General features: G+C 41.8%; 1 protein-coding gene across 1 annotated transcript; it reads left to right on the top strand.

Annotated features, from left to right (window-relative positions):
• The first annotated feature begins 16,928 nt into the window (after positions 1-16,928).
• Positions 16,929-67,280, top strand: ABCD2 (ATP binding cassette subfamily D member 2). The gene is made up of 10 exons (XM_089685002.1): positions 16,929-18,031; positions 26,993-27,173; positions 33,370-33,491; positions 37,331-37,496; positions 40,356-40,450; positions 47,435-47,580; positions 52,983-53,128; positions 56,539-56,623; positions 58,529-58,654; positions 65,539-67,280. Exons 1-10 carry the CDS (start codon positions 17,123-17,125, stop codon positions 65,747-65,749), a joined length of 2,187 nt encoding a protein of 728 aa, XP_089541128.1. The 5' UTR covers positions 16,929-17,122; the 3' UTR covers positions 65,750-67,280.
• Positions 67,281-72,089: the final 4,809 nt, after the last annotated feature.

Below are 72,089 nucleotides of genomic sequence, written 5' to 3'. Positions count from 1 at the left end.
ATCTGCTTCCATGCCGCCGCAGACTCTGCCTCGGTGCGACGGTTTTTCAGGGGCTGGTGGGCTCCGCCCCCCCCCTGCGATCCCCCCTCGCCGACCCCCCTCTCACGGCCGCCGGTGGAGAAGCGGCCGTGGCACGGGTTGCTTCCACGGCCCGCCGCCCATTTCCAAGATGGCGGCGGCCGTTCCCTGCTCCTGCGCCGGAAGTGACGACACCCGGCGCCCGGAAGTGACGCGATCGCAGCGTCCAGACCCACTGCAGCCGAGCCTCCTGGCCATGCTGCCGGGATCCAGGAGCAGGTAAGACTTACCTGAAACCCCCAGGGAAAGGCACCAATGCCTCGGTCGGCGGAGCGGGCTCTACCCCCCTGGAGAGCCCCGCTGGGACCATCTGGGGCCGACGCCCCCACCCCACAACGGGCATCCCTGGTGAAACTGGCTGAAAGGTCCCCCCCCCTCACAAGGCCCCTGCCTTGCTTGGAGGAAGGGGGGGGCCCCAGCCAGGGACCCTCTGTACTCCGCCAGAGAGCCCAGATAAAAAATAAAAAACGGGCGTAGCTCCTTCCTGGCCGGAGGAAACACTAAAACTGGGGGCCAATGGGAGAGAGGACGCCTATAAAGGGGAAAAAAAGGTGGAGCTGGTGTTTCCTGGGAGGAGCCCTATCTCTCAAGTGAGCTGTCCTAGAAGATGACTCGGGAAAACTGTATAAGAGGCCCTCTGCAGTTGTTATGGTAAATGGGGAGATGTCGGAGTCATTTGAGATGACAAATGGAACTAGACAGGGCTGTCCATTATCCCCATTGTTGTTCGTCTTGTCCTTGGAATCACTGTTGGCAACAATAAGGAGAAATTTAGACATAAAAGGAATATGGGTAGGAAATACAGAGCAAAAACGTAGCCGCTTTTGCGGATGATTTATTGTTTTAGGTCGGTAATCCTAGGATAACGCTCCCTAACTTAATGAGGGAATTGAAGGAATATGGAGAGATGTCAAATCTAAAAATTAACCCGGCTAAAACAGATATTAAATATAAATCTTCCAAATAAGGAAAAAAGAGGGATACAAGGAATGGAAAGAGAGAGAATTAAAATACTTGGGAGTAAAACTCACCTCGGCATATACAAACCTGTATAAATCAAACTATATAGTAATGCTAAATGAAATTAGAGAGACACTAAAAAGATTAGGAGGTAAAAAGCAGTCCTGGTTGGGTCGCATAAATTTGATAAAAATGATAGTGGTTTCCAAGATCCTTTATAAATTCCAAATGGTCCCCATTAAGATTCCAGAGATATATTTTAGGATGATTAATAAGACAAGATACATTTGGAGAAATAAAAAACTTAGGAGTATCGTATGAAGTGATAACTAGAAATAAAGAGAAAGGGGGATTGGGAGTTCCAGATTTTAAGAGATATTATAAAGCAGTAATTTTGGCCAGAATATTTGACTGGACAATGTAAAAGGGAAAGATTGGGTCACAATAGAAAATTCACTTAGTGGTAATAATTTAAGTAGGAGTATATGGGTGCCATCAGAGTATAGAGGGTTAAAAGAGAGCACGAGTGTGTACACTTTGTGCATTCTATCCCACACTCTTAACACATTCAAACAGTTAAAGTGGGAATTTAACTCTTTTGATGCCACTGAGAAATTCAAGGTATTTCCGGCCAGGAAGGGAGGAAAATTCAGGGAAATGGATCAAGAATGAGGGAGTTCAGCTGAGAGATATAATGAAAGTTGTAGAATTGAGAGCACTTAAAGATTTGGAAAAGGAAGAAGGAAAGATTTTCACTAGATAGTTGGAGATATAATCAATTAAAATGTTTTGTGGAGAAATTTCCTTAAGCCTTTGAGAACTAGAGCAGACTGGAATTTGTTTGAGAGGCTGTTGGAATCACGGGGTGATGGAAAGCATGGTACGGCAAAAATATATAAAATTCTTACTGAGTTAGACATAGGTGAAAAAAAATTAAAGTATATAGAAAAATGGGAAAGAGATTTGGGGGTGGAGATAGATGAGGGTAAAACAGAGGAAAATATTTAGATTGGTTCACGAGAATATAAGTGCACGGGAGGTGGAAATGAATTACAAATGTTTGACAAGAGGATATATTACACCGGCGTATAGAGCATAAAATGAGTGGGGAGAAATCACCTTTGTGCTGGCGAGAGTGTGGAGAGATAGGCACGATTTATCACTTATGGTGGAAATGTCCAAAAGATACAGATATTCTGGAGAAGAGTGTTTCATCAAATTAGAAAGATTACAAAAACTGATATTAGTTTGGATCCTGGAACCTGCCTATTACATAATACAGAATCATCAGTAAATAAATATAAAGAATCAGGTGTAGGGTACTTCTTAAATGCAGCCAAGGGTTTGATCCCAAAGTTCTGGCAACAAGTAGAAGCTCCAAAAGAGGAAGACTGGATAGATAGAGTGGACCATATTGTTAGATTGGAGAAATTATTCTATATTCAAGAAGATAGGTTGGCGACATTATGCGAAATGGGAAAAATGGGAAGAGTTTAGATTAAAAAAGGTATCTCTTAATTCCTACCCATCAGTAATAAGAACATTTTTAAGGCCTATTTTTCTAGTGTTTATGAGAGAAAGACGAGGGGAGGGGGGGGGGGGGGATCTTAGATTTGCTAAGGGGAGGGATGGGAGAAAAAAGGAAAATATGAGAAATGAGTGATTAATTTGTTTTTTTCTATTTTTCTTATTGATACATATGAATGTAAAGAATTTGTATTGTAAATTTTAAATTTCCTAATATGTTGAAAACGAATAAATATTTAAAAAAAAAAAAAAAAAAATGCTTTCCCCAATTTACAAATGGTGCAGTTTATATCCTGCGAAACTGAAGTGATGAAATGCTTGTAGCTTCCGAATTCTTAAGACTATAGAGATGATTGGCACCACTCTGGTCTCCAATCAGCTCTATGGTCAGCTGGCAGAAACACCGGCTGCATTCTCAGGTTCCCCCGATGGCACGGGACTGCCCAAGAAAGATATGGAAGGCAGCGGGGGAAGGGGGGGCATCATTTCCTGCTGCTTGTAAAAGCAATCCTGCAGTTATTTAGCCACTAGGATTGCTTTTACATGAAAGCAGATCGCCTGCTGAAAAAAACAATGTAGCTGTAGGCATCATCCTGGTATAACCATTCAAAATCCAGTGATGTACCAGTACATTGCTGATCTTTGTTGGTTATATATGCTATGTTCTTTTTTTTTGTATGCAGCTTGTGGACTGAATGAAAAAAAAAAAAAAAGAGAAGAAATCTCTGCCAGAAAAAGTGTGTGGTATGCCCACCATTAGAATATACCACCCTGCATCCACCTACTTCTAATGGTGGGCACACATTAGGTCACACTTTGCCACATGCGCCAGTTCCGAGATAGTACAAATGTTTAAATAGTGGCACGCTTGAATAAAAATTGTCCACGTATAAGTGGTACCCTATATGGAAAAAGGATAACAACAAGTCCCAAACTATCTTGCCACTACTCCACATGTAGTCTTGGCATCCAGGGGGCTCCTCGTAACTATCTTTTCCCTCGTAAATCCAAAACTTATAAGTATAGCCTGTTGCCCTCTCACAGGTCTTCTACATCTTGACCCCATATCTGGCACGCTTGCCGGGGAGAAATTGTTTGAATGCAAGGCAGCCAGAAAAATTAATGAGGGACTCATCAATGCAGATGTTTTGCTGGGGAGTATAGACATCTGTAAATTTTTAGTTAAGGTGATTTGCGAGGGGCTGAATTTTGTGGAGCCAATCAAATTCAGGGTTACCCCGAGGATGACATGGTTTATTGTAGTTGAAATGTATAAGACACATTATACTCTCATATCTATGCCTGGCTATGGCAGCAGAGAGCACGGGCATATGATGAATCGGGTCTGCAGACCAATACAACCGCAACTAATTTTTTTTTAGTAATGCCCATGTTAAGGGTTAGGTCCAAAAAAAAGAAAAAAACTGTAATGAGTTTCCATGCGACTGGTCTGGCAAGGTTTGAATTTGGGTCGGTGGCGATAAATTGTTGTGCATATAAATTGCTTTGATCCACAATCAACGCATACAGATATTCCGTGAAAAACAGCTCCAAAAATCAAGGGGGGTAGTTATATTTGCGGTTTCCACGGGAATTCCAGGTTGGGCAGTGAATGGGGGAAGTACGGGTGCTGCAGAATTTGTGGGCTGTCAAATCGGGATTTGCAAGCATATCCGGAAGGATACTAGGAGCTCTACGGGCCTGTGTGGAAATTCTTTGTGGTTGCAGGACAATACTTGTGCTCACCACCGCACCGGCTTGTACTGCACTTATGGGACTCGCCACGTCACCAAGTCATACTGCAGTGCTGGTATTAGTATTATAATACAGGATTTATGGCGCCAACAGTTTGCTCAGCGCTACAATATAACGGGAGACAACACAGAACAATATAGTTCAATACAAGAGGGTTAGGAGGGCCTGATCCTGGGAGCTTACAATCTAAGGATGTACTAGGCCACTAGTACTCGCCAGTTCGCCAAAAAGGTAGCGTGGCACTAGTACTGGCACTCTGCCGCATATGAGAGTCATCAAAATTTACAGACAAATACTAACAGAGATCAAGCCTGATTTTGCAAACACTGCGGTTTTGTGTGCAATGTATCAAGTGACAGTGACCTACTGACACTGCACTTGCTGGGGGAGAAGGGGGGGTAAGCGCAGGGGCTAAACGCAGGTGTTGGCAGGTGCCGGGGCTGATCCTGCTAATGCTGCGTTTTTGGGGACGCTATACTAATATGAATGCTGGTATAGTGCTGATCTGATCAAAGATATTGATCTGTTCAGACACTATACTAGCAATGGAGGTTTATTGTCCATGAGCGTCTTCCTGGCAATCAAGGGATTAAATGTGATGACTGGTGTACTGAAGGCAATCTGACGCTATCTGGGAGGGGCGTGAAAACCGCGGGAGCACGAATCACATATATATGTGTGATTTTGTGCACTCATGCCGCCCTGTAGCAGTATGTCAGGAATGGACTTGCCAATAATGGTGGGACTCACCTGCCTTGTGGGCTGCAGTACCAGGGCTGGCCAGCGGGTGCTCTCAGCAATCAGAGACTCACCCCTGCAATCAGCCAAACACCTGAAGCTCATTGCAGGGGTTGTATTTAAGGAATGGCCAGACTCACAGTCAGGGCCTTGGTGTGTGTTTTTCCATGGGCCCCTGTACCTTGTATCCTGTATTCCTGTTCCTGTCTGACTTGTTGCCGACCCTGCCTGATCCTGACCTCTGCTGACTTCTCCTGCTTGATCCCTAGCTTGTGACCCTGACCATTCTCTGCCCGACCCTCTGTACCGCGCTGCTCGTGAGTTACTGAACCCAGCTTGTGACCCCGACCACTCTTCCGCCTGTTCCTGGTACTCAGTTTGCCCGTTTGCTACTGACCCGGCCTGCCTGGCTACGCTTTGTATTGTAATCGGTGGGTGGTTTGATTCGGTTTGTTTGCACTGTGTTTATGTTTAGTTTTGCACTGCGTTTTGTATTGTTAGTCTTAATAAATTATATTGTTTATACCATATCTGAAGCCTGCGTTTCCCTGTGTCAGTCCACACACCTCTGGTCATACCTGGAGCCCTGACACAGTATTTCTGCTATAGGACGGTCAGGAAGTGGTTACAGAAGCGGTTTGTGTTACGTCGCTGCGCTACTTTAACTGACAATTGCGTGGTCATACAACACTGCACCCAAATTAAATTTAAGTCATTTTTCCCACAAATTGAGCTCTTTCAGTGGTATTTGATCGCCTATGCGTTTTAACTTAAAAAGGCTGACAATTTTGAGAAAAAAAACAATATTTTGGACATTTTGCTATAAAACACATCCAGTAAAAAAATTTTAAAAATCAAATGTCATCAAATTTTTGCCAAAATGTATTCTGCCACATGTTTTGCTAAATAAAATCCTAATATGTGTAAATTAATTGGTTTACGTGAAAGTTATAGCGTTTACAAATGGCGGTATAGATACTGGATTTTTAATTTTTTTTTTATACTACTAATGTTGGCGATCAGCGACTTATGGCGGGACTGTGGCGGACATTCTGACACTGGGGGAGAACTGACTTGGGGTCACTGACATCCCCAGTGGCACCAATACAGTGATCAGTGCAAAAAAAAACCCACTGACACTGTACTAATGGCACTGAGGAGGAAGGGGTTAACTTTTTTTAGGCAATGAAAGGGTTAACTCTGTGAGGGGAGTGTTTTACTACGGGGCGGGAGTGTGTACTTCACAGGAACACGCTGATCCGGAGAGATAAACTCCTCTCTCCGGATCAGCGTGCTCAAAACTGACTTGGCAGCAGAGCTACAATATAAACACTGCAGCTGTGCTCCCTGTCAGTGATTGCCGGTAATTGCCGGGACCCGGCGGGTAATGACCGGCCAGGACCCGGTGATCGACACCCACGGCCGTGATCAGCGGCACAGGTAGGGCAGGCGCACGCTCCCTGTTTTGCAGAATGAAGTTTAAAAACTTGATTCTCCGCAGCGGTGCCTCCCTGCCACAGTAAAAACACTGTGGCTGGAAGGCAACCAGTTTAAAAAAAAAAAAAGCCTACTCAAAATATACTGACCATGACCTTTGACCCAAACACTAACCCTGACCTTGATCAAACATTGATCTCAGTATTTTTTCTTTATTTTTTTCTTCTTTTTACACACCGTTATGTTTACTTTCTCTTTACAAGGAAAGAGAGATACAATGTATCAGAGAAAGAGAGAAAACACAGGGGCGGGCTTTACAGTGACTGGTCACTGTGATAGCCAATCAGAGGCTATCACAGTGGTCAGGTGACCCGGACCTGGGAGTTCCAGGTTCCGATTGTTAGTACAGGACGCAGGGCACATGGTGAGAACGCAGTCTCTGTGCTGGGAGCGCGCTATGCAGTCCCAGCACAAACACAGATACGCATATATGTGGCCACACAGAAAAAAGCCCAGTCCAGTGAGGCTGCATATATGTGTATTGTTGGTGGGAAGGGGTTATATAACAAACATATTAGACTTACCTGCTCTGTGCAGTGGTTTTGCACACAGCAACCACGATCCTCCTCTTCTCAGGTCCCCCGCGAGTGCTTCTGGCTCCTAACCCCCCCCACCGCTGAGTGCACCCAGAACAAACTGCTTGCTATGGGGGTACTCGTGTGGGTTTGCTCCCGAGCCTCGCTGTCTGTGTCTATTGACATAGGCAGCAGGACTCAGATGCACCCGCTACTGTCTCTGCGTCTATGAGGGAAAGACCCACTGCTGTAGTGCACAGCGATGGATCAAGATCAAGCTCAGGCAAGTATAAGGTGGGGTTGGGGGAACTACAAGTTGGTTTTTTACCTTAACGCATGAAGGTATAAAACATTCTACCGCTAAAAGCACTTAAAACCAGGAGGAAGGACATAACATGCCCTAAAATAATTGTATTAAAACCACAATCATTTCACCTTCTAATAGCCCTCACCCAAGTCATGAAAGGGACTGTATGGACAACTGTCACATACCCATTGTGATGTCTTACTGCAATCAATGAATCCATAGATGAAACTGAACAGGTTGCTGGTTATAATGCTCTCCCCCCTCCCCACTAAATACCTCCTGATACTGACAGAGCCACTTTAAAATGGGTCCTCTCACAAGCAGATACCACCGCAAACTTGAAGTTACATCATTAACACAATGAAGCACTCGCCTGGAGCCTCCGACCCAGTTCATGGTGTTGTAGCCGTCCTCTAACTGAAGCTCCAAACGGTGTTAAGCCGCCCAACGGACGTTCTGCCACAGCCTGAGGTAAAATAAGTGCGCCACACCCGCTTTCCCGCCCAAGCAGAACGCCTGACCACGTGACCTGTTCGGGTTTCAATAGCCGCAAGTTCAGTCAGACAGAGCGGTGGTGTTCAGCGGAGGGTATACGATGTCTGTTAGTACAGTATATCGGGGGATGGGGGCACCTTCTATATAATTTGCCGCTTGAACCCTGGTTATTCTAGTAGTGACTTCTATGTGTTTGGATTATGTGTTCCAAGAGGTTGTGCTGTGACTGCACTTGTGAATGTGTTAAGGTGATACTAAACAAGAAAGAAAATGTTATATTTACCTGATCTGTGCAAGGATGTTGCACAGAGCGGTGCTTTCCTTTTCTTTTTCACTCAGCGCTCCCTTTTTTCTCTGAGTACCTCCATTGCAAGCTGTGTGCTGTGGGGGCACTCATGGGTGTGTTCCTGAGCTGGGCTGTGTGTATAAATGGAAACACACAGCATGTCTCATCCACATGCCCTCCTCACAGCAAAGGGGACCAATGGCTGTGAGAAGAGGAAGAGAGCAGTGCTACTGCAGCCTGGCACAGACTCATGAAAAGGGGAACCCTGAGAGCAATTATTTAGGGAGGAAAGCCATGAACTCTGATGTGGGGGGCTGTGGTTACCACTATCCACAGAGTGAATATACTAAGTCCCCCCTTACATCAGTGACCCCCCCACAGACTTTGTGTGGCCTGAGCGGCTGGAGCTATGACTAACTTGCCTCCTCCGTAGGACTGCTTAGATGTAGGGCAGTGGGGGTATTGAAGGCAGTCTCAGTCAGACCATGGTCTGGGTTCAACAGGAAAAAGGGTCAGCCGCACACCGGAGGATTGATGAATCTAGTGTATATTTATCGATCCATAGTATTCACAAAACACCAGGACATGAACACAGGACCTGTTAACACATTTCACATGATATTGTGCTAAATCATAACCAGCCAACAAATTGGTTATGATTTAGCACGAGATCATGTGCAATGTGTTTACAGGTCCTGTGTTCATGTCCTGGTGTTTTGTGTCCTATGGATCAATATCAATAAATATACACTATATTCATCAATCCTTCGGTGTGCGGCTGACCCTTCTTCTTGTTGCATCCTGTGTGGTGGCGAGCCAGAGCCGACACCTGTCGTGGATTGATCTGGATTGTTTGCCTGAGCGGTATACCTCTGTTCCATGGTCTGGGTCCACCTCTGTTCCATGGTCTGGGTCCACCTCTGTTCCATGGTCTGGGTCCTCCTCTGTTCCTTGATCCTTCCTCTCCATTCTGGACCCCAGTCCTCCCCCCTCTTGGAACTCCCACTCCTACAATTCATAAAAGGCACCAAGCATGCACCAAGACAACACCACGTGCCCGCCCAAGCTTGCCCGAGCCTGCCCTAGCCCAGCCGGTATTGGAACTGCTTATTCTGAAGCTGGCCCACAGCCATATTTTTTTTTACAGGAAGCAACCGTCCGTAACGGACATTTACGGACAGTGTAAAAATCACTTGATTCTTACAAACTGTAGAGACGGTTGGCAATCCAGGTCAGGGAGGGAGCACACTGAGGAACGCATAAACTCTCTGACCTTAGTGCCAGGCTCTAACATCATGTACCTGTCTCATGCCCAAGCATCAACAATTTTGGTGCAGCTTCCCCACACAATTCTAAAAGGTGTCTATGGCACCTTTTATGAATTCCTCCCATAATCTAAAGCAGCCTTTCTCCATCAGGGTTCCATTGAACTTTAGGGTCCTCCAGATGTTTCCTTGAGCAATAAGCAGTTCTGTCTCTAGGATAAGTAACCAATGACATCAATGATCTGTTTAGCTATCTGTAAGTCTGACCATATAATAGACCAGCCTTTCTCAACTGGGGTGTCACCAGAGGTCTTCAGGGGTGCTGAGGCGTCCTGGTAAAGAAAGGCTGTCAGTTGAGCCTGAGCTCCCGTCCGATCCCCACCTGCCCTGTATATCAGCACTGGGAGCCGTCACACCGCTGAGCAATGGGAGGGGGAGTGTCTTCTGTGCTCTCTGCCCCCTAGAGTGCAGTATCCTGCTGTGTGATGGAACCTAGAAGGTACTGTAACTTTTTATAGGGTTGTATACATGTCTGTGTGTGTACATGTGTCTGTGTGTGTACATGTGTCTGCGTGTTTGTGTGTACATGTGTCTGTGTTTCCATGTTTGTGTGTACGTGTCCATGTGTGTGTACAGGTGTCTCTGTGTGTACATGTATGTGTGTGTACGTGTCTGTGTGTATGTGTACACAGTTGCAGGGTGGTTGTAGTTCAACCCCATTCACCTGGAGGTATACTTCCAGCTGCAGCCACAGTATGTGTATACCCCCAGCTGCTGCTGCTTCTGCAGTTAAAGGGGGAATAGTTGGGGGTGGTAAAAGCAGCTCAGTTTTGTGGTTTTGCCGCCCTCCAACTTCACAGGTGAACAAGCCCTTGGTTCGCATCTGTGTGGCTGTGTGTAGGGCATCCCATTCATTTCAATGAGCTACCTTACCTGCAGAAATGCGCCTTTTTTAAAAATTGCACTACACCAAAAACAGCCCGCATTTGCCAATGTATGGGGGTACCTCTAAAGAGCAGAGCATTTGTCTGCATGTCAGGAATGGGTGCAATTTAGCATGCGTTCTGCAACACACATTAATGTGAAGCAAGCCTTGGACAGAGGTGCCTTGTGACTGAAAATACTTTTCAAAGGCGCCACACATGGAGAAAGGTTGAAAAACACTGCCCTAGACAACCTGATTGTACAATTTCTTTTAGATCTACCATGAACTTTGTAGTATAAGGGCCTGCCTGATTAGATACTAATTAGAATAATTGTTTACAGTAGGTTTGTCTTCAAATTAAGTCATTTTGGTAACCCTAAAGTATGTTGTATAAAAATTCTCCCTTGCAGTGGAGCTGCTCCCACACTGCAAGGATTTACTGCACCATTGTCTTTAGAGGACAGTAAAAGCAGTATTACTGACCAGATCCTCCATTCCCCCAGCAGACATTGCTTCCCCATGCTCCAGCAATGGACTGTTCCTGGGCATCCATCCTCACATCCATTGCAGGACTATGGGCCCTGCATTGGTCTTGATGATACCAGGGGCATCTGACCAGCAGAGCATAGGGACGAAGAGGCTGTGGGGGCTAGTCTTGCAACACAGAAGGAATCTGTGGAAGGAAAGGATCAGGTAAGTAAAAGTGTCTTCCCGATCCCCTAGCTGTAAAGGAGCATTTTAACCTTACAGTAAAGGGGTAGTCCCGCTTTTACTTTTCCTGGGGTTCAGCTTTAGGGCTTGTCTACATTAGATGTAGTCAGCCCTGTTTTTAAATGCAGTATGGACACATATGCAAGAAAAGTGAATGTATTTTAAAGAACTTAGTGGTTCATGGTCATTGGTGCTGTTCTGCTTTCAGGTGCAATGCATGCGGTTGTGGCAAGGTGGTGCAGGATGTTAGTGATTAAAACAGTCATTGAGTAGGTGACATAATGCCTCCTCACCACCTGTCAAATACCCCCTGAACAGCAATATACCGCAGATTGCTCTTCAAAGGCTACAACTAGCTGTAAAAATATCATAAACAATGGCAAACAAAATGCACTGCAAATGCTGTGCAAACGCACTACAAATGAATTACAAGGGCTTATTTATACAGTAAAACGTGCACAGAACAAACACATTCACATAAAAAATGAATGTATTTCAATAAATCACTGCAGTGCTTTCACATGTGTATTAAAAATGTACAGCATGCTCCACTTTTTTTTTTACATCAGAATGCTCCACAAACACATATGAACGCAAATTAGTAAAAAAAATAAAGAAATAAAGCCAACAATGAAGCCAAAATATGTGCACAAATGCACAGGAAGATACAGTGAACACAAGTGTTAGCAGCATTCTTCCTACTGCTCATCTCTCTGACCTGTAGTTACATAGTTCAACAAATAGAAAAATAAATAAATAGAAAACCTCCAAATACAGAATCCTATTCCGACAGATGATCCGGAGAAAGGGGAAAAAATACCCTATAAAGCATTTTTCAACTTTTCAAGCCTTTCTCTGTCACAGTCGGTTTCATACTGCGCACGCTCGAAGCATGTTGCGCTTTGTGAATGGTCTCCCAGTCTTCTGGGACCTGTGAAGTATCTCAGAAGACTGCAGGGGGGGGGGCTGAACCTCTGGCTCAGTCCACCGTGGCGCCTCTGACCAGAAGTGGGAGCGGATACCTGTCAAAACTGTAAGCTGTATGTGTCTTATGGATAGAGCAGGGCTCAGGAACGCGCATGCACCAGTGCCCCCATAGCAAGTGGCTTTCTGTTGGGGGCAGTGGTCAAGGAGGAAGAGCCAGGAGTACCAGTGGGGGACCCGAGAAGACGAGGAATGGGGCTGCTCTGTTCAAAACCACTGCACACAGCAGATAATTGTAACATGTTTGTTATTTAAAAAAATAATAACCTTTAAAATCACTTTAATGTCACTTTAAACTGGCGGAAAAACACAACTAAAAACTATTCTTAAAGCATATTTGGACGTACATCTCGTGTGGATCACAGGAGCCCAGTTTGTTCTTCACTCCTATAACCCATTTTCAGCCAACAGCAGGCTAAAGTCTGCTGTCAGCTGACATCACTCACCCAGTCCAGGCTGGGGAAAGATACAGACTTTAAAGTTGGGGTTTGCCCAGATAACTGTCATCTGGCTCAGCCTCTCAGCGAACCGATGAGAGCCTGAGCCAACTGCTCCCTCCCCCTCCACAGCCCAGTGCTCCAGTGAGCTCTGTGGGGGACAGAGCAGACAGCAGTGACTGACAGTCCCGGCTCTCTGCTCAGAGATCAGCGGTGTCTGATTGCTCAGTTCTCATCCTTAAGGTGGGAATACACGATTAGAAAATCGTCCGATTGGTCATCCAATGACCAAGAGGCGTTCATTTGTTGGTCGAAATCGTGGCCCACATTAACCTCCCTGGCGGTATTCCCGAGTGTAGCTCAGGGTAAAGTTTCAGTACCACAAGCGGTAACCCCGGGCTACACTTGGGCTTACCATGCAGCGCTGCTCCGCGATCCCTCGGTCACTTACCTTATCCTGCGCTCCCGCGATGTCCCTCCTGCAGTGTCCCCGGCAATGTAATCCGGCGGATGCCGGCACCTGTCATCTGGTTTCCTTCCTCTGCGATCGTCGGGACGTACGGAGGACGGAACGGTGGGAAATTTGAAAATGACAAAAAATGACATTCACAAAAATCACTAAAATCACATAATAAAACATTACTGTACTGTATCAAACCATTTAACATACATTTTGTCCTGTGCCCTGCCTTCATTTTTACTGTTCTTTCTACCTGGAAACTGAGAAATGTCCATGGCGTCCAAAAAGCGTCCCTTTAGGTCAAAAGCGGTTTTAGATCAGCTAGAGAACAGCGATAGTAAATTAGAACTACTTGCAGATTTGAGTGATAATGATTCGTGGGGGAAATTCGTCATCAGACACTGAAACCGATTTAGCGACTTTGCTCAGTGATGTGCGAACTTGGAGCTATATTTCAAATTTCAGTGTTTTTGGTTTGATTATATTATTGAATGAAATCTATTATTATTATATTATCATTTTTTATAATTATTTATTAAATTATAATTTATGATTTCGTGTTTCAGGTTTTATCATACCCGGGATGTTTACTAGACTCTTGTTCGGACAGATTTCAGTAAGTTATTCCTAAGAATTACAGGCCTACAATATAAAACGCCAAATTTCCAAGCAAAATAATGGTACTGCTTTCAGCACCAAAAATCTGAAATAATCATACCGCCAGGGAGGTTAACCAATCTAAAAAAATTGTTTGTCGGGCAATACGTAGTGTTGAGGTCTTCTGTACAAGTGGAAGTGATGCAGTGTGCGTGTGACCTTGTAGCCATGCCCTTCCGGTCAGAACGAGCGATATACACAACAATTAACAGCAATGAGTACGGGTGGCACAGTGGCTTAGTGGTTAGCATGTCTGCCTTGCAGTAAATGGGTCATGGGTTTGATTCCTGACCATGATGCTTCCTGCATGGAGTTTGCATGTTCTCCCTGTGCTTGCGTGGGTTTCCTCCAGGTACTCCGGTTTCCTCCCAAACTCCGAAGACATGCTGGTAGGTTAATTGGCTCCTGTCTAAATTGGCGCTAATATATGTATGAATGTGAGTTAGGGACCTTAGATTGTACGCCCCTTGAGGGTTAGGGACTGATGTGAATGCGCTGTAAAGCGCTGTGTAAATTGACGGTGCTATGTAAGTACCTGAAATAAATAAATAATGAGTATAATATAGTTTGTTACATTACCTATATACATAAATAGTGATACATAAAAATATAATATGCATAATTCTGGTTTCATTATCTCATTAGGCCAGTCTACTTTTAACATTTGGATTTTTCATTCGTGTTTACGAAGATTCCTTGGACATAAACATCTGGGTCATCTTCTGTTTCCGGTCATGCGTGATAGCGCTTGATAGATTTTTTTCACATGACCGTCATACCACCACATAGAAAATCGGTCGTTCGTATGCGAAACGACAACATTTTTCACTGTTGTTCAACTGGATTTTTTCATTCACAATATCGTTATCGGTTAAAACATCCTGCTCATCAACGAAGAGAAAATCGTTTGATCACTGGTTCCGCAAAAGTTTTCAGACGATTTTCTTATTGTGTGTACGGGGCATTAGGCAGGGTTCACACTTGCAGTATATCGCATGTGATTCGCACAGGAACCGCACCGCATTCCTGTCCAAATCACATGTGAATTGTGTGCTGTGCAATTGGAGCCATATATTTTGTATAGTTCAAATGGCACCGCATTCGCACCAAGAAGGTGCAGGACCCTTTTTTGGTCTGCACTAGAATCGGATCGCATGAGTATTTACACCCATGTGATCCGATTCTGCACATCGCACCATGTTTTGTGGACTGAATGTTAACGTAACACACACACACCCGCTGTAATTGTGATACAGTGTGGAATTCGCACAGAAAATCCTGCGAATTCCACACCGCATCAGTGTGAACTCAGGCTCAGAGCCGGGAGGGGGAGGGGGGGTTGGAGCAGATGAGCAAATGTAGCATCTGTTTGATGCTGCATCCACCTAAGTAAGAATGGTTTAAAAAAAAAAAAAAAAAACAAACCCATACTTCTCATTTACAAATTCCTGACTCCCTATCTATCCTGCCTAACTTGTATAAAAAAGATGTGTGTACTTACCTATTATAATCTGCTCCAGTCTGATCATGTGATCCCTCAGCTAGTGAGCTGCTACTGCAGGGAAGAGGAAGGAGTGCAGAAAATGGCTGGGCTATGGGAGCCAATGGGTGATGTCACAGCTTCCAGAATTTCCAGCTGTTGCCAGAGTTACCTGTCAAATGCAGCCCTCCAGCACCCCAAATCCCCCCCCCCCCCCCATCCCTGCCACTTCCATCTTTTGTCTGGCCTTCCTTCCAGGTTTCATCTCTGCAGCCACTTGAATGGCTGAGCCGCAGTGATGCCATATAGCCACAGCACAACAAGGGTGCTGTAACCATTACACAGAGCAGGTGACCAAGTCCTTAGATGTGGTGGCTGCATCAGTTTTCTTTTTGTAGTTTTTGCTCCCTTTGTTTTCACCTGGTGATCTGGCCAGTAACTCTCCTCCTGTACTAGAGTTTCCCTACTCTGAATGAATGAGCACAAGGGGGAACAGCAGACAGCAGCATTGTCAGTCTGGGGGGAAGGGAAGTGTTACATGGAATAACAGATTTAGATACAGTAACAAATTGAAGCCAAACTCCAGCTCACACTGCAGTTACACAGTTGCAACAACAGTTGTTTTTCTTTTGGGATAAAGATTTTGCATGAATAAATAAAAGCTGATCAATGTAAGCACCCTGTCAGTGGTAAATAGTTTGTCTTAAAAAGTGGAGCTCCAGGCTCCTCCCAAAAAAATGTAAACACAGTAGCTACAAATAGCTGATGACTTCTAATATAAGGACACTTACCTGTCCAGGGATCCAGCAATGTCTTCACCTGAGTTCATTCTTCAACAGTTTTGGGGTGCAGCTGCCAGCATCTTCAGTAAGGAAAACAGGCAAGGAAGCCTTTTGACTTCACAGCTGGTTTCATACTGCACATGTTCAAAGCACACTGCACTTTGTGAATGGTCCCACAGTCTTCTGGGACCTGTGCAGTGTTCCAGAAGGCTGTGGGGGAAGGAAGGGGGGGAAACTAAACTTCCGGCTCTGATCACCGTTAAAAGCAGGTACCCACTCACCCCCAAAAAGTGCCAAATGTGGCACTGGAGGGGGGGGGGAGATGTAAACAAGCAGAGCTTCCCCTTTTGGGTGAATTTTTGCTTTAACTGATACATTTGTAGGAGAGCTTGTTCTGTTAAAAAAAAAACAACAGACTTACTGGCTAGATTACCAGATGAAAGGAAACGTAAAAAAGAAACATGAACACAGCCAACATGTGTAAGAATTGGTAAGCTGCAATATACTAAATGTTTGCCTTTGGGTTTTAAGTTAGGTTCACATTAGTGCGGGCCATGCGGCCTGCGTTTGTGAAGGCACGGCAGCCCATTCATTTGAATGAGCTGCTGTGCCCACATTTCACGCAAAACAAAGGTGCATGCACCTTTTCAAAAACGCGTCTGCAGGGAAAGCGCATGGTCTTGTTGACCATTCCGTTTCCCTGCGGTTCCCACACCCAAGATCATGCTGCGGCCTGAGGTGCATGGGGGTACCATTCAGAATGAATGGCATCTTGTAAAAGCAGCAGCGCGATGGAATCGCACCTGTTCTTGGACCTGTGGGCTAGTGTGAACAAGGGCTAATTCCACTTCTTCAGGAATATTTAGATTCAGGCTTTTCTTTCACTTTAACATCCAGATCTACTTATAGTATTTTGGAATGTAGATATAGCCATTATGAGCAGGAGTTCCCTGTGGAGCAGACATTTATTTGAAGGGTCCCTCCATGCTGGAAAGGTTGAGAATGTCTGCTCAGCAGAACAGAAGCTGGTGACAGAGTGAAGCCTTCTAATCAATATGAGGGGGCGGGGTCAGCGGTCCATCCTGTGTCTGTGAGATCCGAGCAGCACAGATGCTCCATTCTCCGGGATGTGTCACTATGCTGGCAGCTAGATTCCCGCAGGTCATGATGCAGTGCGGGGGACATCTGTGCACAGCGGCTTAGTGCAGAAGAGGAGGAGGAGGGGGGAGAGCAGCGATCGGATCTGACAGCCAGGGGGGAGACATGTCCCATATGTTGCAGGCGGCCGATCGGGTGCCATGGAAGAAGAAGTCGGCGGTGAAGAAGGCAGCCCTCCTGCTGGCCGCAGTGTACGGAGTGAAGACCCTCTACCCCATCCTGTGCAGGCAGCTCCGTAAGAAGGAGCCCAGTCCGTGCAGGCATACCCTCCAGAGCCGGGATGGGGGATGCAGCTCGCCCTCCTCCCCCGCTGTCAATGCGGAATTCTACCGGCAGCTGCTGGAGCTTCGGAAGATCCTCTTCCCCCGGCTGCTGAGCAAGGAGCTGGCGCTGCTGTCGGTGCATTCGCTGGCGCTGATCTCCAGGACCTTCCTGTCCGTCTACGTTGCGGGTTTGGACGGGAAGATCGTGAAGAGCATCGTGGAGAAGAAGCCGAGGAGCTTCCTGCTGCAGCTGATGAAATGGCTCCTCATCGCCATCCCGGCCACCTTTGTAAATAGCGCCATCCGCTACCTGGAGTGTAAGCTGGCCCTGGCTCTGCGCACCCGCCTGGTGGACCATGCCTATCAGACCTACTTCGCCGATCAGACCTATTATAAGGTCATCAACATGGATGGCAGGCTGGCCAACCCCGACCAGTCCCTGACCGATGACATTATGATGTTCTCCCAGTCTATAGCGCACCTGTACTCCAACCTGACCAAACCTATCCTGGACGTGGTGCTGACATCCTACACTCTCATCCAGACTGCTAGATCTAGAGGAGCTAATCCCCTGGGGCCTACCCTGCTGGCTGGCCTTGTGGTTTATACAACAGCCAAGGTGCTCAAAGCATGCTCCCCCAAATTCGGCAAGCTGGTGGCGGAAGAAGCCCATAGGAAGGGCTACCTGCGCTACGTCCATTCTCGAATCATAGCCAATGTAGAAGAAATAGCCTTCTACCGGGGTCACAAGGTAAGACAGATGAGAAGAATCCAGGAGTGAAATGTGAGATGCCCTGGGAAGATGCTGCTATTGTGATGCTGATTGAATCCCATCCCCCCTCTTATTATGTAGAACTCTTTCCTCTAGAAATTTAAAACTGGCTACGAAACCGTGTACCACTAGCGCAAAAGGCACAGTTGGCTCAGCATGTGGTACAGCTGTCATTTTGTTTGTTGTGTCATTTTATACAGTGCCCTGCAATGGTATTATTTAATGGTTGCACTATATTGTTGACCACATGCTGCATGCACTGTACTGTATATCTGGTCTATAAACACATCCAGGTAAATCAGATGCATAAATGTATAGATCAGGGGTCTCCAAACTCCAAAGAAAGGGCCAGTTTACTATCCTTCAGACTTTAAGGTGCCAAATTGTGGCCTGTGGGGGTAGAAAATGTCCCAGGCCCTGAATCAGTGAAAATAAACATAGCCTTGGGGTGGGTGGTCAGTAGGATGAGGAATAGTGCCTCACCAGTAGTATAATGGGAGGAATAGTGCCCTACCATTGGTATCGGTGAGAGGAATAGTGCCCTACCATCATTAGTATCGGTGGGAGGAATAGTGCCCTACCATTGGTATCAGTGGGAGGAATAGTGCCCCACCATTGCTATCGGTGGGAGGAATAGTGTCCTACCATTGGTATCAGTGAGAGGAATAGTGCCCCATCATTGGTATCGGTGGGAGGAATAGTGCCCCACCATTGGTATCGGTGGGAGGAATAGTGCCCCTACCGTTGGTATCAGTGGGAGGGATAGTGCCCCACCATAAACATTAAAAAACATTCCTCTGCTGATTTTTCACTATAATCAGTGTACAATTGAAAAATCCAAGCACTCCTAAAAACCCCATTTAGACACATTTATGAGCATTCAGGCGTTTTTGTGAGCTCAAAAACTACTTGTCAGAACATGACTTTGGATGTTTTTTTCTTCTGCTTCGAAACTCCCCTGCTACTAAACTCCTGAAAACGCCTATAGTGTGCATGGACACAAAGGCTAACATAAAGGAGTTTAGAGGCAGATAAAAAAAAAGCTCCAATACCTGTAAAAGCAGCTTTTTTTGAGCTACTATGTGCATGAGCCCTTAGGCCCTTTTCACACAGACGGACTCTGCCAAGCGGATCTGCCTTCTCAGTGGATGATCTGTCCGCTGATCCCCACTGAGCAGGCGAATGACAGGTCCATGTTTGCTCTTCTTGTGCAAAGTGGTCATGGACACGGCCCGCTGTTCTCTATTATTTTCTATGGGGCAGTCGGATGTAAACGAACCGCCTGTCCATTTACATCCAACTGTTATCCAATCCGCTAGACGAATGGGGAAAGTATTCCCCATCTGTCTGTTTTTAGTGGATTGGATCAGATGCAGGTGGGTGTAAATGGACACTTGTCCATTTACATCTGCCTCCCCATAGAGAACAATGGATGGTCTGATCAGGTCCGCCTGGAAAACAGACAGGCGGACCCAATCGGTTTGCCTGTGTGAAAGGGGCCTTGGGCTGCTTTCAAACTTCTCCAATGCAAAAATGGGGTAAAAATGTATATGCATTTTTGTCACGTTCTGGTACGTTTAGCACCTGTGAAAAAAGGATATGTGACTCAAAAAATGCAACTGCGTGTGGGTTTTTGATGCGTTTTTGCCTCGTTTTTGATGCATTTCCATTCATTTCAAAAGTGCATTTTTGGTGATTTTTTTTTTGCCACACCAAAAGAGTTCATAGGATTTATTGGTCATGCATTTTTATTCCCCTTTTGGTAATTCAAAAACATAAGAAACACTGATCAGTGTGAAAGAGCCCTAAAGTACTGTGCGGATAAGTTGTATTTATTAACCAGGGTGGACATTGCATTTGTGCAGACTGTTCAGGGGCCCTCTGGGACCTAGGTGGCTACTCATACTAGATGTGGTTCTGATGGTGCAGGGGTACCTTCTGCTGTCACATAGACTTGAGTACTGCAAGTCTACAGATGTACTGTCAGATACAATAGTGATCCTATGTAACCTACTGTATGGAGGATCGCTGTTATGACAGGAGATGGAGATCACAGAGAGCCCTCATCTCCTCACTACTCCTGTTGTTCTCGCATGTAATATTGGGGAGGGGGAGCTTGTGGAGGAGGGGTGGGGGGGATGTATTAGGAAGCAGGTTTGGGGAAGATTTGTGCAAGGAGGGGGTAATTGGGGGGGGGTAATTGTGCTAGGAGGGGGATTTGGGGGGAGTGGATTTGTGCTAGCAGGGGGGAATTAGAGGGGGGGATTAGTTCTATGTAGGGAGAACTGGGGGTGGTATGTGCTACTAGAGGGATTTGTGCTGGGAAGGGTAATTTGTAAGCGGTTGTTCTAGGAGGAGGAATTTGGGGGGGGATTTGTATTAGAAGGGGGGATTTGTACTAGAAGCAGTGATTTGTAGTAGGCGGGGGGATTGGGGGGGTTTGTACTGGGGTGAGGATTTGTGCTGGAAGGGGGGAGTATTTGTACTAGGAGTGGGGATTTGGGGGAGAGGATTTGTGCTGGGAGTGGGGGGAATTTGTACTAGGAGGGGTGATTTGTAATAGGAGGGAGGATTTGTACTAAAATGGGGGCTTGGGGTGGCTTTGTACTTGGGGGATGATTTGTGCTGGGGGGGGGATTTGTACTAGGAGGGGAGATTTGAGGAGAGGATTTAGGCTAGGAGTGAGGATTTGGGGGAGAGGATTTGTGCTGGGAGTGGGGGGAATTTGTACTGGGAGAGGGATTGGGGAGATAATTTGTACTAGGAGGGGGGATTTGAGGAGAGAATTAGTATTTGGAGTGGGGATTTGGGGGAGAGGGTTTGTACTAGGAGGGGGGATTTGGAAGGGAAGAGGATGTGTGCTGGGGAGGGGTGGTTTTTGGGGCATGGAAGATTCGTTAGGGATTGGGGATTTGAGCTGAAAGGTGGCATTGGGGAGCAAAGATGGGGAATTTTTGCATTTTTGTTTGGGTAGAATTTGGGCTTGCAGAAGGAATTTTTGCTTAGGGGGTGAGCATGTTGATTAGTGCTGTTTGTTTTGGGGAGGGGGGGGGGGGCACAGTTTGTCACCTTTACCTTGAATGCTAGAAGACCTTGTCCTGGCACGGCCTGCACTGCACACAAGGCACTCAACTGATCTCCTCCCCACACATAACACATAGCTGAAATAAGATTCCCTACAGTATCGTTCTGCACAATGTGTAGCTAGCTGCAGTTGCAGCTCTGACCTGCGAAATCCCCTGATTGGATTGGCATCTGCAGCAGCCAGCTATACACTGTGTGGAGGAATACTGATCTCAGATATGTGCTGTGTGGGGGGGAGGAGATCTCTTAAGTGCCTTGCCAGCAGTGGCCCTGTCCTCAACTCTGCTGACCACTGTCTTCCGCCATGCTGACTCCTGTAGCCTGCCCTACTAACACCTATCCTCTGCACTGCTGACCCCATCTTTTGTCCTGTTGACCCCTGTCCTCTGCCATGCTAACCCCTGTACACTGCCCTACAAACTGTCCCCTGCTCCCCTGACATTTTTTACTGCACCCCCAAAATTAGACAGGCTAGATTCGGCCCTGCCCAAAAGTCTCCATACATAGGAAAAAGTAACAAACTCATATTAGGAGTGGGGGAGAAGACTTCATATGTGTGTAGAAAAAGGTGGCCAACACATGGAGAATATTTTGTAAATATTTTGTACATTTTGTAATAAATATTTTGTAAATAATGGTACTTTTGGCTACAATTTCCCATTTTCCCTATGTATGGTGACTTTTAGAACATCCTGTATTTATCTATGGATATGTGTTGTACTTAGGTTGTACTTTAATAGGAAGGAGGTCTAAAAACGAAACGTGTACAAGAGCCCTTTGGGTTTTTGTCCAGCAAATTGGTATTAGTTGAAAAACGCCAATGCAGAGTGTTGGCGCTCTTGCGCAAAGGCTGCCTGAGCCTGTTCAGCGTAATTCCTGGCTTATTTCCTCCACCTAATTGAAGCATACAGCCTGTCATTAGCACAAATGGCTGTGTGCTGCTGTACTTGTGTATACAGTGAAGTTATTGTAGATTCGTACGCTGTACAATGTTTATAATAGGACTAATGTATACAGGAGTACAGAACCATTTGCCTGGATGGAAGAAATATGTAATTACACTGAACGGGTTTGTCGAAGAGACCTTAATGGCCTGTTCGCACCAGGTATATTAGGACTGAGCTAGGCAGTCTTGCCCAGTGCAATTCCAGTGCAAGACAAGGAAAAAAGTCTTGTTCCCTATCAGGGTAGGTCACATCACCTTGCTGCAGTTGAGTATGCTACAAAAAGCATGGCATGCACTACTTTTTTGGTGCAGCATGGTGTAACCAAACAGAAAAAAACAGTGCCATGCGCTGGGATTGGCACATCAGCACTATTCCTCCCAGCGCACAGCAGCCATGCGTTAAGCGTGGTTGCTGGTGTGAACAAGCCCTAAATCATTATTTAGCATATGAAAGGCCCATACATCAACCAAGAGAAAATAAAACAAGCCCAGAAGTTGTTGTTGCCAATCAAAACCAATCGGGTTTTGCTTTTTCTTTTATGGAAAGATGAAACAAGAATTTTGTTTGTGGTCTCCAATATAGGATAACTCGATTTCTTGTTTTAGTTTGTCCAGTTAATGTAAATCAACTTCACTGTCCTAGATAAATATATTGTGACAGAACAGTAATGTAAGTGAACTGATCTCTGGACCAATCTTGTGCCTTTTTTAAAATTCTTTATTTTCAGTGACAAAATTTACAATACAACCGAAAAAACAAACCCTAGATGCCGCTGCAGTGCGGCTTAACATACAGCATTGCATTAACATTGCATTGGTTCAAACATAGTAATGACAAGAAATCCACAAAACATAATAGATTACTCCACAAAAGGGGGTCAGTCATGTGACTTTTAACCTGTATACTCATTTGTAAGTGAACGTCTCTCACTTGGCTAGCAATAACTTATAAGTTATGTATTACCTACTACTAACTGATGAATATAATGGGAGAGAATGCTCTAGTCATGAAATCCTCAACCAACAAGACTACAGTGAAATCCAGAATTACGGTGTGCACATTTATTCTTGCAATGCCCACGTTTTATTTTTATGCTGAAATGCAACATAAAAACCACGCATGGGTGGGGGGGAAATATACTTACCTTCAAGAGGTGGCGCTATCCTATTGCTGCCAGAATCCTGGGGAATGGTGGTAACTCCAAATCTCACGTGAAGACTGTGCTGGGAGCTTCTTCTCAACGAGATTTAGAGTACTCTACATTTTTCAGATCTTGCCGGAGGTAGAATAACGTTAACCTCGCCTATGCGCCATGGTCAGAAGCTGGGTAAAGGTAACTACATCATTTCAGGAAGGGGGCTCATTTATAAAATGGTCTCTGCATTTTAGGTGCAAGGTCTGCTTTCATTTATAGTGTCTTAATGTATTAAAGCTGATTTCTAACCAAAACATTGTTTTAGTCTTGGATAGACTGGATTCTATAAATTTTATATAGCTCTCCCTGGCTTGCCCTGAGAACATTCCACCTCACTTCCTATGCCTGCCCCAAGAATAGAAGGGGACAGTAAGTGTGTATTTGGGGTGAAGGTCCTCTATAAGTATTTAAACACTTCTGAACTATTGTACATATTAACTGTTGAACTGTTTTGTCTTCCACTGAAAGGAAAGATGGATAAGCTTTCCAGAATTGTCAGAAATAATGCACAGTCAATCAAATTATATTCTTTACTCAGCTTGTACCCTTTTAATATTAAATTCCAATATACAGTATCCATGATACAATTCACTGGTCCATGATAACAGTTTTTCTTCAAGCCCTATGGCCCCTATCAAAACAATCTGTTTGAAGTGTATGTTTAGCCAAACGTTTTTATGTTGGGTTTTTAATAGAAAAGAGAATGGTTAAAATTCCTGGTTTTTTTTCTTTTGTAGTCTATGTCCTGTTGGGGAGATTTTACTTTACTTCCTGCCTGGCAGACAAAATGGGTGGATGTACTAAAGGCAAATAGACCTCAGTTTGCAAGTGCAGTTGCTCCAGAGTTTGTAAATGAGGTGAGGCTTCACTTTGCAAAGAATACTGAATCACATGCAAAGGAAATAACAAAAAAAAACAAAACAGCATTTTTGATTGCACATGATTGGGTGATGGAATCCAGCAGAGCTTCCTCTCATTTACTAAGCTCTGGCGTAACTGCACTTCTGAAGTGCATAGTCTATTTTCCTTTAGTAAATTCACTCCATCAGAAGTAAGGGGAAATACCATTTAAGAGAGTTGTCATTCTAAATTCTGTTCCCATGGGAAGAATTTACCTCACTTCCTTTTCCAGTTACAACTGTAAGAATGTGGACTTTCCATGACTTACAGCGGACAGCTCTAACCCTTTGCTGTTCTATACCAAACACAAAACCAATGAGTAGGGAGTACACTTCAAAAATACTATGGTCTGTTTGTAACCAGTAATTCATTAGAACAGTGGTTGTCAGCTTGCAAGGTATTTATAGTAGCTCTAAAGCCTCAACCCCAGCCCCTAATATCATCAAAGGGCCACAAATGATGGTCAGTATATGTATATGTAAGAGAAGACTGTTGGAGACTGCAGATATACTAACAAAAATGATAGTCAGAGACTGGATATACTACAGGTTTTGTTGGAGACTGGAGACATGATAAAGAAGACCGTAACAGGGACATACTATGCGAGGTCACAAAAGCTGTATCACCCCAATGCTCACACTTCTACTACAGACTGCTGGGGTCCAATGGTGGCATGAGAAGCATCAAATGACTGCATGGTAGCCTTGGGCTTCAGGCTGGGCACCAGGGCATTAGACACATCAGTTAAAAAATACAATGCTGTACTGTGTTTAGAGTTAAAAGGACATGCTCTTTTTAAGACTGCTAGCTCTCTGACTGTTCTGCTGATGCTTTTGGCTGTCTGATCTGTTGACCTGGAACAGGTATAGAGATAAGGAATTGGAACACTTTTCTGATCATCATTTAAAGCATGCTTGTTCCAGGTACATTATTTAAAAGTCAGGCATAGCCAGGAAACTAGCATTTTTTAAAATACATTTTATTGAGTTTAATATTGAAAAATACAATAGTACATGGAGATCAAAAGCAATGGCATTTGTACATCTGTAAAGATGACAACATTATACCATTATAAAAGCTATAATGTCTATAGATCACAAAGATCTATAATATATGTATATATATATATATATATATATATATATATATACTATATTGCCAAAAGTAATGGTTTGCCAGCCTTTACATGCAAATGAACTTTAATGGCATCCCAGTCTTTGTCCGTAGGGTTCAATATTGAGTTGGCTCCCCCTTTGCAGCTATAACAGCTTCAACTCTTCTGGGAAGGCTGCCCACGAGGTTTAGGAGTGTCTATGGGAATGTTTGACCATTCTTCCAGAAACGCATTTGTGATGTCAGGCACTGATGTCTGATGAGAAGACCTGGCTCGCAGTCTCTGCTTTTATTCATCCCAAAGGTGTTCTATCAGGTTGAGGTCAGGACTCTGTGCAGGTCAGTCAAGTTCCTCCACCCCAAACTCACTCATCCATGTCTTTATGGACCTTCCTTTGTGCACTGGTGTGCAGTCATGTTGGAACAGGAATGGGCCATCCCCAAACTGTTCCCACAAAGTTAGGAGCATGAAATTGTCCAAAATGTCTTGGTATGCTGACTCCTTAAGAGTTCTCTTTACTGGAGCCAAGGGGCCATGCCCAACCCCTGAAAAACAACCTCACACCATAATACCCCCTCCACCTTACTTTATGCTTAGCACAATGCAGTAAGGCAAGTTCAGTTCTCCTGGCAACCGTCAAACCCAGACACGTCCATTGGATTGCTAGACAGAGAAGTGTGATTCGTCACTCCATAGAATACGTCTCCATTGCTCTAGAGTCCAGTGGCAGCATGCTTTACACCACTGCATCCGACTCTTTGCATTACACTTGGTGATGTAAGGCTTGGATGCAGCTGCTCGGCCATGGAAACCCATTCCATGAAACTCTCTACACACTGTTGTGCTAATATGAAGGTCACATGAAGTTTGGAGGTCTTTAGCTATTGCCTCTGCAGACAGTAGGCAACTTATGCGCACTGTGCGCTTCAGCATGCTCTGCCCCCGCTCTGTCATTTTACGTAGCCTACCAATTCGTGGATGAGATGCTGTTGTTCCCATTTGCTTTCACTCTGTTATAATACCACTAACAGTTGACCGTAGAATATTTAATAGCAAGGAAATTTCACAGATGGACTTATTGCACAGGTGGCAACCTATCACGGTACCACTCTTGAATTCACTGAGCTCCTGAGAGCGACCCATTCTTTCACAAATGTTTGTAGAAGCAGTCTGCATGCCTAGGTGCTTGATTTTATACACCTGTGGCAATGAAGGTGATTGAGTACAATGATTTGGAGGGGTGGCAATATAGTGTGTGTGTGTGTATGTATATGTATGTGTGTATATATATATATATATATATATATATATATATATATATATATGTATATACACAAACACACACTCACACCTTACCCTGGGGGGTAACGAGGTATGGATGGTGGGTCCCCAGGGGATCACCCCTGACAAAATGAGAGAGTCAGGGTGACCTCAAAGGGGCCGAATTAGCAATACACATAATTAGACAGATAAATGCCTCCTGCAAGAGAAAAGAGGAAAAGGAGAGGGAAAAGGGAGGGTGGAAACTAGCGTTTTTAAAAGGATGTCATCAATGATAACCTCCATGTGCCTGTTACAAGTCACTGTAACATACTTAAATGTCAAACTGTTTGTTCATTTGTATCAATAACTGCTATTATGAATTTGTTCCTTCTTTTATTTAATACTATCACTAAGGTTTTTTTTTTTTTCATTTTTAGGTAGAAATGGCAAAACTTCAAAAAAGTTATATGGCACTAGCAGATCAAATGAATCTTATTTTGTCTAAACGTTTGTGGTATGTCATGATTGAGCAGTTCTTGATGAAATATGTGTGGAGTGGAAGCGGCTTGGTTATGGTTGCTGTGCCCATCATCACTGCAACAGGTTTTGCAGATGGAGGTAATTTCTACACTCTTATATGTTCAGAATTTAGTACAATATGGACCATGTTATCAGTTTTGGGGTACATTTTTTTCTATCATTGTCACCGCACATAATACAAATACCTATGTATCTATAGTATATATAGTAAAAAAAAACCCAGACATAACAGTCTGACGGGTCCTTCAAGTTAACCGTGTCGTTGCTTCTTTAATCATCTACCCTCATAGTCTTGTGATTTAAAACAACCAGGAAGCCAGTTTTTCCAAAAAAGGAAGGTGAAGGTAGTGGTCAGTCTAAAAGACTTAGGAAGGGTTGGTGGAAGGGCATGTAGACTACAAAATAGAAAAACACAAGAAAGTAAGACAAAGAAAGAGAAAAGAAAAGGATAGTGGAAAGTAGGAAGACCGTGAGCAAAGAGCATGAAGCAAAAGCAGAAACAGCTCAGACATAAAGTATATGAGCTACTTTTTCTATTAACCATATTATTATTATACAGGATTTATATAGCACCAACAGTTTGCGCAGTGCTTTACAATATAAAGGGAGACAATACAGCAACGATACAGTTCAATACAAGAGGGTTAGGAGGGTCCTGCTCCTTGGAGCTTACAATCTAAGAGGGAGGGGCTGGTTGTACAAAAGGTAATAACTGTGGGGGATAAACTGATAAGAGAAATAGAAGAGTCAGTTATTAGCTGAAGGCAGGATAGGCTTCCCTGAAGAGATAGGTTTTCAGAGATTGCCTAAAAGTGGGCAGAATAGTCAATAGTCAGATAGATTGAGGTAGAGAGTTCCAGAGGATGGGGAGGCTCTGGAGAAGTCCTGGAGGCATGCATGGGAGAAGGAGACAAGGGAGCTAGAGAGCAGGAGGTAGTGGGAGGATCGGAGAGGACGGTTTGGGTAATATTTGGAGACAAGATTGGTGATGTAATTTGGGGCATAGTTATAAATGGCTTTATATGTTATTGTTAATGTTTTGAATTTTATCCGTTGCGCAATGGGAAGCCAGTGGAGGGATTGGCAGAGAGGGATGGCACATATGGAACGGTTGGTAAGGTGGATGAGTCTGCCAGCAGCATTCATGATAGACTGAAGAGGGGATAGCCTGCAATTAGGCAGGCCAATGAGGAGGGAGTTACAATAGTCAAGGCGAGAGATAACAAGGGAGTGAATAAGTTGATTCGTGGTTTCACAGGTTAAAAACGGGCATATCTTGGAAATGTTGCGAGGGTGAAGTCTACAAGATTTGAACAGTGATTGGATTTGGGGCTGAAAGGACAGATGGGAGATAAGGATTACACCTAGTACCCTGGCATGAGGGGATGGACTGATGGTTGTATTAGTGATCTTGATAAAGAAGTCAGGTAAGGGGGCACGGGCTGGAGGGAATAGTTTGAGCTCCGTTTTAGAAAGATTTAGCTTGAGAAAGTGGAGTGACATCCATGCCATATGTCACTTAGTAGGTTAGTAATGCGAGAGGAGACTGAAGGGGTGAAGTGAGGTGTAGAAAGATAGATTTGTGTGTCATCAGCATAGAGATGGTACTTAAAGCCATGGGAGTTTATCAAGTGACCAAGGGAGGAGGTGTAGATGGAGAAGAGAAGGGGTCCAAGGACAGAACCTTGAGGGACCCCTACAGAAAAAAGAAGTGGAGAGGAGGAGACAGAGTTATAGGTAACGCTGAAAGAGCACTGCAATAGGTAGGAGGAGATCTGTTAGGTTCCTACCAGTGGTAGCCTCTAGCGCTCCACAGACCGGAATCCCCAAGGGCGCGGAATCTAAGCCCACCTGCTTGTTCACCAGGGCCCCTGATGGTGGGGATGGACTTGGAGCAGGCCTAGACCAGGTCGCGGCCCCTGGGTTCACCCAGCCGTGGTAGAAGCACCGCTGGAGGTGTGTAGCAGGTGAGAGCCTGATGTGAGGAGTCAACAAGAGCAGCGTCGGGCTGGCTGGGTCGGTAACGGTGGTGGCTTCATTAACCTTGCGTTCTACTTGGAAGGGTCCCACAAATTTGGGTGCCAATTTCCTAGATGGACATGTCAGTTTTAGGTTGGCTGTTGACAACCAAACCCGATCCCCAGGGTGTATGATCAATTCTCCCTTTCTCCTCTCACAGAACGTTTTACTATCTTCTTGGGCCTTAGCCATTGTTTCCTGTAATAACTTGTTATTGGTAGTATAGAATTCTAAGGTGTCCTGGGCTGCAGGGACTGAGTTCTCTATAACCAGGTCAGGCAAGAAGGTAGGGTGGAACCCATAGTTGGCGAAGAATGGGGATTGGTTGGTGGCGGAATGATTCGCATTATTATATGCGAATTCTGCCATTGGTAGAAGTGTCAGCCAGTCATCCTGTAGGAATGATGTATAACATCTCAGATATTGCTCGAGCGTCTGATTAGTTCGCTCTGTCTGCCCGTTAGTCTGTGGGTGATATGCAGACGAAAAAGATAACTTGATCTCCAACCCCTCACATAGCGCTTTCCAGAATCTGGATGTAAATTGCACTCCCCGGTCCGAGACAATCTCTTTTGGCACTCCGTGAAGCCTCACAATTTCTTTAATGAACACTTGGGCTGTAGTCGACACAAGGTCTCAGTGATCGGTCCTTTTTTTTGACTAAAAAGATCCCTGCCCCGGCCGGTGATTTAGAAGGGCGGATAAATCCCTTCCGGAGGCTCTCATCAATGTATTCCTTCAGGGCCCCTAGCTCACATTCTGACAGTGGGAAAATGCGTCCGAAAAGGATTTCAGAACCTGGGAGCAGATCAATGGGACAATCATATGCCTGATGCGGGGGAAGAATCTCTGCCCCCCGTGGACTAAACACATCAAGGAATTGATGATAGGTCGCAGGCACAATTTGGGCTAACTCGGCATCAGGGCTCACAGCTAATAGGGTTGGCGTATCTAGTGACAACCTAGATAAGCAATGTTCCTGACAGTATAGTGAGGGGAACTGGACTGACCTGGTCTTCCAGTCAATTTGGGGGTCGTGAGCTCGTAGCCAGGGGAGCCCCAGAATAACTGGAAATAGGGGGGACGCAATGGCGTCCAAACGGAGAAGCTCCTGATGATGCCCCACCACTGTGGTGTGTATAGGAGGGGTCTCCCGATCTCCCGAGACCAGGTTGCGGCCCCTGGATTCACCCAGCTGCGGTAGAAGCACCGCTGGAGATGTGTAGCAGGTGAGAGCCTGATGTGAGGAGGTAACAAGAGCAGCGTCAGGCTGGCCGGGTCGGTAACGGTGGTGGCGGCGTGTTACAAAATCAGCAGGCAGAGGGATAAACAGGTCACAAGCCGAGTTCGGTAACAGGAAATCAGAACGTGCAGGGTTAAGCAGGAGAATGGTCAGACAAGCCAGGGATCAGAACAGGAGACAGACAGCAAATCAGGGTCAGGCAGGGTCGGCAACAAGACAATCTACAATGCAGGAACTCAGGATACAGGTAAGACCATACGGCAACTAAACACAGCCCTGACCTGTTTTAAATAGGGCGCCCTGCGCCCTGATTGGTGCCAGGCTCGCATCCGCGAGTGCACATGCGCGAGTGCCGCTGCAATCGCGGGTGCCCCGGTCCCAATGCTCACATGCTAGTGCGGCCGGGCACACCGTGCATGCGCAGACTCGTGCATGATCGCGGCCAGCTCTGGGTCCCTGACAAGAACAAGGAGAGAACAGAGTCTCGGAGGCCTAGAGAGTGGAGTTTTTTGAGGAGGAGGGGATGGCCAACAGTTTCAAAAGCCACAGAGAGGTCAAGTAGTAAGAGTATGCAGTAGTGGACATTGGTATTCAAATTTATTATGGTAAAGCACTGGAATTTTGAGACATACAGTTGCAAGAAAAAGTATGTGAACCCCTTGGGATTACGTGGAGTTTTGCATGAATTGGGCATAAAATGTGCTCTGAACGTCATCTAAGTCACAACAATAGAAGAACACAGTCTGCTGAACATAATACTACACAAACATTAGATGTTGCCATGGTTTAATTGCACATAACATGTAAACATTCACAGTGCAGGGAGGAAAAAGTATGTGAACCTTTGGACTTAATAACTGGTTGACCCTCCTTTGGCAGCAATAACCTCAACCAAACGTTTCCTGTAGTTGCAGATCAGACCTGCACAACAATCTGGAGTAATTTTGGACCACTCCTCTTCACAAAACTGTTTCAGTGTAGCAATATTCTTGGGATGTCTGGTGTGAATCGCTCTCCTAAGGTCATGCCACAGCATTTCAATCGGATTGAGGTCAGGACTCTGTCACTCCAGAAGGCGTATTCTGTGCTGTTGCAGCCATTGTTTTGTTGAATTACTTGTATGCTTTGGATCATTGTCCTGTTGCATCACTCATCCTCTGCGGAGCTTCAGTTGGCGGACAGATGGTCGTACGTTTTCCTGCAAAATGTCTTGATAAACTCTGGAATTCATTTTCCCATTAATGACAACAATCTGTCCAGGCCCTGAGGCAGCATAGCAGCCCCAAACCATGATGCTCCCTCCGCCATGCTTTACAGTGGGGATGAGGTTTTGATGTTGGTGTGCTGTGCCTTTTTTTCTCCACACATAGTGTTGTGTGTTCTTCCCAAACAACTCAATCTTGGTTTCATCTGTCCACAGTATATTTTGCTAGTAGTGCTGTGGAACATCCAGGTGCTCTTTTGCAAACTTCAAACGTGCTGCAATATTCTTTTTGGACAGCAATGGCTTCCTCCGTGGTGTCCTCCCATGTACTCCATTCTTGTTTAATGTTTTCCTTATTGTAGATGTGTCAACAAAAATGTTAGCATGTGCCAGAGATTTCTGTAGGTCTTTAGCTGACACTCTGGGATTCTTCTTTACCTCATGCAGCATCCTGCGCTGTGCTCTTGCAGTCATTTTTACAGGACGACCACGCCTAGGGAGAGTAGCAACAGTGCTAAACTTTCTCCATTTGTAGACAGTCTGTCTTACCGTGGACACATGAACATCAAGGCTTTTGGAGATACTTTTGTAACCCTTTGCAGCTTCATGCAAGTCAACAATTCTTGATCGTAGGTCTTCTGAGAGCTCTTTTCTGCGAGGCATGGTTCACATCAGACAGTGCTTCTTGAAACCAGTAAACCCAAAACAGGTGTGTGTTTTTTAAGAGCAGGACAGCTGTCAGCAACACATCCAATATCATCACACTAATTGGAGTCAAGGTTGGCTCACTCCTGGCTCCAATTAGCTCGGGGAGAAGTCATTAAGCTAGGGCCTCACATACTTTTTCCTCCCTGCACTGTGAATGTTTACATGTTATGTGCAATTAAACTATGGCAACATCTAATGTTTGTGTAGTATTATGTTCAGCAGACTATGTTCTTCCATTGTTGTGACTTAGATGACGTTCAGAGCATATTTTATGCTCAATTCATGCAAAACTCCACATAATCCCAGGGGGTTCACATACTTTTTCTTGCAACTGTAACTCGTAAGTATTGGTACGTGGATGTAAAGTACTGTCAGGGTCTCTACGTTGTCATAAACTTCTCTGAATTATGTAAGGTAGATGAAACATCTTCCATATAAAGAATCTTGTACAGTATATGTTTTGTAAATTAGGGATTTTTTTTTTAATCAAGGGCAGTCTTCACCCAGTTCATGAGAAAGACATGTTGAAATTTTGGTAGAAATTGTTAAAAAAAAAGGAGGTGAATCTATAGAGATTCAGTTCTGAAATTTTGTCTTTCTGCTGAATACTGACAAGATAAATGTTAGCTGTCTAGCCCCTTTAGAACATTTCTGATGATCTTATCCAACTAGTCCTAATGTTGGCAATTAAGGGATAAAAATTACATTTTGTTTTGTTTGGCAATAAATCATGGGAAGCTAAATGCCAGAGATCTTTCACTTATAACAGCTACAATTGGCAATGGATACATGTTTGTGTGTAAAGATGTAAGGCAACTGAGCATTTTAGCAATACTAGAGAGGAAACGCTGATCACCCTGACAAGGTAGTGTGGCTTATTAATCCTCATAAGCCTGTGATGGCCCAGTGGTTCATATTTTGTAATTTATACAATCAAAAGATTAGTATATGTTCCCATCTATAGCCACACAGATATTTCCTTGTAAATATGAAATTTTACATGTTTTCATAAACATGCAGGTTAAGTTCACTGTAATTATATCTGAAAGAGTATATACTATAGAAAAAAATAATTGTTCTCTAATCTGTTTATTCTTTAGATTTAGAAGATGGCCAGAAACATGCAATGGTGAGTGAACGTACTGAAGCCTTCACCACAGCTAGAAACCTGCTGGCTTCAGGAGCGGATGCAATTGAAAGAATTATGAGTTCATATAAAGAGGTACCACAAATAATATTAACTATAAATGCAAATATACCTGATATATGTATTTTTAAACTGAACCTGTTATTTGGGATTCTTTAGTATTTTCCTATGTAATTGCATAAAAAAAATATACACAGAAAATAAAAGAATTTAAAAGAAATGTACTGTATGTCTCATCATCTTACAGTAAAGCTGTTCTTCAGTCATTTCTTTAAACATTAAAAGGCAGCTGCTACAAAAACTGTAGCGGCTGACTTTTAATAAACAGACACCCACCTGTCCAAAGATCCAGTGCTGTGCTCACCCGGGCCAGTTTCTTCACTGGTCTTCTGGTCCCCGGCACCAGCATGTTAACTGTGGGAAGCCGGCTTTGACTCCTTGCAGATTCACAGCCGGCTGCTCAAGCTGCACTACACTTTGTGAACGGTCCCGCAGTCTTTTTGGACCTGTGACATGTCACAGAAACTTGTGGGCAGGGAGAGGAGGAGAATTGTCAAAACTAGGAACCCCCCCCCCCACAAATAAAATGTTTCAAATATGGCGGGGGCGGGGGGGAGAACGGAACTTTTCCTTTTGGGTGAAGTTCATTCAGCTTTAAGTTATTAAAACCAAAGTGCAAACTTTTTCATATGAGAAAAAACCTCACTCAACTTAGTGCATCCATTCACACATGATTCATGAATGTTTGCACATGCACCAATAGGACTCAAAGTTGTGCATATTCTTATGCTGATACAATTTGCAAGAAAAAGTCCTATTCAGACTGGCCTCGTTACACATACTACTCTGCATGCTTCGCTGTTAGAAATCTTGCAAAGTAAAGCAATGCAATGGAGGGGAGTTTTACTGGAGAGTGATTGCTGGCCTTTCATTGATGCAGCTAAACAGGTTGTCAGAAGCCATGGGAAGCATGTGTAAACCTACCAAATCAGGCACATTAATATTAAATAAAATACAGATAAAAAACAGATCCCAACCAATATATTATAATCAGGGGCAAGTATGTTGGTGTAAGACTAGGGAACTTTACCCCATGTTGTTACTTCACAACTAAGTCAACAGAGGGACGCCCTGTTAAGATAAATATGGGGATAATGTATAATGGATAGATGTCCTACATACATATAGTAGATGAAGTCCAGGTTAATTATCAAGAAACACCCCCAAGTTAAGCTCTGTGTTTAGTCCAGTTGGGGTTAGGGTACCCACTCTGTATATCCACCTCTTTTCATGCTGGAGAAGGATTTGTATCAAAATCTCCTCTACGTGGAGGCAAATTCAGGGCAAATATCCCTTTAACCCTAAAACTTGAGGTGAGACCCCCCATGTATCTCCTTGAAGTGGAGCGCCAGTGGATTGACTTTTTCTCCCTCTTTTTGCCTAACTTTACTCCTGATGACTCTCAGGTGTTCAGCGGTGTGGACACGAAGCAGTCGCTTGGTTTTGCCCACATAAAATTTCTTACGTCAATCATGTACAGCACCCAGTCAGTGGAGCAATTAATAAAGCTTCTAATATAAAAGGACCTCGAACAGTCTGCACTGGTGAACATCTTTACTTTATCAACAGACAAACCGAGCAGTGTCCACAAGGGAACATTCCTGTAGTTTAAGGCAGCCAGCCCATGGGGTATTCTTTTGTAAACTCGAAATGCACAAGGATGTCCTTTATTCGCGCTCTTTTCCACCATCAGGGATTTGGGGCCCACTATCTGTCTGTGCAATTTGAGGATTGGAGGTCAAAATATGCCAATGTTTAGTGAGGATAGATTTCACCTCTACTCATTGTGAACCATATTTGGTAATAAACCTTGTGGGACTTTGAATATCATTCCCACTGGAGAGATCTTGCTGCAGGTGAAAGAGGGTATTCCGCTCCCTACTGAGTGCGGGGTTCCTAGCTGATTTCAATACCCAATGGGAGTAGCCACTTTCCTGGTGCCTTTTATACATCTGGTTGAATTCCTTTCTGAATTCTTAATACGGAGGAATTGGCCCATATTGATCCCCCTTTTTAGAGACTCCTGATGGTGGCTATCCCATGGAGAAGGGGATCCCTCTGGGCTATCCATGTTTGATTTACCACTATGGATATTTATTCACAATTATGATCGCTATAATGCCGAGAGTTGTCCATAGCCAGGCTGGACTACACCTAGCTTAAGGAACCCACATGGATGACCGTTATGGTCCAATGGTTGTTTAGCCCTTTGCATGATAGCTAAACTGATGACAGCTCCAATCTGCTGCAATGGACTCTGTACTTAGCAAATACTAACTATTGCCTGCCTGCTTAGCTCTTTGCTTTTTCCTGCTGCCCTTGTTTATTGTCCTCTATTGCATGACAGCCATATATATATGGTGATTGATATGTTTGTTGGGGGAGCTTCCTCCACTGGTTTAACTACCTCACAGTCTTGATTTGACAGACCTACATATTATGGCTGGTTGTTGCCATGAGAGCAGCCACCTCAAACCCTGTGTTCTGATACTTCCCTTATTTTGAATTATTCAGTTGCTGTAGACATGCTCTATTTCTGAGCTGGGGTGAAAGTTTACAGAACATAGGGATTCTTGGTGGTAGACATCAGCCTTATGAAGTGTCTGAACTCCTAGTTTTTAGTTTATTGACAACATTGTCAAATTTTTAACTGGTGAAGGGCGGAGATTTATACTTTTGATTTATATTTCTTTCTTCTATTCTTATTCATGGTTTTCAATAAAGATTGTTTATTTTAGTCATATTACTTGGATCTCATATGGTACCTCCTTTCTTTAGGGGTCTTTCCCTAAAACCTTTTTTTTTTTTTTTCACGGATTCTAAACAGATTGAAATTGGGGTCCATTTTTTTTTTTTACCTATAGTTTTACCATAAGTTCCAATTAAATCTTTGATGAAAGCATTGTAGCTTCAGAAATAGCTTACAGAAATATAAGCACATAGAAATAGCTTGGGTTCCATATGCTAATCATATTAGAAAGGCTTGCAATTAAGTACATTTTTTGCAGGCATGCTGGGTTAAATTACAGTATTGGTAGATACTTGAAGAACAGCTCCACAAGCCTTTACTATAAATTTACTTTTTTAAAGTGATTCCAAAGGTTTATTTTTTTAATAAATAAAAAAATAACAAACATGTCTATACTTACCTGCTGTGTGCAGTGGTTTTGCACAGAACAGCCCCGATCCTCCTTCTCAGGTCCCCTGCCGGCGCTCCTGGCCCCTCCCTCCTGTCGAGTACCCCCACAGCAAGCAGCTTGCTATGAGTGCACCCACTGCTCCATGTGTCCATTCACACACAGAGTCGCGGCTCGCCCCCCCTCTCTTCATTGGCTCACTGGCTGTGATTGACAGCAGTGGGAGCCAGTGGCTCTCGCTTTTGTCTCAGCTAATGAGAAGAGGGAGTCCCAGGATAGCCGAGACTCCAATGCACATCGTTGGATTGAGAGGGGGCTTTGGTAAGTATTAGGGGGGGCTGGGGGGGACTGCTGCACACAGAAGGTTTTTTACTTTAATGCATAGAATGCATAAAGGTAAAAAAACCTTGAAACTTTAGAACCACTTTAAGTGAACAGTCTACAATTTTAATCAATCAATACAGTGTCATTTGTAGAGGGATTTTGTGATGATCAAATGCTTGCTCTTCAATCTGTAAAAAAACATCAGTTCAAGCATCTTCACACATGAAAAAAGGTTTTCTTTTAAATTTGTTTGTTTTTTTTGTTTTTTTTTAACTTGGTTAACTTTAATCAGCCCTAATAATTCAATTTCTCTCATTACCCCCCTAGCTATTTTTGTTTGCTGTTTTCTTTATTTCTTATTGTATTATCATTCTTTATTTATTTGTTTCATAGGTTACGGAGTTAGCAGGATACACAGCAAGGGTTTACAACATGTTTTCTGTTTTTAATGAAGTAAAAAAAGGAATATACAAGAAATCAGTGATTCAAGAAACACAGATGCAACTAAAAAATCAAGAAAAAGCAGGATTGCACATAGAAGGGCCCCTTGAAATTAAAGGTAATTTTTATTTCTAAAGTACTATTTTTTTTTTTTTTTTATTAAACTAGAAGAAATAACTTTCTAAACCATATTATTTCCATTGTGTACTTTAAGCTGTTTCCTCAAATGTGACTTTTGAAATTACATCACACTAAAATATTCAAATATTCCATTTTGTTCTCTGTACAAAGGTTTAGGGAGCAGAGTTGACAAAATATCCTTAAAGCCTGTTCTTTGTTTTGCTATTCACAATGCTGAATTAACTAAATTTGAAAGCAGACTTAGATTTTGTAATGAGATCTGGTTAAAGATCAGGAACCAAGCAACTGCTGATCTGGTGAAAGGTCAGGAAAAAAAATCTGCAGCTATATCCAAATTTATTTTAAAGTCTTAAAAGAATGCCTTGTTTATGCAAAATAAATGTTTAATCGCATGGGTGGTAAAAATGCAATGCGCAATAAACAATAAAAAATAAGGGGTGTATTTATAAAGCAGTAAATTTGACTTTCACCAAACATTCTCTGGTATTAGTCACTCACTGTCATTTAAAAGACATTCACCTGCAGTGAATATTTGGCAATGTCAGATTAACTGCTTTATACTGTAAATATGCTCCTAAGTGTATTTTTGACACACCAGGTCATTGAACATATGCAGACAAAGCAAGTGGGTTGGCAAGAAGGAATACCAAGATTTTTGCAGATGTACATAGTTATAACTCACAGTCTCCTAGTAATACTATGTTGAATCGCAATTTGTCATGGATAGTCCCCACTGGCCATGGTGAGCATTTATCTAATAGGATACCACAGGGCTCAGGTAAAAATCTTCCAGTCAGTGCACCTATCATGTATACACACATCTGATTATAATAATTTGATGACAGATGTTGATGAACCTTTTACTGAAATGAATGGCATCTGTGATGTGCATGCATGAGGTGGTCAGTAGCCAGCTGTGTGGTGCTAGGCAGGCTACACAGTGGTGCATATCTTGATTTAGGTAAAGTATTTGATACGGTTAAAAAAAATGTCGTGAGCTAGGATTTAACCCTTGGAAGACATGGGGGATGCACAGTTGGCTAAAGGATAGAAATCATAGTGCGTTGTAAATGGGGTTCATTTGGAACAGGGAGAAGTCACTAGTAGTGTACTACTGGGCTCTGTATTGAGTCCTGTTTTATGCAATCTGTTTGTAAGTGATAAAACTGAAGGTTTGGTGGTCAAAATACAGTATGTCTTTTTGCTGATGACACAAGGTAGTGCAATAGAGTTGATATTCCAAGAGGTGTTTGCTACGTTGAACAAGATGCACCCTCCCAAGAAAAAGAAAAAACTCTCTAACAATACACACTAAACTGAACATGTGCAGAGAGTCCCCGAGGCTGTGTTCTATCAGGAGATGAAATGGGGAATGTGGAAGAAGGGGAGGATCAGAGAAGACAGGATCAAACATCCTTTTTACACAAAATAGAGGATTACTGCATATACAGGCTGATTTTACTATTGTGGGTTTAGTAACAATTTAAGGAAAAAAAGAATCCTTTGAGAAAGTTCAATTATGGGGGTACAGTGTTGACCAGAATTACAGAGGCAAAAAAGATTGGTGGTCATTATTTCAGATGATGGAAAAATGAGCAGTGTGGCCTGGCAGGTGAAAAAAGCAAATAGAATTCTAAAGTGCATCAGTAGAGGGGTCACCAGCAGGAGGATGGAGGTTCTGATTCCCCTATATAGATCATTAATTAGACCATATTTAGAATACTGTGTCCAGCTCTGGAGACCTCACCTACAAAAACATTGATAAGGTAGAACGAGTCTAGAAACATGCAACAAAATAGTGAAAGGTGTGAAAGATAAAATATATCAGGAGAGACTGCAAACAGAGAGAGACCTTTAAATATATTAAAGCTGAAGTTTGTTGATTACTTTCACTGCCTGTAACATGGTATGTGAATGGGGGAGAGTGGAATGAGTCACGTGAGTACTACCCACACTCACAGATCATGTTACAGGCAGTAAAAGTAATACATTAAGTGTCTTCAGTGGAGGAGGATGGAATCTCTGCTGAACCGGCTGAATTTTGACCCATTAATGGCTGACTTTAGTAAATCAACCCCAATCAGTTTATTAAATGTAAACATGCTTGAGAGAAACCCAGATCTATACTCATACAAACAGGTTAATAAAAAGGAAGGGGGGGGGGGGGGTAGACTAGCTGGACCACCTTTTTTTCTGGCATGTTTCTAATTATAAAATGTTTTCTTTGAAATGTGATGGTACGTTTAGATTAGAAAGTAGGATGAACCATTTTTAATTTCAGTCATGTGAAAACAAAAATCCCTTTATTATTTTCCTTACACATGATGATTGCACAAATTGAAAATCCTTTCACCCTTTTTACCAAGCTAAACTAAGTAAACGTTCCCAAAGTGAACATTTTATGCTCCTTTAGTAAATCATTCCCTGTCTGCCTCCCCATTCATAGATTGTGTTCCATTCATGGAAGCTGTAGTATGGTTTCTATGAATGGTGGAGCTTGGCAGAAAGAGAGTGCCTAATTAGGCTAGGCCAGAATCTTTGACAGCCATTTAGCTGTAACAACCCCCGCCTAAGTGACATTTAAAATTTAATTTTAAAAGATTAATAACTTTACTATTCAGAGCTATTCAGGAAACAGGACAAATATAATGTTAACTTAACAAAGTATCGCTTATACATACCAGGGCTGTGTATTCCCTGAGATCTAAAACTTTTTTCAAGGGTTTCTTCATAGTAAAAGGTTTGATAAAGACTAGTCTATGGCATTCAATCATTAATGCTAATTAGAATATGAATGAAGATGATAAGTGTTGTTCCTTGGTTCCATTTTCCACAGGCAAAGTAATTGACGTTGAACATGGGATAATTTGTGAAAATGTTCCTATCATTACACCAAATGCAGATGTTGTGGTGTCTAAGTTAAACATAGAAGTAAGTAAAGTGTGTTAACTTTTATGAAATGCATATTTTAAATTTGTATAAGGTTGTGATTATAGAAGTAGAAGACGGTATAGCAAGTAAAACAATAGAATGTGCCCAAATGTGGTATCTGTTTAAATGTAATCAAAGGAATTTTATAAAATTTACATATGGTTGCTGCCCATTCATCCAATTTTGTAGACTTTTAGTCTTTTAAAGTGGTGGGGATATGCTACCCAAGATGACTAGTTTTTTGGCATTGTCCTCTTCTCACCATTGCATTACAGGACAACAACCCCAAGGTTAATGCAGAACAAGTACAAATCCAGAAACCTACCTCTAAGCCCTCTATGTCGCTCAGATGATTACCGTATTTTCCGGCGTATAAGATGACTTTTTGACCCTTGAAAATCTTCTCAAAAGTCGGGGGTCGTCTTATACGCCGGTATACGGCATGCTGACACTTTTTAGGGGGGCGGTGCCTCCGCCGCCGCCCCCCCCTTCCAACGGAAGTGAAACTAAGTACAGGGGTAGGCAGGGGCTTCTGTTTCTTACCTGGCTCCGGTCCCACGACGATCCGGTCCAGGAAGCACAGCTGCTCCTTCCTTCAGTTCGGCCACTGGATGTTCGTGCGGCTGCTCGGCTCCGCCTCCTCACCAGTGATTGGCCGCGAGAACTGTAGCTCGGGAAAGGCACACAGGCGGCCAATCACCGGGGAGGAGGCGGAGCCGAGCGGCCCCGCGAAAATCAAGTGAAGGTAAGTGTGCAGTGCACAGGTGCTGCTGCAACCATATATGTTTGCTGCAGCAGCACCATACTGAACAGGGGTCAGCAAGTGTCAGTGGGAGGAATAGTGCCCCATCATTGGTGTCACTGATACCAATGATGGGGCATTATTCCTCCCACTGACACCGACGATGGGGCACTTCCCCCCCCCCCCACTGACACCAACGATGGGACACTATTCCCCCCCCACTGACACCAACGATGGGGCACTATTCCACCCCCCACTGACACCAATCATGGGACACTATTCCCCCCACTGACACCAATGATGGGGTGCTATTCCTCCCACTGACACCAATGATGGGGTGCTATTCCTCCCACTGACACCAATGATGGGACACTATTCCTCCAACTGACACCAATGATGGGGTGCTATTCCTCCCACTGACACCAATGATGGGGTGCTATTCCTCCCACTGACACCAATGATGGGACACTATTCCTCCAACTGACACCAATGATGGGGTGCTATTCCTCCCACTGACACCAATGATGGGACACTATTCTTCCCACTGACACCAATGATGGGGTGCTATTCCTCCAACTGACACCAATGATGGGGTGCTATTCCTCCCACTGACCCCAATGATGGGACACTATTCCTCCCACAGACACCAATGATGGGGTGCTATTCCTCCCACTGACACCAATGATGGGGTGCTATTCCTCCCACTGACACCAATGAATGGGCACTATTCCTCCCACTGATACTAATGATGGGGCACGATTCTTCCCACTGGTGTGCATTGGAAGAGGGGTAGTCTTATACGGCGAGTATAGCCCAAACACTAGATTTTAACAGGAAAAGTAGGGGGGTCGTCTTATACGCCGGAAAATACGGTATATTTATCCAGCTTGATAAAACATTCTTTCTAGAACAAGTTAGTGTTAATATACTGTATGTATAATTCTGGTTTCTATACAAAATTATTATGATTTTGTACAGAAACCCAACAATACATCAGAGTACTCCGGGCACTTATAGTCAATCAAAATATGTCTTTGTTAGAGAATAGCCTTTATACCCTTTAATGACCAGAGGGTCTGGTAATGATTTTGCTATACGGCCATACATATCTGTTTACATCCAGGATTTTTACAAAGTTTGTAGCTACAAACTATACTTTATCAGTTACAAGCTTGCCTAACCTTTTATTTTTCCCCCTATTTTTTGGCTCTAAAGCAAGCTAGCATTTTTACTTTTGCTTGCTATAATTCCACTTCAGGATATTGGTGTGTCCCATAGTGAGGCAGCAACTTTGCAGCATGATGGATAATGTAAAACCAAGTACAGGATAAACTATGGAGAGAATGTATGATGCTCAATAATTCATTATGGGTATGAACACTTCAATAGATACGCACTAAGATAAGATAAACAAAATCACTATGTTGTACAGCAGGAGGAACAGCATGTTTAAAGTGATTGTAAAGGATAATGTTTTTTTCACATTAATGCATTCTCTGCATTAAGGTAAAACAACCTTCCAAGATTAGTTACCCCAAGCCCCCCTCCCCAATACTTACCTGAGCCTGATCTCAATCCAGCACTGTGCCAGGGAGCTGCTCTCACTCTCTCTCTTTACTGGCTGCTGCTTTCAAACAAATCTAGTGAGGAGGGAGCGTTGGAGTCGAGTCGTGCTATGTCTGTCTATAGACACGCACAGCCCAGCTTGGGAGCAAGCCCTCACATCTGCTTCTATAGCAAGTGCCTACTGTGGGGGCAGACACTGAAGACGAGGAGCAGATAGCACCAGTGGGGGACCCCAGAAGAGAAGGTTTAGGGCCACTGACTAATTTCAATTGGTTCTCCATAAGCTAACTCATGCTAAGACTTTCATGCTAGCAGAGCATTCACATGAAAGAAAAGCTGAGTTCAGTGGTGGGTGCACTATGACTCTTGTGTACAGACTGGTGGTAATTTACCCTTGCAATAAAAGTTGAACCCCCTTAATTTACAACTGTTGTTGATTGTATTTTTGCTATGTAATCATTTATAAATGTCCTTAATACTCTCAATGTGCCATATTTCATAATAAAACATTTTTCTATAAAAAAAGTATAAGAAATATGTCTCAAAAGGCAGGAATATTAAAGAGGAACTTCACCCCCCCACTTAATATTTTCCCTGCTTACCTTATGCATGGCTCTTCACAGTTCAGATACCCAGAGGATCCAGCATTTGCCTGCTCAGATCCTCTTCTCTGCAGCCACTACTCAGGTCCTGCACCGCCATATTCCCTTGTGGTGTCATTGGGAGACTGCTTGCTTCCCCGGGTTTAGGGAAAGTCTCCTGATGATGTGCTAGATCCGCCCCCCCCCCCCCTCTTCTTTTAGGGTTTGTTCACACCATGGTGCAGAGATGTCAGTTTTTCTGCACGTGTTCTGCAACAGCACAACAAAATTAATTGTTCTCTATGTGCCCTGTTCACACCACAACACTAGTATCACATGCAGATTATTTCTGTGCAGGAATTTGAACATGTATAAAACTAACTGAAAGGTACATGAAAACTGATGTAAACTGATGTCCCTGCAAGTTAAATCTGCGCAGCAGTTTCCATAAGTTTTTCATGCTCGTATGGTGTGAACGAGGCCTTAATGAATGGAATGACATGCTGTGCTCCTTTTGCTTCCTGGGATATGCACATCACACATCTCAGGAGGCATCAGTGGCATTGTCTTTTACATAGGTGAGCAGGGAGATTGGGGGGGGTGGGTTGAAAGCATTGAAGGCAAAATAAAGAGAGTAAACAAACCAAAAAAAAAAAAGGCAGCTATTTAGAGTGGGGGATGGACAAAGAGCAGGAAACTTTCCAAAATCAGTCCGCTTTAAAGCAGTTTCTGTAATCTTTGTGAATGCAATCAACAAAGCATTTATTTTTCCACTACAAAAATAATTACTGAATAAATAGGGGTAATAAAGGGCAACATAAGTCATTAAGTTAATTAATTTAAATTATATCTATAGGGTACAGCATATTGCATTTTTGGGGCATAAAGACATGCTGATTTATAGCAAAAGTCTGCAACATTCTGCTTCCAAAACAGTGTGTGTCTTCTGAACATAATTACAGAGTAACCAGAATTGATTAGAGATAATTACAAGGTATTTGCATACAATTTGCATTTAGCTGATTCTAATTATATGTGGTAATTAGTCATTTGTATATTACCTTAAATATTGCATTGCTTTTTTATAATACAGTTTTGTTCTCATTTTCTTTTACTGTAAAGTTTTATTTTTTTATTTTATTTACTTACATCTCATCTAATTGTTTTATTGTTTGTATTGACACTGAGACTGGAAGATACCTATGAGATTTGAGAGAGGGAGGTTTACCTGGGTTTTATTGGCAGATAACGCAATTATTATGCCACAGGTGGGAACAAAATTAATGTAACCCCAGGAATTGTTACAGATGGGTTTGTCTCCACTCCATAGTGCTTTACCATAGAGTAGATAGGTCCCAGGCAGTCACCCTTGCACCTGGCAAGAGTAAGCCATGTAATGTGGAGTTTTACGCAGGCTTTCTCTGTTTGCACAAGAAGTCTATACTGCACACCCAATTTCTGGTGGGGGTCCTTTGAATGTGCTGTAACTATAAACCATATTCTAGTCCTGTCTCTCCTGGACTCAGGGAACATGGTAACCTTGGTACAGGATTTTTTGTTCTGTGAGGTGGGATCCATGACCAAGATGCTACAAGTAGTCTGTATCTATGGAGAGACATGGGCCCACCAACTGGTGTCTGTGTCCATTACCACTATCTACCAGCTATACCTCTGCAGAATATCTCATCCAAAACGAGTGACAGAGAACTGTTCCATGTGTTTACCTGAACACATTTTTCCAAAGAAATTCATACCGACCAGGACATGCATGAGTTGCGGGAGGTGTGTGCAATTTTTGTTTAATTGACCAGTTATGCACATCTTTTTACCATCTGCGGGTGAATGGCCGAGTGAAATACTTCAACAAAACCCTAAAAACCATGCATAAGTGGGTGGTGCAAAATGATGAAAATGACTGGGACTGCCTATTGCCAGCACTACTATTTGCCATATAAGAGGTGCTTAGGCCTTTGCATAGTTTTCATCCTTGATCAGTGGAGACTCTGGGGATCAGTTGACCTGGTAAAGGAAGATAGTGAGAGTGAATAACTCAATCAAAAGAGTGTTTTACAATATATCTCTCTGTGTACTGTGCTAATGTCCTGTCCTGGTTGCTTCTGATTTCTACAAAGAATTTGCCATTCAGACGGACATCTCCAATATGGAACTGTGAGCTGTTCTGTCACGGGACAACCATGGAGAGGAGCCTTGGTCAAACAGGAGTGTTTGGCCATTAATTGAGCTCCAGAATCCCTCTGATATTACCTCTTAGGGATGAAATTTCAGTTTGTCTCCGACCATGCTCCTCTAATATGGATGTAAATAAGATAACAAATGCCAGGATAACCCTATGGTTTCTGGCACAAAAAAAAATCTGCTTTGGGCTGAAGCATAGAGCAAACTCCATCAGAATGCTGATGCTATTTCCCAGGTCGAACGTTTTGGCTCCACTGGCGCTTCTACTTCCTGCAGGTTGAGACTGTGGGAGGGGGTACGTATTGGCCAAAAGAGATACTTTCTGGATGGTAGGTATGTATCCTCTTTTTTTTTTTGTGTGGCATGAATGAATGAAAGGGCTAGTAGGTCAGAGGGTAGTAGGAAGGAGGGACAGTGTGGGGAGTACTGATGGCTGTACTTGTGTAATTTTGGACACAAATTTTAAAGCTCCACTGCTGGCTGGGTTCTGTGGTGCCTTTGTGTTTTGGACTCTGTTATCTTTAAGTTTCCTGGCTGATGTAAACACATTTCTTTTATGTTGTGGGACTATATAAGCTTGGCAAGGAACATTTTGAGTACACTTTCTTTGATATGGATTTTGTTTTGATGCACACAAGCCTTTTTGAATTTAATAAAATATTAAATTGTTTTAGGCCTATGTCCTGACTCCTTAGCAATCCCCCAACGCCTACACGTTAAAGTGTTTAAAATAAACTTGTGCTTTGCCTTTGCAGAGCAAAGCAACAGGTGCAATTTAATGCTGCTAGCTGCTTGTATATAAAGAGGAACTCCCCCCGCCTTACCTGTTATCCAGGGTTGTGCTCAATACTGACCTGCCCTGTGGATCCAGCATTGACCTGCTGTGATCTACTGCGCTGCTGACACATGGCTTGTCCCGCACTGCCATCTCTACTCCTGATGTCTGTGGCCAGTCCTGGTTCAGGCAGCCCCACCTGTGATGATGCACGCCAGGCTGGTGAGTGGGATATTTTTTTTAGGAACAATAGACCAGAACTAATTAGAAAAAAAAGTGATGGAAATTTACATTTTGTACCTTTTGGGGATTATTTGGAATCCTTACCACCACTTTATCCCAGTGGAAGCAGAATTATACACTCATCGACCACTTTGTTAGGTACACCTTGCTAGTACTGGGTTGGACCCCCTTTTGCCTTCAGAACTGCCTTAATTCTTTGTGCCATAGATTCAACAAGGTGTTGTTCAGAGATTTTGGTCCTTATTGACATGATAGCATCACGTAGTTGCTGCAGATTTGTCGGCTGCACATCCGCTTGGACTAGAGATGGTTGTGCTTGGAAATCCTAGTAGAACATCAGTTTTTGAAATTCTCAGACTAGCCTGTCTAGCACTAACAACCATGCCACGTTCAAAGTCACTTAAATCCCCTTTCTTTCCCATTCTGATGCTCGGTTTGAACTTTAGCAAGTTGTCTTCACCATGTCTAGATGCCTAAATGCATTGAGTTGCTGCCATGTGATTGGCTGATTAGCAATTTGTGTTACCAAGCAATAGAATGGGTGTACCTAATAAAGAGGACGGTGAGTGTAAATGCAGCCTTAATTTATAAACAAAATGTTTAGTAGTAGAAAATGTCTTAAAAAGTGTGATTTCTATTGAGAGGCTGCACTAAATCTGTGCCATCTCCCTCTGTCTCTTCAGTTTAGAGCATCCCCTTTTTCTTCAGCATATTACATGCCTGTGTGGTTTATCTATTGTTTTAAAGTACTGTTGTTTACATATGAGGCATAATTCAAATATGCAGATATGTGATATATCACCAGTGTTTGATATACGTAGTTCTATGGTTGATAACTGGTTTAACACTGTAGCTGTTTACCTTTCTTCTTTCATGTGTAGGTAAAGGAAGGCATGCATCTTCTCATTACTGGTCCCAATGGTTGTGGCAAAAGCTCATTGTTCCGAATTTTAGGAGGTCTATGGCCAGTTTATGAAGGAGTCCTTTACAAGCCACCTCCACAAAATATGTTTTACATTCCCCAAAGGTATTTAGTAGGTCAATGTATCTTTTGTTATATGTAATTCTTACGCTTTTGCAAGCATGTCAAATATAGCTAGTAGTTGTTAGTTGCATTAATTGGACTTGTTCTGTAATGTTGAATATGTTTCATAGCTTATTCAAGTAACTTCTTCAGTTCTGATGAGAGTCAGGAACATACCTCAGCATTTATATCCATACAGATAGCACAGTCACCTTAATCCAATCACCATGCAATGTGTCAAGGCAGATGGTGATTGTCTAGGAAGAAGATAAGAGATGTGAAAGTTGTGGAAACACCCTGTTTAAGTTCCATAATCGCATGCTCTTTCTAATAAGCATTTTAAATGGTGAGAGAAAGCACAAAATCAGTCTTTGAGGGACACCTTCCAACTGTATCTTAGGGAGTCTGTACAGGCATGTTACAGATTCCCTGATGGATTCCCTGAAGGTCCAATCAATCTTTTACCATTTTTAGCTATTGTAGATACTCTATCCCCTATTTTTTATAACAATGAGTTGAGTCCCTCTTTATTGGCACATAAGTATTTGCATCACTGAGAAGAGGGGTCACCTTATAATAGCAATCAGATGTATTTATGATCATCATACATCTTCCCTTGTTTGCTGGCAGGATGGTAAAGCTTGGATCTCTGCTAAGCGATGTAAGAGTCCTCCTCTAAAGTGGGGCCATGTTGGAAGGAGGTGCTGGACTGGACAACCAAGACCCGGAGACAGAGTTGTTAAGCCTTTTCTACTGACATGTGGTCATTCTGGAAATACTTGACACATTCCATTTTAATTGGATTAAGGTGACTCTAAGACCTGTGTGGATATAAATGCTTAAGGTATGTTCCCAAGACCCAGTAAAGTATGAGTAAAGGCAAAACCTTTTTTTACGTTTTGGATAGAGTAGAGATGGATTAGACCATCTGTCAGGTTTATATTGCTGCCTGTGTCCCCATGAAGAGGATTCACCCCTTCTATTTTTCCTGTCTACCATTATCATTAAAAGTAAAAGAAAAGCCCAAATTTTGGGTTGTCCACAGAAAAGTAATGGAGACACTAGTTCTGGTGACCTGGGGGTCCCTAAGGAATTCCCTTAGGATGCAGGGATTTTCTCTCACTTGACTGTGGGACAGCAAATGAAGGGAAATCTTTGCAATGGGACACAGAAGGCAAAAAATATGACAGGGCTTATTACCCTCCCTAACTCTATCCAAAATGAAAAAAAGGTTTGCCTATAGTTCTACTTTAAAGCTGATCTCCAGGTTTCCTGTCACTTTAAATAGTTCATTTGGACCAAGCTGGTCCAAACAAACTGTTTCTCTCTCCAAGTGCTGAATTAGTTCTAAGTGCTGTATGAACTTAGCTGCATACAGTACACAGTGCTGGGTTCTGGCTGTGAGACAGAGACTCCCCACTTCCTATCTCAAACCCGGATCAGAACAGACTCAGGCTGAGTGGCAGTCAGACATTCATAGGCAGCTTTGTATTCTATGAATGCATACAAAGCTTCCTCTGATTGGCCAATTCAGAGATCATGACAGCATCAACCCGCCTCTCTGCCTTAGCCAATCAGAGGAAGCTTTATATTCAATCAAAGAATAGTTGAGCACCGCTCAGTCCAACTGTTTGACGTGAGATGGGAAGTCTCTGTCTCACAACCGGAACCCAGCACTGTGTACTGTATGTAGCTGAAGCTACATACATTTCACTATTTAAAGTGACAGGTAACCTGAAGATCAGCTTTAATAAAAGTATTCCAGGTATGGCTAATTTCACAGTAAAAATCCTTAAAGTTGTAGCAATTAGATGAATTTATTTGTAGAGATTAGGTGACTATGAATATACTGTCACATTGATTGAAGTTTAATATAGAAATAATAAGTAGCCTAATGTTTATTCTGTTATACATGTAGTTACATTTATATGGCAGTGAAAATAAAAGACATTTTATCATTTCTTCTTAACATTGTTGCATACAATTAGACTTCTTTTATAACTGAGAGGTAAAATCATTGAAGTTCCTTCAATGGAGCTTGAATTTGAATGAAGGAAGCCAGTATAAGGCTAGGTCAGTATGTGACCTGAGTCTAAAGCTGAGTCACTGTGTGTTCACTCCTGGGAAAATCACAGAAACAGAATTTAAAAAGGATTACCTCAATAGAGGGTAATCCTTCTTACTGGTGCTTAGGCTATCATACGCTTCTTCATTTCCCTGTATGAAACTCTGTATGGATCAATGTGTGTTTCACTGCTACATAAATTTGTTTTGTACCAGGGAGGCTGGTCCTCTAAAAACGACACAATCTGTCATGATTTCTGCATATTTATTTATTCTAGGTAAAACCTACAGGAATCCATAAACGTATAAATCAGGCTATATTAATGTTAAATATACATTTATATAACGTATAACTAATGGAACAGTCAAACGATTCTGACTATGCATTCTGTATCTTTTGAAATGTGTCTGTAAAACACCAGAGAACATAAGATAATTTTATAGCCCTAAATTAGTTCAGTTAATGACACTACATAATTCATGGTGTAAACTTTAAAAACACAAGGATCATTTTCTGTGCATTTCCATAATTTACTTTTTTTTTACAACCTAAACCATCTACCATAAATGCAATAAAGAATATGTTGCTTTGTGAGCAGATTACTTCTTCGTTTCATTTGTAGTTCTTGTATGCAGTTGTCTGGTTTCCTAATTGAAAACAGGTATAAACCAACTTTACTAACTTGTATAAAATGATCCCTTTTCCTTAAGATTCCCTTAAGTATCACTCTGGCTGTTCAGATTTATAGCTCATGGAACATTGCTGTTATTAGCGAGCTATTGACATAACAACAATTATTTTGCTAGCATTAAAGTTAAAATTAAATAGCATTAAACAGAATAAATATTAAAATGTACCTATTTAATGTGAAACTTGTGCTTGCTTTTTCTGCACAGATTCTCAATTCTGGGTCGAATTGCGATAAGCAGTGTACAGGGGGGCAGCAGGGTTACAGAGCACAGAAGGTCAGCAGGGCAGAGCACAGAGGATCAGGAAGGCACAGTAGGGGAAGCAGTAGGGCATATTACATGGGGGAAGGGGGGACAGCAGGGCATAACACATGAAGGGCAGCCCAGAGCTCTCCTGTGCCCTGTGCATACTTTGTGTTATCTCAGGGAATTTAATTAGCTCTCTATGGGGGCAGCAGGGCACATTCATGTGGCTGCAGCAGAACACATTATAGTAGTGGAGTGATTTCTTTCATTTGCAGAGCAGTGCAGGGACGCTGCTGTGATAGAATCCTCTTCTAGCATACTGTTCCCCACCAGTCCTCTTCTCTTGGCCATACCACGTGGTCAAATACAAGCACCTGGGATGGACAGGAAGGGAGGAAGAGCCGCTATGCATGTGGGGGAAATCTTAGGAGAGTGTCGGTTAAATGGGGATGTGATTCACCCATCGCTTGCTTGAGATGGACGGGTAGAACACAGCAGAACTCTTGGGGACTTCTTGCAGAACCTTACGGATACAGTACAGTATCTTTGTTTTAAAGGTTAAGACTGTTTATACTAGGCCTGATCTCAACTTGGAGGACTATGAAATTTTATTTTTGGGTTTATCTCCAACTTGGTATATATATATATATATATATATATATATATATATATATATATATATATAGTTGTATTGGGTGTGATTGTGCTACTAGAAACCTTCCTTCACCCTGTTAAAGCTGTTGCCTCTATTTTCGGCAAGTCAGCTTCTGTGGATCTACAAAGTAGCTAAGGTTTATTTGGGAACAGTCTCCAAGGATGCACATTTTAGGACGAAGTACATCTTTGCAGTACATGCCTATTTCCCCATGTTTTTTTCCTGCAAGTTCAGAAAAATACCTGTCCGATCTGCCAGAAATCTCCTGACTCTTGGTGTGACATACAGCATATTTACAATACAGCATATTTGTGGGTTGAATGGTATTAACCCTACCCAGATGTCTTTTGCTAAACTACTTAAACATTCTTCTTCTCCTTATCTCCATTACATAAGGACTAATTGTTCTGTAGTCCCAGTTCTGTAGTAAAATCTCAGACAGCTAATTAAATTCCCTGAGATAACACAAAGTATGCACACGGCACAGGATAGCTCTGGATTTCAGACAAGATCAATAGATATAACAGAACTATTTCAATGGTATATTTAAAGAAGTACAGCCAAAGCTCTTTTGGCTGTACTTCTCCTGTGGATCATAGGAGTGCAATTCATTCTGCACTTCTGTGACCCGTTTTCAGCTGACAGCGAGCTGAAGTCTGCTGCCGGCTGATATCACTCAGCCAGTCCAGGCTGGGGGAAGATCCCAACTTTAAAGTCAGGATCCACCCCAGAGTCTGGAGCGGCACCTAGCTTAGCCTCTCAGTGAAGCATTGAGAGTCTGAGCCAGCCGCTCCCTCCCTCACCACAGCCCAGCGCTCCAGTGAGCACTTTGGGGGCAGAGTAGAGAGCAGTGATTGACAGTCTCCACTCTGCTCAGAGCTGAAAGGAGAACTCAGCGATCATGTGATTGCTGAGTTCTCCTCCTTAGATCCAGTGGGGGACAGATGCAGCATGGGACCCATGCTGCATCCACCTAGGTAAGTATAAATAGGAAATAAAACCGCCCTACTTCTCTTTTAAAAAAGAGCAAAATAAAGTGAATAAGAGAAATTCATTGTTAGGGTTTTCATTCACTTTCATTTGATATCAGTAGGCATGCCTTGTAGGACATTGCCACATCATTTGAAAAACGCCAATGTTGGGTTGGCACTTTGGGCATAATTTATTTGTATTTAAATTCTCTTAGGAATTTACCAAGTAAAAGTTAAGTCAGCAGCTATTGTAGTTGCTGAGTTTTAAAAACCTTATACGTACAAGTCCATAAATTACAATACTGTCTTCTCGCAGCGGATCCTTCCCAATGTTGAAGGTCCCCAGTGCTGGCGTCTTGTATTTGGAAGTTGACTGTAACTTCCTGATGAATCACAGTTGGCTCCCCACTGCGCATGCACAAGATCACATGGCACAGGGAGTCTGCTGCATCCGCCTGCTGGGACCTCCTGTGTCCAAGGCGGCTGCAGAGGGGGAGTCGAGAGGAACCAACATCATCCTCCGCTAAGTGAGGATTAAGAAGTGGGAGTGAGTACTGACAAAAAGCGGTACTTCACTTTTTTAATGCAGCCTGTATAATGTATGTAGTTGAAATGTACATTCTTCCAAACTTTAGAGCTTTATTCCAGTCATCATCTGTATCCACTTATACATTTTTAATATATTTCAGGTACATAACTTTCTGTAAGTATAACATTTTTTCATAGATGGCATACATCCAAACTGTGGTAAACATTTTAATCAGATCATTGTTTTACAGGCCCTACATGTCAATAGGAACTCTAAGGGATCAAGTAATTTATCCTGACTCAGTGGAAGACATGCATGAAAAAGGATATCGGAACAAAGATCTTGAGCGTATTCTTGACATTGTGCATCTTAACCATATAGTGCAACGAGAAGGAGGTACATGACATTTACATATAACAAACTGATTTCATTCATAATACATCATTTTAAAGAATTATTGAAAATTAGTGTTTATTAAATATTAAAAGTGAATAAAATAAAATGCTGTGCCAAAGAAAGAAAAAAATGTATAATATAATCCAAATCTAAATGCTGCTGCTCATGAAAGGAAAAAAAATGATCAAATATAAATATAAACACTCCACAGCGCAAACAAAAAATTTTTAAAGTGTAAAAAGTCCAAACAAAAGTCCCAAAAGTATATAAGAATGTGCTCCAATCCCAGAAATAGTGCTCAACAAAATCTTCAAAAAAGTGTGCTCACACCATCCGTGATTAATGATCCAATCCCCACTCACCAAATGGAGTGGACACTTTGCTGGTATGGCTAAAGAGTCAAACAAGCTTTAAAGATGGGGTATATCCTCCCCAGATACATCTGCACTTGATATCCTCCAAAAATGATTCCCACGATTAGATGGTAATGAAAAACAAATAAAGAACACAAATAGTGCAATACTGTATAAAACTCTTAATTCTAAAAAATGCTGCCCTTAATGCACTACATGATAAACATTATATTCACGCTTAAAGGCTCATAATAAGGCTCAAATCCATATGAAATCCTCCTTTGAAAAAGTGGACTGGCAGTAGGTAATACAAGTTTACAATCTTCCCTTAATGAAGGCAGGAAGTCAATCCGGAGCGCCGCAAACCAACATGCGGTCCACTCACCGGACGTGCCGTCACTACACATCCACCGTAGTCGTAAATATGTTGACGCGTCCCCCCCCCCCCATGGTGGATGCGTAGTGACGTCACATCCAGTGAGATTAGAGAATACGTCTCAACTGTTCTAGAGTCCAGTGGCGGCATGCTTTACGCCACTGCATCCAACACATTGCATTGCACTTGGTGATGTAAGGCTTGGATGCAGCTGCTCGGCCATGGAAACCCATTCCATGAAGCTCTGTATGCACTGATGTTGTACTAATCTGAAGGCCACACAAAGTTTGGAGGGCTTTAGCTATTGACTATGCAGACAGTTGGCAACTTCTGCGCACTGTGCGCTTCAGCATGCACTGACCCTCCTCTGTCATTTTAAGTGGCCTACCACTTCGTGGCTGAGTTGCTATTGTTCCCAGTAGCTTCCATGTTGTTATAAAACCACTAACAGTTGTCTGTGGAATATTTAGTAGCCAGGAAATTTCACGGATGGACTTATTGCACAAGTGGCAGCCTATCACATTACCATGCTCGATTTCACTGAGCTTCTGAGAGTGACCCATTCTTTCACAAATGTTTGTAGAAGCAGCCTGCATGCCTAGGTGCTTGATTTTAAACACCTGTGGCAATGGAGGTGAATGGAACACCTGAATCCATTGATTTCGAAGGGTGTCCCAATACTTTTGGCAACATAGTGTATATGTATGTGTGTGTGTGTGTATATATACTGTATATATATATATATATATTTATAAATATATATAAACAGTACATCAGTACATACATACATACACACATACATATACCTTTTTTTTTTCCTTTACATTCTTCTTTGGATTCCCACTTTCATTGATATAAGCTTTTCCTGCTCTGCTGGGTCCCATGGCTATCCTCTTCCTGCTCATCCTTTGCATGAGTGATATTGTCAGCCAGTGCAATGTAGTTGTGTGAGTGGGTAGAGTTGTATAGCTTAGGAAAGCATAGGGTACTAAAGCATATATTAGCTGCTCTTCCTTGCCATGAAAATATCTAAGCAATATCTAATGGCTATGTATAGTTATTTTACCTTCCCTAAAACTGGTTTGAGCTCCACTGTCATAACAAAAGAGGTACTTAGATTGTCTAAAGAACAGTTATACCCAATTTTGGACTCCTCTAGCATTGGGTAAGGACCACCAATATTAGACTGGCCTTAAGCCAGTGAATTTTGTGGCAATATGGAGAAAAATAAACAATAGCTCGTGTTAAATTTATATGCTATTTATTAGATTTCATTCATGTTGTTGCATTGAAAAAAAAAAACAATGTTAAGCAAAAATATCTTTCTTTTATAAATGGCTTCACCATGTGGTGTACAAACAGCATAATTATAGCTTTGTGTTAAGAAGGAAATGATGCAGAATTAAATGTATACAGTATCTCGTATCTCTTTATGGACCAGTGTTGACAGGCATTGGGCTGAAAAAACAGATTGCTTTTGACCTGAGATTGAGACATTCCTGTGATCAATTGGAATTTAATACAGGGGCATTTGACCTGCTTTGAACTACTTTTGTTTTTTTCTAGACATGCATGGGGATCAGAAGCTGTTCTAATGTAAACAACAACAAAAAAGCAAAATACTTCTATTTCAAGTATAATATCAAAACTTTTTTTATAGTTTTGGATAGACTGGAGAAGGATAAACAACCCTGTCAGTTTTTTTTTTTATTGCTGTTTATGTCCCTGTTAAGGAGATTCACCCTCTCTATCTGTCCTGTTACCATTATCATTGAAGGCGAAAGTAAAAGAAAATCAAAATTTTTGGGTTGTCCCCAGAAAAGTAATAGAGAGGAAATCTTCCAATGAGGACAGTAGTTCTGGGGGTCCCCAAAGAAGTCACTTAATTTTCAGGGATTTCCTCTCACTTCCTGTACCATTCACCTAGCAATGGCTATGGGACAGGAAGTGAAGGGAAATCTCTGCAATGGGACACAGATGGTGAACAAAAAACTAACAGGAGTTATAACCCTCCCCTGCTCTATGCAAAATAAAACAAAATTACTCCACAGATTGGTTTGGTCCTTAAGAGAAACAGCTAGTCCTTAAAGGAGTATTAGTCACATTCATTACATTAAGTATTAATCTAATGCTGTATTTATAACAGCCAGCAGGGAGAATGATACATTGACTTCCTGCTGAGTGAAAAAGTGAGAGAACGCATCCCCATGCACCCTTTAGATAGATGTGTTCCATTCTGCCCATTGGCTGCTTCATTACATTTTATCAGACCTGTTTCTAGAACCGTAATCAAGAAACTGATCAGAGCAGCACAACTAAAGTCTAAATTAAAGAAATGGGACGAAAAAATTCAGAATTTAAACTTGAAACCTATATGAAATTGTTATTGGACTTAACTTTAGGTGCGCTTTCAGTAGCAATAGCAGTGATACTATTTAGATTGTGCCTATCCCATTTGGTCCAGTTTGTAACACCCTAATCCAGTGATTTGGAGGGGTGTCCCAATACTTTTGGCAATATAGCGTACATTTCACTGACAGTTTTGATTCACTACACTGAAGTGAAATTTGAGTAGTTACTGCAATAATTTACATCATCATTACTTGTTACACTGCTTTATTAAATAAGTCTAATAGAGCATTATGTAGAAAATGCAGTTTATTTTACTTCTGTATTTGCAGGATGGGATGCAGTTTCAGACTGGAAGGATGTCTTGTCAGGAGGTGAGAAGCAAAGGATGGGCATGGCACGAATGTTCTATCACAAGTAAGTATAATATATTTCTGCTGCTTAGAATAAAATTAATTACATATAATGCTAAGAAATTGTTTTGCAGTCTCCATCGCCTAATGCATTATTTTTTTATGCCATTAGTAGCTGACCGCAGAGAATGGATGAAAATAATTTGAGGCTCTAAAAATAATTAAAACTGTTATCCCAGTGCCTTTGGATCAATAGATAGAATAAATAATAAACAGTACACTTATCTAGGATGGAACTGGTAATGCTAGCAGCACTTTGTAATATTGTACATTTTATTTTGCATTAACCAAAAGAAAAACTATTACAGCACTGAGAGAATATAAAATAATTTCAGATATAGGTAGAGACAGGACGTATCTGCTTAGGTGTGTCCTTATATTTTGGCCTTTGGGGTGAACTGTGTACAGGATGATGGCACCATGCACTGGATGCCCCTTTCAGGTTATTTGGATGTTCTACTGCCCTAATGTGGTTATACTTCTTTATCTACAGTCGTCTATCCCCTACATCTACACAAAGTGCAGAATTTACATAGGGTCTCTCAGCTCTGAAAAGCAGGGGCGGGGAGCTAAAGTTACACTCAGTGACGAGCTCTGAGAGCTGATGGGGGGGGGGAGAGTTGCACCCCCTTTACACAGCACACAGGAACAGAGCTGAGGCTGTCAATCTGCTGGAGGTCCCTCCCCTGTCACCATTTTTTTCTTGGTGTCAAGAAAACTTGTCAGAAGTGATTCATGCTAATAGCAGAGGAACAAAGCAGCAGATAGTAATTACACTTAGTGCTTGGGATGGAGACAAGTACATACTACAGAGGGATATGCTTTGTTCATATTTCATGTTTGAGGCTTACAACCACTTTAAGGTAAAAAATGTTATGACTTTAGACCCACTTTATTATAGCCAAGAAAAATCATTATTTGTTTCATCACACTAAAATAAAAAGGCAATGCTATGATAGTGAGTGTATAGGGAGGAGAACGAACAAGAAGGAAAATGTCTGCTTAGGTGAATAAAGAATCACCACGGGCTTTGGGACCAGATTGTTCCATATTCTTAGAGGAAAGGAAAGTGAAATGGAAGCCTTTACCAATATTTATAATGGTACAGCTTTAAAGCACATTCTTCCTTTCTGAATGCCTAAATTTTGATAGATAGCAAAAGGAAGGCCATGGTGGCAATTAGGTGGAGGAGACACAATCATTGGATAGAAGTCTGTTAATTTCTGTAGATTTCTGTTAGTTATGCATGGATGAGAATTATATTTATAGGCATTTTACACTTTCTTATAGATTTATCCTATAAATTTTGAGGGCTATTTCCTATTACATACTGTATGTTTCATCTGCATGGAAATGGATGGGCAGCTTGAGCTTAGCCAAGCACAAGCAGTGGCCTATTGTTTTTGTTTATTGCAATAGAAATACTATATATTATGTATTTATTATATAAATATAAAGTAAAATTAATTAAATTATGGGCCTGTAACTAATCACTGGGAGAGGTTTTCAAGATCTAGAGCATTGGCTTGCAAACTGTGGCCCGGGTGCCGGATGCGGCCCTTTGTTTGTCTTTATTTGGCCCTAGACACCAACAGTGGGGCTCTATTACTCCCCCTAATATGAAAGTTGGGGCACTGCTTACTGCCACTAACACTGCAACAATTTCAGCTCCCACTGGCTACAGTCTGGCACCCCCTAAAGCCTGAAGGACAGTAAAGTGGCCCTTTGATTAAAAGGTTTGGGACTCCTGCCCTAAAGCATGTCATATCATAAAGAAGTAGGTTGGATAAGTCAAAGGGATTTCGTCTGTTACTTGTGGAGGAAATACTGAAAACCAATGTACCATATATTAGTAGGCATGTCTGTGCATGTTATTTATTTATTTATTTTTTCATTTCTCCAACAAAAGGCCACAATATGCTTTGCTAGATGAATGTACCAGCGCTGTGAGCATAGACGTGGAAGGAAAGATATTTCAAGCTGCCAAAGATGATGGGATAAGCCTCCTTTCCATAACTCATCGGCCTTCTCTTTGGTAAGCACTACACCGAGAGCAGCAATAAGATTTGGATGGTGCATTAAAAATTATATTAGTGAAGGTACTGGGGCACCTCTATTGATGAGGGCATGCTAAACTCTCCAACAAAATGAACAGCTAACAGCTTATCAGTTTATAACTAGCATCTGTGCCTAATTTACAATCTGTCTATCAAATGGCATTGCAAATAATAAAGCATTATTGTCCTAAAAGAATAATTAATTTACCTGTCTTTCATGTAATGTGATCCATGGGGATCTCCAATGTGCCATGAGAACTTGAAAAGTCAAGCTATAGGAGTCATATTTCCCTGGAATAAAAAAAAAATCAAGGCCTAAGTAAGCTCTGGTTGACGTTGATGTGGTTTTGGATGTATTTTAGACCGCTGTTATTCACATGACAGGGAAAATAAAATGAATTCCTATGGAAGTCATTCACATCTATGCAGTCCATAGGCAGTGCATTTTGAAAAAGGGTCATGTGCGACTTGAGAGAGAGAGAGCCCATGGGCATTCATCCAGAGTTGGAAGTGCAAAATCGAAGTTAAAACACATTGCTATGAAAGTAGAATCGCAGTTTAATCTCATCGCAGATGCTCCTTGAATCGCACTTAAAAACTGATCTAATTCGCACCACTTCAGTGAAAATCAAGAATAAAAAAAAAAACTGCATCCATCCATCAGCTTTTGCTAAAGTTTAACTACATTTCTATTGTCACGTTCTTCAGCATGATCCCCCATTCTGTACCACTTGTGTCGACTACTAGTTCTGTGACAGATCAGTGATCCAATTCTGTGAAAGAAAATAGCAGTCCACCCCCTAGTATTATTATACTGGATTATATCTGCCCCCCAAGTAGAGAAAAAAAAAAACAGCAGTTATTTTGTCATCAGCCACATGCCAATTAGAGACTTGTTTTCTGTATCAAATGCATGAGGCACAGGCTGAGTACACTTACAGAGGTCATAGAACTTGGTTGTAAATTCTCATATTTTTATTAATTGCAGAGAGCACATTATAATGCACCAAAGTTAAACAGACTGATAGACATGCACAGAGTGTACTTAACAGACTTTGAAAAAGCAGGCGAAAGCAGAACAAATTAAATATTAGCAAATAGGCAGCCTTTTCATTGCAGATGAGACATAGTGGGGTTTATTTACTAAAGCTGGAGAGTCCAAAATCAGACTCCCTTCTGCATAGAAACCAATCAGCTTCCAGGTTTCATTGCCAAAGCTTCATTGAACAAGATGAGGTTAGAAGCTGATTGGTTTCTATGCAGAAGGGAGTCTGATTTTGGACTCTCCAGCTTTAGTAAATAAACCCCACTATTTCCCTTTTTCAATAAGGGATTCTTACCTGTATGTTTTGAAATCTTCTTAACAATATACACTGAGCTGCATATGTGTAGTTTTGACATCGTCCAATCAACAAGGCTCGAAGATCCCAAATCCAAAAGACCAGGTGGAGAGGTCGGCTCTGGCGAGAGAGCTTGCAGACGAGACATCACGGGAGTTCAAGCGAGTATAGTTATGCTTTAGCTAATACAGGCAGTGCTTGCTGTGCTAGTAAGTTGTACTAAATTTTAACAGAGTCTCTCATAATATGAATCTGAAAATTGGCATTGCCAAGGCCTGACAACTGCCCAATTTTACAGAGTTTCACCCATTTTTCAGTGTGTAAGAGCTTGGCAGTTGACAGTCAATGCCTGTCAAACGTTAGGTGATTTTGGCCCCCCTGACACTTTAAATACAGAACTAATGTAAAAAGAAAAAACTTACAAACAGACAGGATTTTTATTGAAGAAGAGTCATGCACTGCCTCTTCTGCAATAAAATATATATACCCCCCTGTTCCCTGAGCTACGCATGTGCAGCTACATTTACAGCATGGTGCCAGTGTGCCAGGATGAATGACCTCCGTGTGTGTGCAGGAATGATTTCACCCCACGCCGACCAACACCAGAAGAAGCCAAAGAGCAGATAATGGTGAAGGACCTTGCAGTCGTCAGACCATTGGAGCAGAGGTAAGTATTCCTGCCTTTGAATGTCAGGCTTAGACAGAGTTATGCTAAATAAAGAGCAAATGTAATCTTTCATTAGTAAGATGGCACAGTTATAATAACTGAAGACTAAATATTCACAATTCTGCAAAATCCTTGCTTTGGCTGTTTTTAAATAAGCGTAATTAAACAGTTACCTGGCCATATCCACTAAATAGATTTTATGCTTAGGCACTATTAACATCTTTCTGTGCATTTCTGAAGAACTTGCTTACATGCTGTCATACTGCTTTATGGATTTTGCAGAAAAACATATTAAAACATATGCAAAGTTCAGCATCACAAAACTTACGAGCCAATCCAAATGTCAGAATTTGTTTTAGGGCCCATATTTAATGGCCTGTTAATTCTAGACATAGCAAAAAATCATAGTTTTTCCTGTCAGATTTTGTTCCAGCAAAATGGAGCAAAAGCAACACTTAGGGTGTTGCTCAGGTCCGTCTTCCAATTGTAATGGGTACCTGTCTATTCTTCGCACAAACAGGCCTGAACACATGCGCCTTATTTTTTGGACTCCTTTAACCCCATTTGGGATGCTGCCTCAACAGGAGGGATGACATAGTAGCCCTTGCCTGGATACCCACAGGTTGTCCTCTTAAATTGCCACTTTATTGGTTCCACACGGGAGTATTTCCTCACTCCAGGCTCTCCGTATTGTTGACCAAACCCATCCCAAACTTAACCCAGCTACTGGTTCTGAACTAGCAGGCATTCTTTCATTGCCCAAACTGGCTCCCCCAAAGGTCAGTGCATTTTTACACATACAGCCATGTTTTTTACACTATGCATGAAAACATGTTAAAAATGCACAACAAAGCAGAACACACACATTAAAAATATGTGCATTTTTAACACACAAAGGTCTGAATAGGGCCTTGATTACTAATGTTTGTGTTTAGTAATCCAAAGTAACCTGTTTGAATCTGACTCTGATCCGTACTCCGCATTTGTGTACTGTATTTTGTGTGGGAATGCACATCAGTGATTAGAGGCAACAGTTTTATTTATTTGAATTTATATTTTATTTTTATATTTTTGGTTAGGGTTATAGTTTTCAGTTTTTTTGTGTCTCTAATTTGTACTAATATGAAGAGAAGAGAGAATTCTGATTGCTGTTGATTACTATGCTTACTGTGTAAGTTCTAATGTTCAAAAAGAGCAACAAACACTCCAAGTATACTCGTCAGAACTCTGAGGCCCACACTATACAGTTGCAGTATGTACATGTGCGAGGTGAAAGTGGGGTGGGGCACCAGTCATACCAGGCAAATATTATTGTAAAGGATTTATGTAGCACTGACAATTTACACAGCACTGACAACAAGACAGAAATACAATGCAGGATAAGAAAATTAGGAAGGACCTGCTCATGAGAGCTTACAGTCTAAAAAGAAATGTTGAGCTCTGCAGATTCTCCCAGAATTCAGTGAGTCTTGCTTCTTAGAGATTTTTAGCACGCCGATTCCTTTATACTTTAAGTGGTGTACTATTCAGATAGATGAGGTATAGTTATTTTTTGGGACACTAGAGGGCAGTGGTCACATGCTTTTTCAACCAAGTATTGTCTACGTGTAGATGTAGAATTAAATATATATTATATTAAATATTTAGAGACAGGTTTGCCATTTAGTCAGTTTTTGTGTTTGGAAAGTGCTTTTCAAGATTTCAAGTACAACTCCTCTATGACAGTTTAAACAATTTACAAATCTGTAATACACAAGCCTCCTAACGTAAACAAAAACTTCCTTTACCTTCCCTTCTGAGTCAAATCCTCTTTCATTTGTGTCTCACACGCTCACTTTCCCAGACACTGCAGCTCAAAATGGAGAGGTTTCAGCAACAGAGACAGTGTTGTCAATACAAAAAAGCAGTGGTCAGGACTAGGTGTGGCTATATGATGATTGACAAACTAGAGGCTTGTGAATCAGTAGTGAGAATGCAGATAGCCATATCACCTGCAACATTTTGTTCTTCCAACTCTAGTGCAAACAAGCACAGCGTACATAAAGGGGACAACACTACTCTGAATTCAGGAGCAGTACAGCATTGTTGTCACACTATCACAGGAAGCTGCATTAGGTATATTTCACTGGCAGGCTAAATAGTAGTGATGAGCCGATTGTGCCTGGGTTCACCGACCATTACTAAAATCGGGTGCCAAATCCAAACCCGATTTGTAGTCAATGGGAGCTAAGTGTTAAAACAATTAATGGACATTTTCTAAAATAGGGATCCCCAAACAAGTGGCATGGGGGCTGGGCACTGCCCTAGGGAACATGTACCAAAACAAGCAATTTTAATTATGCTGAAAATCAGATGTTAAAAGTACAAAGTTCCTTTAAATAACATAACTGAGGGATGCACTTACTCAACCTGTGAAATGGTGCATCTCTAGGAGGCATACAACCTACTACAGCAAAAGTTAAATTCACAAAGAAAAAAAGGGTGTTTAAATTGCTGGCAAAATGACAGCTACAAGCCACTTAGTTTCTGTTTGGAAACAGAGCAGTCAGATATTTCATTCATTTAGACCAGACCCCTACCCTAGATAAGGGTGTGATATAGAATGTTGTTAGAACACTCCCACACACTAGGTGGTCCCCCTAAAAATCCACAGCAGATCCTCACCTGAGCATTGAGCCTCGCAGGCCAGTAAAAGGGGAAGATGCACACAAATCCCTATCCTGATGAACCCTACCAGGTCACATGCGCAACATGTAGCGTATCTTGCCAGGGTAGATCCACCTTGCAGAGAAACTTGCCCCCATGTTGATGATGACAAGGGCTTTTTCCCTACAACCCTTGTTGAGGGGTCTGCAGGTCTTTTATTCATGCAGTATATGTAGAGTAGAAACCTTTTGGTTATGACATCATAATCTGACATTTGCTTTTTTCTTGGTTTAGTTGTTTAAGCCTTGTTCATTAGACTTACAGTGCCTTGAAAAAGTATTCAAAATTTTCCACATTTTGTCATGTTACAACCAAAAATGTAAATATATTTTATTGGGATTTTATGTGATAGACCAACACAAATTGGCACATAATTGTGAAGTGAAAGGAAAATGATAAATGGTTTTCAACATTTTTTACAAGTAAATATCTGAAAAGTGTGGCGTGCATTTGTATTCAACCCCCAGAGTGAATTTTTTGTAGAACTAAAGGGCTGAATACAAATGCACGCCACACTTTTCAGATATTTATTTGTACAAAATTTTGAAAGCCATTTATCATTCTCTTTCCACTTCACAATTTTGTGCCATTTTGTGTTGGTCTATCACATAAAATCCCAATAAAATACATTTACGTTTTTGGTTGTAACATGACAAAATGTGGAAAATTTTACGGGGTATGAATACTTTTCCAAGGCACTGTACACTGTAAAGGTACACAGTCTGTCTGGATTCAGCAGCACTATATTAGTGCAAAAAGAAAGCTGACCCTGTAGTTTTACTTTAGACAGATCAGAGAAGGGAAAGTTCACTTCTATTTTTAAACAAAATTCAGCTTGACACATGCTTATCTAATGATTTCAAAACACTAATGTGGTGAGGATAGGTCAGATCTAATCTACGTAGATCATATTAACATAATACTTATAGTACCCTTTAATGTCACTATTATAAATATCGTAACAGTCTAAGACTATTCCACACTAATTAAAGAAACAATTTCTCCTGCTTTCAATACTTCTACCATATAAAGATCATCATTTACGTAAGTATTTTTTAAAACTAGTTATTAAATTACAGAGCAATGCCAGTACACTCCATGAAGATGTTTACCATATGTGTATTCATGCTCAGCCCCTTGTTACCCAGAATATACTGTAGGCATTTGAAAGAGCTGACACTATGGCCAGCTAGCAGGCAATCCATTCACTATCAATGTTGTGAAACCCTAATGGGGTTTTCTGCTTTACCTGTAAAAGTATCCAGTCCTTTTTGAACCTTCCAATATAAAAAGACAATTCTGCATTCTATGAAATACAGGCTATCATTCTGAACCTTTCTTTTTATTCCCAAGACTTTTGCAAAGAAAGACCTCACTGTGCATGATTTTAAGCCCAGGTCTTATTAGCTTTAGAAGGGTTCATGCTCTTAAAGTTGCATTCCAGTCAGATTCTAACTAAACCTAAATCTATTCCCACCCCCATTCTAAGCCTATTCTAACTACCCTGTGAAAGGAAAGATCTGTATACTTACCTATACTGAGGGCCCCCAGTAGCAGCTTCATTGTAAAGGAGGGACAGCCAACAACAGATGCCCCACAGTAAGCCTATGGGTGATGGCATCGCAAAGGCTCTGCATCCGTTGTCGTTGCTCTCTCCTGTACACTGAAGCCGGCACTGGGACCTGATCTTGTGACAAGATCGGAACACCCTCAGAATAGGTACAGTAAAGTACAGATATCTTTCCTTACAGGGTAGATAGAATAGGCTTAAAATTGGGGTGGGAGTAGGTTTAGGTATAGTTAGGATTTGACTGGAATGTTACTTAAAAGAATTCAACAGCAAATGTATTTTAAAGTGATTATAGCATTCTGTACGGTTCTTTGAATTTATTTTCATTTATGCAACTCTTCCACGTACACAGACTTTCTAATAAAGGCTATACATGCAGAGAAGTGAAGAAATACCTCTACTGCTGCCTGCACCGCCTTTATTCAGCTTAGGATTACTCTGTACCGTAGCAGTGTTCAGCAGTTCAGGCAGCACTTTTGAACATTTATGTAAATTACTCATTTTAGAAATTAAATTTCAGAACCAGTAAATATGTAAGGAGCTTTCCCCTGAAATTGTCATTCAATTATGTCTCCACAGGAAATATCACACCCATTTGTTGCAGTTTGATGGAGAAGGAGGATGGCGTTTCGAACAGCTAGATACAGCTACACGTTTATCGCTAAGTGAAGAAAAACAAAGACTTGAGTCTCAGCTTGCAGGGATACCCAAAATGCAGCTGAGGTTGAATGAACTGTGTAAAATCTTAGGAGAAGACTCAGTGCTTAAAACCAGCTCTGAAGATGTCTAACAATTCATTAGTCAGTGTGCTGCTCATTCTCTGTATTTTTCCAGTGGTTTACCCAGATAAAAGATTATGATAATTTATGAATGTATACTATGCATGGACTGCTTATCTGGATCTGGGATGGAAAAAAAATAAATTAAGTAAATATGTTTACATGTATGAGATCCCTTTTCTGGAAACCTGCTTATGCATTCATTTCTAAAACTAGATATAAGAAATGAATTCTGGCTACAGCTAACAGCAAGCAGAAACAAAGCATGATACAAAATTAGCTGGCAAGGCCATTGTAAAAATAGGCAAAGGTCACTACAGGCAAATAACAAGGATCTAAGAAACAGGCAAAAGTCAGGGCAGGTGGTTGAAGGTAGCCATTGATGGATTGAAATTTGGCCAGTTCCGCAGGGATCAGCCGAACTTCGCTCCATCTATGGTTGTTCCCATTCAACAGAAGTTGATCTAACTATCAACCTCTGTTGAACAGGAATGCTGGAAATTTTTTCTTGGATCAGCTTACAGATACTGATCAATGTATATACTGACAGCGGCACAATGGGGAGGATTCTGCCATCTACCGCGACTGTGTGGATGGAGGAATCCATTCAATTTTTTTCTGTTCAGTCCACTTGCTGAATGAAAAACTATTAATCTATGGGCAAAGAAAGATCATCGAAAAACAGGCAGAGGTCATAGGTGGGTATGAGAGATTAAGGTACAGGAGCCTGGGAACAGATAGAGAGGTCTTTGCTCAGGCAACTCCCAAGTGCACTGAGCAGGTATAAATAACATTTCTGAAAAGACCTCAGAGTAAGTGTCCAGCAGCATTTCTCGCCAAGAACCTTAAGGCCTCATTCACACTATACACGCAAAAAAACTGATGCATAGATTTCACTTGCAGAGCCACAAGTTTACATCAGTTTCATGCACGTTTCAGTGAGTTTTGTATACGTTTTAGATGCCTGCACAGAAAAAAGCCACACATGATACTAGTGTTGTGGTGGTTCCTTGCAGAACGCGTGCAGAAAAACCTCACATCTCTGCACATGGTGTGACCGAGCTCTTAAACAAGTGAACTTGAAAAAGCAGTTTTCCAAGGGTTTAGAAAGCTGTTACACAGATGAACAAGAACCAAGAATGGAATCTTGGTGCAAAACAGCAGACTGATCCTGCAAAGGACTCAACTGCAAAATGAAGAGCTGTAGACAGTGACACAGGTTGGTTCTGAAGACAGCAAATTTTGACACAGGGCAAGTCAGTATTAAGTAAAGGATAAGCTCCAGGGAGAGTACAGACAATACTAGGGCTTAGTTGTTTGTCCCCTTCCTGCCTTTGTTAGGTATAGTTTCTGTAGTTCAGGTCACCTTTAAGGGCCTCTGCATCAAGTTTAGGGATGAATTGCCTTATAGTGCTTGCAGTTACAGAAGTCAGTGAAAGCATGTTTCAAAGCTCATTTACTGCTTGTTAAAGCCCAATTGTAGTTTTATGAAAACAAATACCAGTAAACTCAGGGTATAATAAAACAGTATGTTTTGAATAACTTTATGTGTTGTTTGTTTACAAAGGTCCCTCAGTTCCAGCGGAAACACTTATGACTGCTACACTTCATTCGGAGCAGCTGTCTTTTTACAGGGATTGGACACACCCCTTACCCTTCCATGCCACAAATGCAATGTTCCAAACAGCAATGTTTACGGTCTCAGCTGACTAACGTTAGGTACACAAACAGTAGTAAAAACTTTGCAAAGGCACTAAAGCTGGCCATACACTAGTAGAGTTTTGAAACGTTTTTGCTTCATTGACTTAAAGGAGAAGTACAGCCAATGTTTGTTTGGCTGTACTTCTCCTGTGGGTCACAGGAGTTCAGATCTTCGTTTTCAGCAGACAGCAGGCTAAAGTCCAATGTCAGCGGATGTCACTCAGATGGTCGAGGCTGGGGAAAGATCCCGACTTTAAAGTCAGGATCCACCCAGATGTCTGGACAGGCACCTGGCTCAGCCTCTCAGTGAGCCGCTGAGAGCCTGAGCCAGCTGTTCCTTCCTTCTCCACAGCCCAGCACTCCATTGAGCGCTGGCGGGGCAGAGCAGAGTGTCAGAGACTGATAGTCACCACTCTGCTCAGAGCGGAGGGGGAGAACTGAGCGATCAGTGGTTTTGAAACAAATGTGCTTTACTGAACGAAAACCAAATTCATTGTTAGAGGTTCGTTCAAGAAAACCATTTCCATCTTGATCCTTCTAATTTTCTTGTTGCCACAGTCGAAGACGAAATTAATTTGACCCCACTAACAATTACAAAATCAAACACACATTCCTAAAATTAAACGTTTCAACAAAAATCTACTAGTATGTGGCCAGTTGAATTATTTCCTGCTCTATTGAAACTGCAAAAAAAAAAAAAAAAGGAAAAAACAGCGCAAACATAGACCTTTACATAAAATCAATATTACAAAGTGCAAACATAAGTGAAAAATTGATCCGTGATAAAGTCCATCAAAATAAACCAAAGTTCAAAAAATATTAGTGCAAAAAAGAAAAAAAGAAAAAAATATTTTCAAATTCTTCTTCTAATATAGAGGAACTTCCACCTTCCACCCGTGAAAACCAATATCAAATGCACTCACCAGATAAAGGTGAAAAAAACGCCTCTTAGGAATTTTATGGGATCCTACACCCTCTTTCGTATCCACTCTATAGGAATCCTCCTCTCCACCATAGGCTCCACCATCCGACCAGGGAGAAAAAAATCTCAGATAGTATAATATTGTAAGACACCATTCATAAGTGAAATCAAGGATTAAGGTCACTCACATTCAATTCAATTTAAAAAGGCATATTTATTAGGATCAGCTTCTTCCAGATAAACAGTAGATGCAAGGCAACCTCCCACGGAATCTCACATCACAGCTCCAGGTTTCAGCAGAAGCTCTACAGAGACACCGCATATACAGATCCCAAAAGATGGCCGCTGGAACGCACCGCTCAGCGTGCGCTCCACTCACCGGAAGTGACGTCAGACGTACGGAGTACAAACCGGAAATGCGTCAACGCGTTTCGCCCCTCCCATCGGGCGTTCTCAAGACGTTCATTTCCTGTCTGAGGCTCCCTTATATACCCAGCAAAGACCCACCCCTCCGTTTCAATTGGTCCAAACTCTTCCCCGGGATAATCAAACAAACCACTCCTCCTGTAACGTGACGTGAGAGTCCCTTACAGATGAGGTAAATGCCTATACAATTAGAAATCTTTTTTCATGTTATTCCTGACACTATTAAATTATCTCCCAGAAGCGACATGTATATTACCACATGTCCCCAGTGGGAAAAACACGAACAAAGTATTAAACAATGCCTCACTATTACAAAAAACTTTCTTTAATATATGAGCAATGAATACTAAATAGTATAAAAATGAAAATAAATATAAATGTAATGAAAATAAAAAATATAAGATGAAAAAATAAAAATGAAAATAAAAATAAAAATAAAATAAAATAAAAATAATAAAAATAAAAATAAATAAAAGATAAAGATAAAATGAAAACAAATATAAATAAAAATAAAAATAAAGAATAAAAATAAAAAATAAAAATAAATATAAAAATAAAAATAAAAATAAACCAATAACAAAAATAAAAAAAATTTTTTTAAAAAATTGCAATAGCATTACAATGTGTAAAAAAACTATTAATAAGACACCTGAGGAATTTTTAATGGAAATAGTCTATGCTCTTACCAATTAGACAAAAAACAATTAATGTCTATGTCCGAATTCAACCCTTTGGGATACAAAGATCCTAATTGAAAGATCCATTTTGTTTCATTCTGCGAGATACTCTTGACCATATCTCCCCCCCTCCAATGGGAAACGATCCGATCAATCCCGCAGAATTTCAAACACGATGGATCCCTATTATGACACATTCTGAAATGATAGGAAAGACTGTGATGTTTATATCCTTTTTTAATATTTCTAATGTGTTCACCTAATCTCACCGACAATTTCCTAGACGTTCTACCTACGTATTGGAGATGACAAGAGCACTCCAACACATACGTAACAAAGGAACTATCACAAGTTATAAAATTATTTATTTTATAAGAGGAACCCGTAGAACAAGAATGAAACGAATCATATCTCCTCTTAGTATCTCCTCTCATATTTCTACATGCCATACACCTTTTACATTTATAAAACCCCACAGTATCCAAAAAAGTTGCCTTTTTCTTCGGAATATCTGGGATATTTTTTGCTAACTTCATTCTCAATGTGGGTGGTTTTCTGTAAATGAATGAAGGTTTCTCAGGTATTAAATCATGGAGAACATCATCCCTCTTCAGAATCGACCAGTGTTTCCTTATAATATTTTCAATAACCTTATGTTGATTAGAGTAACCCGTGATAAAAGCCAGTTCACCTACTTTCTTCTTGTTCTTTCTATTTGTTAATAATTCATCTCTATTAATCCTCCTCACTTGATCCATTGCACCTGTTAGAATATTTTCTTCATAGCCTTTTTCTCTAAACCTTTCCAACAACATATTTGCTTGCTCTTGAAATATCTTATTGTCATCACAGTTCCGCTTGAGTCTAATCAATTGGCTTTTGGGAATGGACCTCAACCAATTTCTATGGTGGCAACTGTGGATTGGGATGTACGCATTCCTATCCACTTGTTTAAAATATGTTTTTGTGTGAAGATAGTCCCCCTGTCTATAGATGACTAAATCAAGAAAGTCTATAGATTCCATACCGATATGGTTAGTGAATGTGATGTTATAAGGATTACACTCCATTCCACGGATGTACTCCTCTAAACCATTCCTGGTTCCCTTCCAAATTATCACGATGTCATCTATAAACCTTCTAAAGAGTAGTAATTTCTCATTCATCTTTCCAAATATAGCTTTATCTTCCCACATACTCATAAAAAGGTTGGCTACTGATGGAGCATATTTCGCTCCCATCGCGACTCCTGTGCACTGCCTATAATAATTGTTGGAATGCCAAAAATAGTTATTTGACATTGCTAGGTCAAGACAATCTAGCAAAAAATCAATTTGATCACCTTTTAAACCCGATTTTTTCTCCAATGCCCATCTCACCGCTGTTAAAGCATCCTCATGTCTAATGTTGGTGTATAGTGCATTCACATCAACACTGGCCAAAACACAGTTCTCTTTAATCCTTATTTTTTTCAAAACTGAGATCAAATCTCCACTATCCTTAAGGTAAGATGGAAAACCTGATACCAGAGGTTGTAGGAATTCATCCACATATTCCCCTAGTCTCGAAAACAGTGAGTCAATCCCATTGACAATGGGTCTTCCAGGGGGTTTTAATAAACTTTTATGTATCTTGGGTAGTTGGTATATAACAGGTGTAACAGGTGCTTTTGGTACCAAATATCTCGCTTCTTTTTTGTTTAAAAAACCTTCTCTTTCACCTCTTTTCACTAGTTTCATTAATTTGTTCTTGTAGCTTTTTAGAGGGTTGCCCCTCAATTTCTCATATGTATTTTCATCACCCACCAATCTATTCAGTTCTTCATAATAATCATTCCTATTCAACACCACCACCCCTCCTCCTTTGTCTGCTGATCTTATTACAATGTTATTATTTTTTTCTAATTGTTGAATTCCTCTAATTAAATCATGCTTCATCCTCTTATTTGGAACCGATAATACCTCCAAATCATATTCCACCATCTTTTTGAATGTATCTATACAACAATTATTTCCTACTTTTGGGTTGAACACAGACTTATTCCTCAAATTGGTGTGCTTATAAACCCCTTCATTCCCATCATTGCTCATTCTCCCACCCTTATGAGGATCAATAGCATTAGATTTGGAGTTTTTACTCCAATATTTTTTTAAATTTAATTTTCTGATAAATCTATGGAGATCTATGTAAGTCTCCAATTTATTTAATTTTTTGTCGGGTGCATATTTCAGACCCAATGCTAAGACCCTCAATTCATCCTCTTTTAAAATGTAATCACTTAAGTTGAAAATTCCTTTATTTACATTGACCTTTTCCTTTTTCCTTTTACCTCCTCTACATCCCCTGTATTTCTTCCTTCCCAATAGGGGTCCTGATAGTTTGGGTCCTGATAATTTTGGTAATTCTGATAATTTGGAGGTGGTTTCCATCCACCCCTCCCTCCTCTGTTTGGGTAATACTGACCCCCTCTCCCTCTCGGGTTGTAAACTCCTCTTTGGTTCCCCCCTCTCCATGGCGGTCCCACAAAACCTCCTCTTGGAAAAACCTTTCCCTCATATTGATGATTATATGGGGATCCCATTAGAGGTCCAAATCTATTATATGTGGGCACCCCATAGTTAGAAG

Source organism: Staurois parvus, unplaced genomic scaffold (assembly GCF_062004578.1).
Source record: "Staurois parvus isolate SC_StPar_1 unplaced genomic scaffold, SC_StPar_1.0 ptg000019l, whole genome shotgun sequence".
Classification (NCBI taxonomy): Eukaryota; Metazoa; Chordata; class Amphibia; order Anura; family Ranidae; genus Staurois; species Staurois parvus.
Note: the sequence above shows the minus strand (reverse complement) of the source record. Positions and strands in the feature narration are given on the sequence as shown.

Bases quoted from the DNA above. Each gene is read 5' to 3' on its own strand.
- ABCD2 (XM_089685002.1), top strand. From the start codon at position 17,123: ATGTCCCATATGTTGCAGGCGGCCGATCGGGTGCCATGGAAGAAGAAG. The intron at 40,451-47,434 runs GTAAGTAAAGTG...TTTCATGTGTAG, and splicing joins TGTCTAAGTTAAACATAGAA to GTAAAGGAAGGCATGCATCT. The intron at 47,581-52,982 runs GTATTTAGTAGG...ATTGTTTTACAG, and splicing joins ATGTTTTACATTCCCCAAAG to GCCCTACATGTCAATAGGAA.